The following is a 67,876-nucleotide window of genomic DNA, read 5'->3' on the forward strand; positions in this document are numbered from 1 at the left end:
CCTGCCGGGTTCCTGTGCCGCAGGGCCCGGCTTCCCCTCCATCGCCATGACAGCGACGGTTTGCTATCAGCCGAGTCTCCTGTTGGTGTCTCCAGGGATGGAGCGCGGTGCAGGCGTCCCTGGATGCAGAGGCCGCAGTAGAGGAGCCGGCAGCCGCACGTGCACCGTGAGGACAGCGGCCTCACCGCCGCTGGCCGCTCTCTCCCTCAGGGAGAGAGGCGCGGCGGTCTCCACAGCCTGCGCTCCGTACCACGACATGGCCGCCCCCGCGGAGCTACGACCCGAAAGCAGCTCCCCAACCCCGCCCACAGCGAGCCATCCCGGCTGACTTTTATCCGTACAACAAGATGGCGGCCACCTCTCGCCGACCTCTGCACGAAGCCAGAAGGAGGGGCTGCGGCCGTAAAGCAGTGCCCGTTTCCCGATACCCAGCTGTCGCAAACCGGTGAATGGCTCTGGAGAGGGACCGGGGGGGGGTGGGGGACACGAGCCTGTGATTGTGGCACGGGGGGGGCGGCGGCGCTAGCGGCGGCGGCTCCTCTTCCTCCTCCTGCCGCCGGGGAAGCGCAGCCTGCCGGCGAGGGAAGGGGGAGATGGATCCCAACAGGATCATCCAGGCTCTGAAGGGCACCATAGACCCCAAGCTGCGCATCGCCGCCGAGAACGAGCTCAATCAGGTGAGGGGGGCGGACGGCCCCGGCCGGGACTCGCCGGCGGCCTGCCCCGCCCCCGCCCCGCCGCGCCGCGCCTCGCCTCACCCCGGCCGCCGCGCGGCACGGGGCCGCCCGGCCCCGCCGGCAGGGGCAAGGGCGGGGGGGGGGGTCGGGGTGCGCCCCCTCCTCCGCGCCGGGGCGCCGGGACCGCCCGCTCCGCTCGGCAGCGAGGGGCTGTGGGGCGGGGGTCCCCGCGCCGCTGCCCCCCACCCCCACCCCACCCCCCCGCCTCCGCGCGGGCTGCAGCGGAAAGCGGGGCCGGGCCGGCGGCATCCCCCGCCGGAGCGGGCCCTTCCGCGCCGGCTGTCAGCGGCCGCCCCGCCGCCGGCCCGGGCGCTCGGCCGCAGGGCCGGGCGGCGGCGGCCTGGCAGCGGGGGGCAGGGCCGCTCCGGGCCGGCTGCCGGGACCCCCGGGGCGGGGTCTGCCGCTGCGAGACCTGCCGGCTCTCGGAGCCTCCGGCCGGCGGGCGCGGAGCGCGGCCCCGGCGGTCCCCTGGTCCGCGCCGTAGGTGCCCGGCGGCCGGGCGGGATCGCTGCCCTCACTCAATGTTGTCCTTAATTTTGTGACCCTGGGAGCCAGCCGGGCGTACCGAAGTGAAGTGCGGCGATCTCATCCTCGGCGTGGCCTGAGCACTAGCGTTCAGTGTTTGGTGCTGGAAGGCATGACATCGAGCTCCGCTCTGCTCAGATATCTCTCTTGCTCTTACAGATGATAGATAGCAGTGACTCTCGGGGATTCATTTTGTCCCGTTCAGCAGCATGCCGAGTAAAACTTTGAGAAAGGCACGTTAGATTTTTGTGGGTCGTATTTATCGCAGCATCTCACGGTTAACGTGGCGGCAGTATGCACTGAATCAAAACTGTGACCACAATCTCAGTCTGGACATTTGAAAAAAGAGAAAGTTCCCTTGCACAGTGGTAGTAGAGCTTTAACCTCTATACTTCCATGGAATATTTGATCAATTTTACTGGAGGACTTGGATTTTTCGACTGCGTTGATGTGTTAACAAAATGGTCAATGAGAATTGGCTGTCAGGAATTACTGCTACTTCAGGATTGCTACTCCGGCTTAATTTTCTATTTAGGCAACTTAAACTCCTTCTGAATTGGCTATAGCTAATCCTTGCTTTAGCAGTTGGCAAGTTCCTTTAGTAAATCAGTGGATTAAGTGCTGGGCATTGAGAATGCTCTTGCGGATGGTTAGATAAAAATGCAAAACTTTTTTTCTTTATTTGGCATAGTTACTTCAAAAATTCCTCAGTACCTATTTTTATCCCTACTATTAAGGACTGAGAGGGAAATTATAAATAATTGTCAGCAGCCTGTTGCACAGGAATCAAAAATACAATAATAAACTGCTGCATGTTTGGCAGGCTCAGAACAAAGAGGCAGCTGTCTGGATTCCTGGGTCCTACTCCTAGTGCTGTCATTTTAACACCACCAATAAGTACTGTGAAGCTCAGGAAAAATTTTGAAAGCGTTTTAAGATTGACATCTGTAAAATGTTTTAAGTTCAAGTGATGGATAATGTAATTCTCATGAAAGACAGGTTTCAGATTCAAGAGTGCAAGTGTATTTATTGAGAAGAGGTGAAGATACAGATTTTTATTTAAAATAGCTGACACATTTTCTCTTTTCTAACTATCATAAAGAATGAATCTTGAAATTAAGACACCTATTATTGTGTAGGCTTCCTGTTACTAAATGAAGCATGATGTATCTGACTGACATAATGTACTGATGCAGTGCTGGGTTTGACATGACTCTTTGGATGAGTGGAACAAAAGTGCTCCTGAGGAATGTCGATTAACGTGGGCCTTTGACATCTTGAAGCCTTTCAGTGCTTTTGAAGGAAGACTTCAGAGCGACATGTCGGACTCCCATGTATCCAATGATAGTGTTGACATGTAACTGTGTTCCTGCAAGTACTGGAATCCAGATGCTGTTCTAGCTTTTATCTTGTTCTAGCAAAGGAACCAATCCACCAGCCAAACGGAATACCTTCCAACAATAAGTATTTGAAGCGGTAATACCACACTCGGCCAAACAGAACAGGGGTCACCTTTATTCTGTGCACTAGTTAAAGTGATGCGGCTCCTGATACAAGCTAATGGGTATTGAGGTAAAACTTCTCTTGTGTTAGCCCGTCTGCAGTGTACATTTGCTTTCAAGTTTGAATCCAGGTAGTGACAGGAGCTTCCCAGAGAGTATAAATCCTACCAGTCCACCAATACAGCACCTCTCTGTAGGCACCTCATTGCTTGTACCAATACAGAGAGTCCTTTAGAACAGTATCATAATAGTCCTGACTCCATAATTTGCTTACAGTGTAGAGTATGGGGAATGGAGTTCAAATGAATGAAAGCTTGCCTACCTGTAAAAAGTCCCAGCATGTTTGAAAATGCCTCTTTCTCTTCTGTATGTTCCTGCACCTGTGTAAAGCTAAATCAGTGAAGTTGCTGTCTGCTTTCTGGATTATCATCTAACTACATTCAGAAATGGAATTAAGTTTCCTTTTTTATTTGCCCTTACTATATCTGTTGGAAGGCTGTTTGCGAATTTTCTTCCTCCCGTAGCTAGAAACAAGTGTTGGTTTCCAGCCTAAATTAATTTATGGTCCATTTATATCCATTTGTGCCAATCTTACTTCTTAACTAGAATAGTTTCTTGTTACCCGCTCTGACATGTTTGTCAAAGACTGATCCCTACCGGCCTGTTTTTCTAGCCTCAACAGGCTGTATTTCCTTTACCGTATCATAAAACTGAATTTATGAAATCTAATAATAGGAGAGCACAGCTCTTCTCCGCACTTGTGTCCCTTTGAATTAATCTTTCTTGTGCAATCTGGTCATTTGTGTTTGCAGCATTCCAGAAAGCCTCACACTCAATGCCACTAATACATTATTTGATACATCCTAAAACTATAGTTCTCTTCTTTGTGTCCAACGCCTGCATATTTCTTATCACTTAATATACTGAGGTCCTTTTATCCTATGGTTGTTCATCACTAAGAAGCCTCCAGCTTTTAGGAGAAATTCCTATTATCCTTGAGTGCATGACCATGTACTTTGCCCTATTACCCCACTCCGTTTTTGTTGGTGCAGTTCTAAAGATCATTCAGTTCTTTGTAGGATTTTTCTGATCTTTCTCCTTGGATGATGCATGCTACTTCTGAGTCATCAACAAACGTCACTTCTCTCAGTGACCTGAACACAAATCTAAGTGTAGGATTTGTCTGAAATGTGATTCTTGATAAACTAGAACAGTAATTTCCTGCCAGGTCAGTAATCTCTATCTATCATGTAGCTGCTGTCATTTCCCTTTTAGCCTGTTGATTTTCTAAGTGTACGCATCTTTCTATCCCCCTCTTTTTCTTTCATTTTTTCCCCTCATTTTTTCTTCAGCTCTGTCACATCATAGTCGGTGTGCACCTTGGGATCATATTTATCAATCACACTGTACCTATTAGAACAGTCAGTTATCATACCAAGAAAGATACTCAATTTCTGTGCACCTTTCTTTGATATCTGTTCTAGGCTGTTACTCTTGTTAGGTTTGTCTCATGGACTTCAGGGACTTTGCTAGTTTTATTTATTTTTTTTTTAATGGCTAAATACTGCTTTCATGTGCCAGTTCTTGGAGTGTTGTGGAATGTACCGTCTGGTTATGTGAACATACAAAGTCATCTCTGATTCCAATTCAGATAGGATTACCACACAATTTTTATGCATTAATCTTCATTGGCTCAACCTGCTGTAATACATTTCTTTGGCTTGTAACAAAGGAGAAAATAAGAACACAATTGCAGAAATACAGCTGTTTGTTTAATTATTGAAAAGGAGTTGCAGAATGTGGCTTTGATGGGAACTCAGAAGCAGTGCTGGAAGAAGAGAAAGCAGTGTGAGAAGATTGCCCAAATACAGAAGAGTCCAGAATAAAGTTGGGCTTCCTTCCACATCTTTGTTGAGCTGGCTTCCATAGTAGGCGGGGTTCTTAAGGTCACTCTGAAAGTGACAATGAGCACCTCGTGTTACCTAGAGGAAGGACTCACAGGTGTTTGTATTGAAGACCGATTTGATGAGGAAGGTGACTTGCATGGTTAGAAGTGCTGTGAAAGTGGAGTTTGAGACTGGACAAGTTTGGCAGCAGGACCCACAGAGGAAAGAAGCTCAGGTAGGTTCTGATACGTGTTTATTTTCACTGTGTGCAAAACCACGGTGCATTTTCCCCTCCCTAAATGATGGCTTTGCATGTAGGCAGGGAAAGAAGAAAGTGTCTTTTGAAGTTCTAGTTTGTTAACAACCTGTCTGTGACTGCCAGTGTAAAAACCAAGAGAGAAAATACTATTAACAACTGCAAAAATATTCCCAAGTGTGACAAATACTGATGGAGTTTCTAAGTAACACATTTTCAGTGCACAGCAAACAGAAAATAAAACTTAGTAAACCAGACAGTTGAGCATTCAAATCAAATGCATGAAAGCCTGAAAATAATCTTTGTAAACAATTAATTGCATACATATTCAAGGTACAGTTTTTTTCTGTGTGTTTATCTTTGCAAACAAAGATGTAGTGCCTTGATTTTTCAGCAATTTTTATGTGCCATACTTGGATTCAGAGGTACAGAGAAGGAGGTGGTGTTTACTGCTGGTGGAGAAGGATAGTCTTGGCTTCACTTGCAGAACCTGAGGGAAGGCTCCAGTTTTCCATGTCCATTGTCCTGTCCTAGATTGTCCTGTTGTTGTTCTGCAGAAGAAGAAGCACCTTCCCGTGCCATTCTGCACTCAGCCACAGTGGTTGCTGTCACTGCAGTGGGAAGGAGTCACTGACAAACGTGATTATGGAACAGTTGCTTGCTGTGGGCTTTAAATGTGACAGCAAGCAAGACACAAGAATTATACTTACTGAAATGAGTTTAGTAGTATATAGTGCATGATAACCTGGGAGCCAAATCTGAATGTTAGATGTGAAAGGTATTTGCTTCAGTAGGATCCATTTGGGGAAACCGTTATGTATTTTTCCTGCTTATCTCTTCTAGTATTCTAGTCCTTTACATATAACGGTGTTCACCTTGCTGTTTTTCAGTGGCCCATCTCAGGCTTTCTTGGGTGGCATCTGTTCTATGCCTAATCAAATGGAAGAGGAAATAGGCAGAAAAATGATGTGTTCACTGACGTTTTGAAGAGTGGAGCTGTGATGCTGAGGTGGGGAAGAATGCATGTTAGGCCAAAGGTGAAAGGACAGAGTGCAGAAAGCTGTACAGCTGCAGTGCACAGATCCTGAGACAGTGGACACAGGTGGAACAAGATGCGTGGGGACATAAGCATCTCCTTGGTCATTGCTGTAAATTTACTCAATTGTATCTTACCAGTGCTGTGTACCTCTTCTGGTTTAGCTGCTAGCCTTGCACATTGCTGTACCCCATCCTCTTAATCCCAATGGTAATTACATGAGGGGGGTTTTTTAGCATAAATGCTCTGATCTGTGATACATGTAAGAGTAGTCAATACGTGTTTTACACAGCTTTAAAATAATAATTGTTCTTTATAAGTACTCAGTGAAAGTTCACGTTTCAAAAACTTGTACTTCTCCTTCAAAGTAAACATATGCCCCCATCGATCAGCACCTTCATAGAAAGTTTTACCAAATCACAACAATGTGAATTCAAGGCAATGTAATTATTCACAAACTGCACAGAGCAGCATGCTGTGTTACGGGAGTTGCGCTGAAGGTCTTTTTCAGCCATCTGGTGCCTCCCTGCGGCTCCTGGGCACGGCTCTTCAAAATCAGCAGCTAGCTTGCCATTCCTTCCGTGGGACTGACGATATTCCTGCTATCCCTTTGTAAAAGTTCAGGTGCACCTGTAATGATACAAATAACTGTCTTGCTGAACTCATCCAGCTCCGAGGTCTCTTCCTTGTCTCTTTCCATTTACACAGTGCACACCTGACAATTGCTCTGCACCTGCTCGCGTGATATGTACGGCTTTACTTGCTGGTGTCCGGGAGCCTGTTGTATGGTTTCCCGAGCAAGGCAGGGAAGGATACATCCCAAGATCACAATTAGCCTGACAACTAAACCAGCGAGAATGTGCTGGTATAGGAAAAATGTTGCCGCATGCAGCTTTTTAAAAAGTCCTCTGTTCCAAAAATTGCAAGCAGTGTGTAGTTTTCCTGACTGGGTTTGTTGCTGCACAAGTGAGCAGGATGGTATTTGAGCTTCACAAATACAACAGAATCGGGTGTCTTGTTTCTAAAATGGGCACACAATCTCTGTTGATCTCTGCAGCGTTCATGTTTCTGATGATGAGTAGAAAAGGAAGCTATGTAAAAATGTGAATTATGGGATGGAGTGAGGAAACTAGGGCATTGTTCAAAGTCGTGTTACAAAGGTAATGATAATAGTATGGAGTAGAAGGATTTAGTGGGAGCTTGATACTGTGTCCCTGTGATCTCTTTAGGGTTGTCAGTATGTGAAGTGTAAAGAAGCCCTCATAGCAGTGTGCTGGTAGGGATGGGGCCCCCTCTGAGACGCTGTGCGTACCTTCTGCGTAAAGTGTCTTTTATCACTCCAAGCGCTTGCTGAGAGGATTTGCTCTGCAGGCCAAATAACCATATTTGTATATATCCTGGCAAAACTTCAGGGGTAGCGGCTGTGCACCAGCACAAGTGGTACCAATAAAGCTTCCTGGAGTAGCGGTGACTTTAATGTAGATTCAGTAAAAGCTGTGTGCACAGAGAAGGGGAAGTAATTTATACTGTTATCACTGTGTCCACCCTAAATGTGATACTGGTAGGATTACTGCAGGAAAAAATAACAACAAAACCACCCCCAAAAAGGTTACATTCTTAATCAATGTGGTTTTAGTAGTAAAAGCTGTTCGTAGACTGGGTCTGAGGACAGCATATTGGCACTATTTCGAAGAAAAAACACGATTAGAGTTCATGCACATTTTTGCTTTTCTGTGCTCCTGGGATTCCTCGTGCTTTCCTTATCTCCCTGGCAGTTGGGTGTTGAGTGCTAGAGGCTGCCGCAGCCTACTGCAGCCCCATGGGTCAGAACCCACCAATGTTGTACAGATTCTGTCCGGTAGCGACTGAAGGACAAGCTTTGGACTCCAGTATACTTGATTAAAAGGTGATCTTGGGAATCCAGTACGCTTCAACCAGTTGATGTTGAAAGCTGGTATTTCAGTGTGTCCGTAGATAAATGGAGTTCCTCTGTTGTCTGTTACAGCTTTTACTTTATTTGGAGCATTGCTTATGGATAATTAAAGTTTATAGGGAAGGAAATTGCAGGAGAGTATGCTTTTCATTTGCCATTGCTGCTTTTATCTGAGATCTGAGATTACTCTATAAACATCAAATGAGTCTCTGAGCACAGAGTAGGTTAGAATTACACTATCATTATAATGAGTAAAATGAGGGCCAGAAAGTTAAGTGATATGGTAAAATTATTGAATGATAGCATTGTGGCACAGCTGTTACACTTCGGCATCATGAAAGCAATGTAAGTTTACCTCATTATGGAAATGTTAGATCAAGGAACTGGGTGCATGAAGAACAGAACGTACCTCATTTCACAGCTTTTGAATGAGGCAAAGTTTACGGGAGGATGTAGTACACTTGTACTTAAAGCACAGCTCTGGAAACAACCACGGAACTGCCAGGCATAATCAGCTGGAAAGAAATACTATAAAAGGTGAAATAAAGAAAGCTTCTGCCATCTAGCCCCAAGAAACATCTGTCTTTGAACATAAAGCACATGGATCTAAGTGATGAAAGATCTGACCTACTAGTAACTACTGACGTTGCCAAGGCTTAGCAGTAACTGCACCATGCTGAGTCAACGATTCTTCACGTTGGAGGACCCCTGTTGAATGACAGCAGTATAATGCTATCAGATTTTCACATCTTTTAAATCTGGTGTGCTTTGCTCAGAAGTTCAGTGAGCATTGTTTTCTCTTTGAAATTCTTCAGCTGTGTCGCTGATGTAGTGTTTGAAAAGTTCCCAGGAAGGCTGTGGGTTTTGAAGTGTTATCTGTCTACACATGATTTTAATTAAAAATGGTTATTCTGCTGCGTTTCCCCAGTTTTTATTTTTCTGTTAAGATGCACTATACATCTAGTCCATTAAAAGGTAGCTGTATAATATATGACTAATGCAGTTACTGTTTACACTTGAAAATAATTTTAAATGGTTTTCTTAATCTCTTCAAAATTCAGTATTGCTATTATACCACAATCTATTTTGCAAATAAATGGTATGTATTGATGAAACATGTCAATATCCATTTGACTTATGAGGCTAAGTTAAATAATTCAAAGACAGATCTGTAGTGCTTCACATTATGCATTCTCAGAATTATTTAAATATTCATTATCACGAGTCTCTAATAGAGAGCCTTGTCACATTACTTATTCTACCCATGTGCCGTTATATGCTCAGCTTTTACAAGTAATTATTTGGATTGCTGCAGATCTGGGTAAATCCAAGTGCTAAAACCTTTCATACTTCATAAGGAGAGTGAAAGAACGCTGCAAAATCCTTAGTTAGTATTTCTTATTCAGCTTGTGATAATACAGTCGTCTTTAAACATAGTGACTTGCTAACTGTGTTTTATATGTATTTCAGTCCTATAAGATCATCAATTTTGCTCCAAGTCTACTGCAAATCATAGTATCAGATCAAGTTGAATTTCCAGTGCGTCAAGCAGGTGAGATAAAGTCCTTGTTTCATTTTCTTTCAGTAGAAAGTCAGTCTGTTAGTTATTTCAACAGAGTATTGAGCTGTTGCGATGTAAGTTCATGTTTGTTCTGAATGCAGAAATGAAAAGGGTCTATCTTTGCTGTTTCTTTCCTACATGAGGGTCAGATAAAACCATGGGTACAGGATAGAGTCCTGCTTTGGCTTCCCTGTGTTTGTAGTGATCCCTACTGGATTGCTGCGATACTGATATGAAAAGAGAATGATTTCTGCTCAAAACTGAGTACCCAGGGAACCTTAGGTATTCTTTCTTCTGGTGGTGAAGAAGTGGTGATGCCAAGACAAGTGGGAATTTAAAAAAAAAAAAGTGGATCTCATTTGAATACATGTTTCTCTATTTGAATCCCTTTTCCTGGAAAAATGAAAGTTTCTGAAAAATGAAAAAAACCCCGTAGTTCCCTAGGTCAAGTGTAGCCACATATGCTTAGTCAGTATCTATGGTGTCCGCTCACAGAAGTAGATATGAAGGAAGGTCACATCATTGGTAAGTTACAAATTTATAGTCTAGGCATGTCTAGAAAGATTGCCCAACTGTGTGTGTGAGTTCAGGTATGGTGATGCAGTTAACTTGAGGGTATACGTTTGTGTAAGATCAGATTCAAAATTCTCATAATCTAACTACTCCTATACAATATTTTTGACAGATAAAGAAAATATTCAGCTTTTTCAAGACATTGATGAATACTGTTTCGTTCACAGGTCTGTTTTTATCCTATGGAACAGCATTTCCCATAGAAGCACTGCTGGGTTTTTTGTACAGATCCTATTAATCCCCTGAGTGTGTTGGGGCATGCTGACATATGCTGTTTGTCATGCTGGCGTGTATTTTTTCAAAGATAATCCAACTTTGAATGGCATTGTTAAACCATTCTGTAGTAAAGTTTGATGCTTAATCTAGACTCCATAAGGTCATTTTTATAAATTAATCTCTCATTTCAGTATCATTCAGGAAAAAAAAACAGTATGTAGAACACAATTTTTTAAATTTTTGTTTTATTTTTTTATATTTTACAGAGTAGGCGTATAAAATAGAAAAGCACATTTGAATTACATTTGTAAGTCAACAGATTTCCCTGGGAATTTTATAAAAACCAAGAATTTGTTTAAGAAGAAGATCTGTGAACAAAGTAAATTAAAGTCTTGGGCTGGTCTTTCTGGACCTGTTTCTTGTCTGAATATTCTGGCACATCATAGACAAAGAACTGTTTTTCCTCTTGCTCCTATGAAATATTTTACAAACTACGTGTTTTCATACTTCACAATTTGTCATCACTAAGAAAAATGATTGTAGACAAGGATATCTTATTTATACTTTAAAACCCTAGCTAGTAATCAACCAAAATAGTACAGGGATAAGAGTTTATTAAGAACATTCCTTTAATGTCTTACACCATATTTCCTATGTTTCCTAAAGCACGCCTACCGGCGTTTTAGTACTGAGGCATAAATGCTGCTTTATTTTCAGTTGAAGATTAGCTTTATTTTTCATGGTCTTTCATGTGAGACAGAAGGGAACAATTCTAAGGGATTATGGGAAATCCTAATAGCGAGATAAAGCTTAGGGAATTCACAACAAACATTTCTGTCTGAATAGAAGGTAGGCCACGTGCCAGTTTCATACTGGGCATTTCCCCAAGCAGAGTGTCCCATCTGCGTGTGCAATGATTTGTTTACACGAGCCTTCCAAAACTTCACTTACTGAGCTTGAGTAGTTGTTTTAGGGATGAGTAAAAATGCAGATAAGTAGATTTTTGTTTGCTTGTTTAGAATGATGGAATATTACGTCCATATGGAAGACTGCTGTAATAAAGAATGTACCCTGATAGAAGCTGGCTGAAATACTGTCCTGTTCTGTTTAGGACCAGGCACTTGAGCCTGATCTTGTGTGGTTTTCTGACTCAGCTGTGCTTAGTGCCTATAATTGTTAAGAACTCATGCAGTGGTTTTCTGTCGTCTTTTCGACTCTCTGTTCTACTTTCAACTGTACTACATGTTGAGCACAGAGTAATGTGGAGATGTGTTAGAATTAAATTATTATTTCCCCAATGTTTATACTTAGCTGCCATTTACCTGAAGAACATGGTGACACAGTACTGGCCAGACCGTGAACCACCTCCTGGAGAAGCAGTATTTCCATTCAACATTCATGAAAACGATCGTCAGCAGATTCGTGATAACATTGTAGAAGGAATAATTCGTTCTCCTGACTTAGTGAGGTACTTTATATTGTATAGAGATATTTCTACAGCTCAAGTTTTCAGACCTACCAGTCTGGAGGTAGTTAATATGAGAATCTCAATTTCTTGGGAGATGAAGCAAGTACTTCTTTTGAAAATGTAATAATAATTTTACCACTTGTTTTTCAGAAGTGTATTAACCTGGCTAAGAGCTCTGTGATGTGATTTGTCCTCTTACGGTGTAGTTTAAAGTGTTTTCTAACACTTGCTGTAGTGACAGCCTGTCTATTTGATTCAGAGCAGATAGTATAGAGGGCTGTCTGCAATACAGAATTACCCATTCAGAGAAATACTGCCCAAGATCATTTTTTTTTTTTCTAGTAGCCCTTTTCTCAATTACTTTTGCAATTTTTATATGTAATCCCGGTATTTAAATGTGTGTTAGCATTCTTGGTTTTAAGATGTTAAAAGAATGAAGAAATGCTGTTCTCTTTTTGCTGGAAGAATAGTTAAGATTCACAGACATACTACAATCTAGATTGTTCACTGCACTAATTAAAGTGAGGCTGATAGCATGGGATTAGGCCATAGCGTATAGATGTTCATCTTTGAAAAACAGAAGAAAATATTCCTCTTCTCTCCTCCTCCTCTCCACCAGCTAGGTGCCCAAAGATGTCTTTTTTTGTCAGTAGTCATATCTGGAGGAGGAGTGAGTGTCTATAGATTGAAGTTAGGATTAGAGAAAACACTTTAAAAAAATACTGAAACACCAGAATGCATTAAGCTGCTATAGCATTGCTGTCACTGGAGGTCTTTATGAATAGATTAGACAAACACCTGCCGGGACTGCTTAGATTCTGCACTGAGACAGGAAAATGCACTAAAACATCCTTTCCAGTTCAGCTTTTCTAACATGCTCTGACACAGATGTCTAGAATCCCCACTGAAAGAGATAGTTGCTCCTTGCCAAGGTTGTGCTACAAGGTAAGGAAGCTTGTGTTGTTTCTGTGATAATGTAATAAAGGCATGTAGTTTCCCCTGCCATCATGTCATAAATACCAAGGCTAAGTTTATACAAAAGAACACAAAATAATGGAAGTTTGAGGAGTTTTTTTGCAAACTAGTTCAGGCGTCATTTCATAACCTGATATTCAGAATGCCCTGACGTTACAATGACAATCTACATCTAAAAGGATTGTTGAAAACCCCAGGACAATCACCTGGAATAAAGTAGAGGGTTTCTAAATACTGGCTAAACTTGTAGATTTGTCAGAGGTTAAAAAAAACCAAAGAAACTTTACTGGAACTAGTCTGATGCTGTAATACTGATATTTTTCACTGTTTGCTTGAATAAGGGGGAGGGGAGGAACCAAATCAGCAATGAGCACAAATTCCAAAGGCTTGAGGGGGAAGGTAAACTTGTACAAAGCTAAAAGGATCAGTAGATGGAGGGCCCCTTTTACTGAACTGCTTTGTAATAGTGGCTCCTTATGTAATGGACTGCAAGAGGATACCCAAGGAAAACTAAATATAGAAGAAGCAATATTTTCTGTAGACCTTTTTTTTTTATTTTTTTATTTCTTAGCGGAGCCAAGAGTATTTATTTACAGCTTCTAGTTCAGTGCCTCTCAGCTTTTTTAGTCACACCTCACTTTAGACAATTAACAATCCTGTCTTGCCTCACCGTTGTGAGTAGCATCTAAAAGTGTGTGGAGGGAGAGGAGTGGTAAGATGTTTTTACCTAATTGGCTCTGCCATATGCTTCAGCAGTTGAGGAGTGCTGTTCTAGAAGAACCCAGGAAAATTGTAATTTCTTGAGGAACGTCTGGCTTGGATCATAACACAAGCCAATATTGTTTAATAAAAATGTACAAAGTTGTGTTTTTGTGGTTGCTTTCAGCCTCATAAGCATGTAGAAGTATAAACACTCATTTTTGAAGTACAAAGCTAGCTGGTTTCATGAGCAATTAATTGTTTTCAAATATTGCCTGATGAGTGTGGAGAGGGAGGAGGAAGGGAGAAAAGTAGCTAAAATGTTCTGAAATTAGTTTCTTCCTTAAAGTTAAATCCCCTGGGATTTTTTTCCTTGCTTTTCCTCTGCCACTTCCCAGAACTCTTTCAGTGCTGTCAAAATATGTATGATACTTGTGTGATATGTATATTGTGACCAATAAACCAAGATTTGGGATCTATCCTTTAATATTAAACACTATGCCATGATCTTATTTACTTAGAATATATTTCTTTTTCCCTCCTGCCATAGAGCCCAGCTGACAATGTGCCTCCGTGCTATCATTAAACATGACTTTCCTGGCCATTGGACAGCCGTGGTAGACAAGATAGGCTACTACTTGCAGTCTCAGAACAGTGGGAGTTGGCTTGGGAGCCTCCTGTGCCTGTATCAGCTGGTGAAGACTTACGAGTAAGTTGATGTCCATCAGTAGATGAGGAATCAGTACTTTTAGTCTCAGCTGATCACTGAGAATGACATTCTTAAGAGCACTGGCAGTCCTACAAGTAATTCAGATAGAAAATGGGAATTAATAATTGTCATATGCTTCCTTTCCTGCAAATAAATGAAAACTATTCATCATCTTTATATCATCAGTGAATTGAAAGCAGAGATGCCAGCAATAATCGGTATGAATTTTCTGGAGGCTTTGTACTTTTGATCTGATTTAACCCATCTGTGAAAAATTTCGTAAATGTTTATAACTTCCTTTGTTTGAAGATTCCCCAAATGCTGGATATATGAATGCAAATTATTTTCCAGTTCTGTCATGAATACAGTACTGTCGTTGTCATATACTCCTATTGCATATTGTTACCTGTACCGTCCTCCTGATAGTCTAAACCCACGAAGCGTAAATTAGAAGTGTAGTGTGCTCTCTTGCTCATTTAAAAAAAAAAAAATTATCTGTTGTTAGAAACATATGTATAAACTGCACAAAAGAAATAAAAATGGAGAAAGAGAGAATCTTTTCAAAACAAAGGAATTCTCTTTCCCTTTCAATTGCTGGTCACTCCTATTTGTTCAGCACCCAACTTGGGTTTGGCATTGGTACGAATGTCAGAGAAATTCAAGTCCCTGCTCCTCTGAGCTGACAATTCAGTAGTAAAGAACATTAGTTCTTTCTCCCAATAGCTGCATTTATATAGGGTAACATTTGTTGTTTTTCATTTCTCTGTTTATAGGTTAGAGAATTTGCACAAATTGTTGAGATGGGGCCTAGAGGAGGGGAGAGTGAATGAGCGAGTACTGGGTATTAATTTATATATTTTTTTTAGGGTACAGAAATTAAATTTCTGGTGGGGAATAGACATTAGAATCTCCAGTGTGTAGATCCTGGACCAATATTTTTGTTTCCTTTGCAGATACAAAAAAGCAGAGGAACGAGATCCTCTCATAGCAGCAATGCAAATATTTTTGCCTCGGATTCAGCAGCAGATGATCCAGCTTCTGCCTGATAACTCCCATTACTCTGTACTGCTTCAGAAACAAATCTTAAAAATCTTCTATGCTCTTGTTCAGGTTGGCATCTGTGTAGAGGAAAAACGAAACTTTTACTTCGCTGGGCACAACGACCCCCTTCAGTCCACTCATGGGTGTGATTGAATAAGAATACCAATTTGGATGGGAAAAGTCATGTACAATAAACAGCTTTTATAAAAATATGTTCTTTATAGATTTTTCTACTTAAAAACTGGTCACATGACCCCCAGATTAAATTTTTAATGAACCTAGGTACTTCTGCGCATCATATCTGTAAACTTACTGGAGAAATGTTCCTATTTTTTTAAAGTCCCACATAACCTGATATAAACTGTATGGGTATCTAGACTGTGCTGGTTGGCCTCTGAAAGTGTCAGTAGTGCATATTGTAGTACAACTGTCAAGTAGTGCACTTCAGTAGGTGGCATTTCTCATTACCTTCTGAAGATCTGGCAGAAATTATTTATCGAGGCACATGCATTTTACAGAGATGAGTTTGGCTTTTACAGGGATGAGTTTGGTGAGGAAGTACTTTTACAGAATGAGCAACGAAACAAGATCCTACATGAGGGGCAGCCTGAAAATTCTTACTGGGGGTTAAAAAGCTAAAAGTTTGTTATTAGATGGGGGCAGGATTAAAAAGATCCCAAGATCATATTTTACTTTTCAATAGCTCGCCTGAATATTGTCACTGTGCTTTGGATTTTGTGGAGAAGTAAGATTTACTAGATAGTGGCTAGGTAGTAATTAGGAGTACAGTTCACTTACTAAAATGCTATTGGTTTACCCAAGCCCTGTAGTATAGCTACTGCCGTGGTCCCTAAAAGTCAGCTGGGCTATTGTGAAGAAGAGGAAAAAATAAAAAGAATTGGCAAGTTCTCAGACCAAGGAACTTTCCTCAAATAGTGTCTGCTGAGAAATTCCTCTGTAAATTATAACAAGAAGGATGCAATTAGAGTAGTATTGATATCTAACCTAATTAGTTTTAATTTTACTTAAAATCTCACCTTCCTCAGAATGTAACTACTGTAGAAGTATCTTCTACCTTTCTCAGAGAAAAATAGTGTTTCGTGTCTGTGGTTTTTTTTCTTATTTCAGTATGCGTTGCCACTTCAGTTGGTGAATAACCAGACTATGACTCAGTGGATGGAGATCTTCCGTACTATCATTGATAGAAATGTACCTCCAGTAAGTTTTAGTTTTTTAAAGACCTCTGATACTTGCGTGTTGGCATTTGAGGAACAGTCAGTGTGAAGGTTTTCTAAGTGTCCTTTTTTTTAAGATGTCATCTATTTAAGATTCTTATCCTTGGAATAAGTGGTGTTTCTGACAGAAATGTAGGAAGATCATGTAAGCTGTCAGAATTCCATTGTCTGAGGTAGTGATACCGTGTAAACGCCAATCTGGGATATTTTGGAAGTTTCCAAATATTTTAGCCAGTTTCTCTCAAACAAGAATCAAAAGCTCATCCAAACTCATCATTTGTCTCCGTTCCTCTTTGTCTTTCATCTGTCCTTCATATTTCTTGAAGAACAAAATAAAAATAGTAATTAAATTTTTGTTTGTGTGTACAACATTAACTGGCATTTCCGAAGTTTTTTAGAAATTTATTTCACAATCTTAACATTGTTTTAATAGCTTTTGCATTAGTATATGGTTAGGGTGTATATATTTGGAGGAGTTAGTATCATGCTTAATTTTTAAGCCAGAGTGCGCACCACTGTGTAGTATTCAAGTATATGTGAGAGTTTCTGTTTTTTAAATATGCATAATTTTGAAAATTAAAGTACAGGCATTGTACAAGTATTGCACAAGTTATGTTGACTAATTAAGATATTTGGAAGTTCCTGAATGTTATATAACTGTTAACAGTTGATTAGTTTACTCAGCAAGGAATGTTTAAAGCATCATTTCTCTCAACAATACACACAGCTAATTTAAAATATATGTATTTATTTATAGGAGACTTTGCAAATTGATGAAGATGATAGACCAGAATTGGTGTGGTGGAAATGCAAGAAGTGGGCATTGCATATTGTAGCTCGTCTGTTTGAACGGTAACAAACTGACAAACTGATTAAAAACTAAGTTGGGGTTACAAACCTGTAATGTTACTTGAGGTGCAATTAGACAAGACAGTTTAGTTGATTTAACAGCTCATGGTCACTGAAGAGGTATTCCTGCTGCTGTCCTCTGCCTTGCACTGGCACGGCCACTGGTCTGAGCTCTTAGTGAAATGATTTGACTCTCTAAGACGGCAAGAAACTAGCCCCACAGGAAAAGTACATTTTTTTAATTTTTTTTTTTTTTTACTGCATCAGCTACGAGTGCTTATATTCTCAAAGATAAAGGCAGGGGAAGATCTGAAAAGAAATCCATAAACATGGAAGTTACAGAGCTTGTGACAAAACAGTGGCTATATTTACTTGACTATAGTATTGTACTTCATGACAGTCTAAGAAAAGAAAAGGGAAGTGGGGCATTATATGGGAAATAATGGCTTAGAAGGAACCTGTGGGAAAGGATTCCTTTGGGGAAGGAAGACTACCCAAGGTCCTATGTGTTTTAGAAAGTACTGTGTTTTCTTGACACAGTAGACTTCTCACAATGTAAATATCTGTGTCCTCTTCTTTTAAAGGTATGGAAGTCCTGGAAATGTAACTAAAGAATACTTTGAATTCTCAGAGTTTTTTTTAAAAACCTACGCTGTGGGCATACAACAGGTACGTACAGTTCATTTGTTTCTGAACTAGAACATTTTGGCTGAACCAATGTATTGTTTTCAACAGCGTGCTCGTATCAAAGTTCATTCATTAAACAAAAATGAACAGAGTCAGGCAGGTTTTCCTTTTAGTGACTGAGAAGTTCTTTAGAACTTGGCGCCATACAACTGAGGTGTAACACCACAATTTTCAGCAATTCAAAAAAACCCTGCAGGAAAATTCTCAGAAAAGGCGAGTGCTGATAAAATGGTATTATCACCATGTATAAACATTCTAGATATAGCTGAGAGAAAACACTATTGATGCAGAGGCCTCATGTCATAGAAGGGTGTATTTTCAGGCCAGTCTTTAGTAAGTGCTTTTGCTGCAAATAACTTAGGCACAGTAATCCAATGATACTGTTTTATTTCAGGAAGATACAAGCAGATTAGAAAGTGTCTGGAGAACAGCAATAAAAGTTATTTTATACCTGGAAAGCATATTTTATGAAAATACAGCATAAATTCACAGTTTGCAAGGAAATTATTTTTGTTGGGGAATGCTAATTATTTGTGATTAACGTGGTGTTGTGGAGACGGTTCGGTTCTGATAAAGTTGCACAGAAGAGAGGCAGTTCCTGTCAGAGTTTTCTGTGTTTTTCTGCCAGCTCATCTGTGGGCCCCTGGGAACGTGGGCTTCCAGGCTCTCAGCATCTCCCTGGTTTGGTGGAATGGCTATAGCAATTGGGTGCCTGAAAGCCCTGAGAGCGCTGGCTCCCAAGCTCGGATGTTTTTGGCACAGCTCCTCCTGTTTCTCATTCAGCTTGCCATACACTAGATGACTAGGAGCGGTAGTTCCCAGGCTTTTGGCTCAGCTAAAGCTCTTGGGTGTCCAGCCTTTTGGGTTACATATTCCAAACAGGCTCCTAAGAAGCCAGGAAAATGCAGTACTCTGTCCTGCTCGTGATTCTGGGCTCTTGATTCCCTTTGGCCGGTAAACCTTGAAAAACACCTGGGAATGCTGTTTTTCAAGTGACAAGTGTTTGGCTAATATGTATTTCCAGAATATGTGGCTCCTCAGCACACTGCCAGGTGAAATATCCCTGACACAGCATCTGCAGGCTTTGCACAGTTCAAATTTCCAGTGTCTTCGATGCAGGATGCCAGGCTGTTGTTGTCACTTCAAGTCAAATTTAAACTAGATTTCAAAATACCAGGACTGTCTGCAAAACAAAAATACTTTTCTCCATCCAGTTCAACAACAGAATAGTTTATCCATCAGCATATTAATTCTGTCTAAATATGTAAATGTTAAGAACGAAAGAGAGGAATGGTTGTGGTAAGGCTGTAGGCATTAAATGAAAAGAAAAGGGAAACAGTCTAATATCTGTTCTAAACTCCTTGCAACGTTTAACTCCTGAGTGGAGAAATAGACTCCCATGGGCAGTTGTCATTTGAAATACTTAAAGTTTGTCTGTTAAGAGATTAGGCTATGTAGCAGAGGGAGCAGTTTAGCTTTCAAGGTAAATGGACTGGACAATCTGCACATTTCTTCCATTTCTGGCTCTTAAATGCTGATTTGTCACATTTCCTTGCAGAGTTAATAAGAATTCTATTGTGAATATTACATTACTAAACCTTCATTACTTACTCATCACTTGTTAAGTGCTGACATCGTGCTAGAGTTCATATGAGATATAGACAATTCTTGCCAAGGAGCACATTGTATAAAAGACTTAAGATCAGACTTAGTACTCCCAATGAAGGAGTTATGTTCAAAATAAGATTTATTATAATGTTGTGAAGAATTATGAAGCAGAATTGTCCTTCTGAAAATATATGACTATTTTGTTATGCATTGCCCTTGATTTTTATTGTTATTCATGTACATGCCAATTCTTTACACTTATTAACACTTAATAGTTCATCTGCCATTAGTGCAGATTAGTGGCTTTGTACTATAGGTTTTTCTTAGTAGAGCAAGCCTTTATATTAAGGAAGCTTTGTGTGATAGAGTTTGTGATAGCACGCTAGGTGATACTATCTGATGGTTACAACAGGTAATTGAAGTTAAGGGTTTTGCATCTCTTCCGATTCACAGATTTAGATGCTAACCTATTTTTCTTTTCTAGTTTAGTATTTCTATTCTTATCGCTGTTCTTCCAAAGTAATTTATCTTCTTTAGGGGCCTGTCCTTAAAAAATGAACGCAGACACCACTAGCAGATTTAGAAGCCAACCAGTTTGAAAATCTCACTCTGCCTTTTCCTTATCTATTCCAAATTTTGCTGAGGCCTGTGTAAACTGTGCGCCTGTGAATATTGAAGTGTATCTTCGGTTTACAATCACAAGTGATCACATGGTGGGGCTAGTAGTAAAGGTAGACAGGTACATAAATGCTTGCAGGATTAGATCCTTAATATTTAAATGATTTCTGATTTTTGGATCAAAGGCATTACACTGATTACTAACACTAGAACCTCTGCTGTAAAACTTTATTAATCTGTCCATGTACATTCACTAAAGAGGTGCACTGCATGTCTATGCATGAGAGAGAATTTTCAGTCTTCATTTAAAAATATCAATTTGTCGTTTCTTTAGGTTCTCTTAAGAATCTTAGACCAATACAGGCAAAAAGACTATGTTGCACCACGTGTTCTTCAGCAAACGTTAAATTATCTGAACCAAGGGGTTATTCACTCTGTAACATGGAAGCAAATGAAGCCACACATACAGGTCAGTGCATAAAACCCAGTCATAAACACTGCATGTCATCAGAGCGATTAAAAAAACCCAAAAAACCCACCAGTTTTGCAGTTTAAGGAAGGTTTCATGAATCTTTCATGCAGCAGTCAATCTGGGCAAAGAATAGCATTTCTGCACAAACGTGGTTGTTTTTTTCAGTATTATGACTACCTTTTATTGCAGATATTGCTAACTCAACTAAAGATTCTGTTCCGTAAGTTCTTTATTTTTATTTTTGAAGTCTGCCAGACAGTCATAATGTTCTGGCTTTTATTAATTGCTAGTGTTCAGAATTGTCTAAAGATTTGGAAATTCGTAATTGATTGTAGTGCAAAGACAGTGGGCAAAGAGAACATGAACTATGAGGAACTGGACTGTGTTTTAAGGACATGTTTTATAAGTGAACTAAGAACAAGTGAAAAGTGTTTTTCGTGCTTTTATTTTTTCATATCATAAGCTCCCCTGTTGTAGTTAGTTAATCCCATGACTGTTAAGAGGAAGGACTCTGAAATCCATTCTCATGTTAAGTGTTGCATTGGTGAGAACCTTCTGCAGAATGTGGTGTTCTACTGTTTATAGACTATGTCCTGAAGTATATTTTGTGCATGGTACTGTATTATTATAAAGTTAGATTATATAATTACTGCTCTCTGGCACTGTTGCAAAAGGAAACTATGTATATTGTAAGTTTATTTCTGCTAGCCAAAATAAAAGAGCACTGGTTAAAAGAATTTTACTGTTCAGAAAAGTAGGTCTAGTAAATTAGTGCATAATGGGGGGAAGCTGTACTGGAATTTGGTTTTATGTGTACTTACGTGTATTTGACTTCTCTAATATTAGAGTATAACAGAAGAAGTGATATTCTCTCTAATGTGCTACAAAGATGAGGATGAAGAGCTCTGGCAAGAGGATCCATATGAATATATCCGCATGAAATTTGGTAAATGTTTGTGTTCAGCATTTATTTTCTGCTTTCATCATAACTGTACGCTATAGTCCCAATTAACAGCATAGCCACTGTAATGTCTCTGTCTTCACCAGTGTCCTGAACAACAGGAAGAAGAAAATTTGTTTCTTAAATCTCACCAATCTGTAGTTAAAGGAAGGCAGATCAAGTGAGTTTTGGCCATTTGGCTGGTAGCTTTAAACTAAATGATTCTCTTAACGGTTTTTTCTACTTCACATGTGCTCAGTGCAGCCTAAATAGACTGGCTTGCTCACTTTTTAATGCCAGTTTCAGAATCCTGAATTGCAGATGTGCCAGCTGTCTGCAAGTTCTTGCAGCTCTCACTTTGACCAGAAGAGGCCTGACTTGCTCTTTCCCTATTGAAATTGTTAATGTCTTCAGCATTTTTTTGCCAATTATTATTACTAAATTGTAAGATAATTAGATATATGTATTCTTTCAAAAGACGCAGTGCAAAATCTTGGGAATATCACATAGGACCATATTAGGAATAACTACTTCTAATAAAAGAGTCATGTCATTGAAAAAGAGAAGGGTACTTTAAAAATACAGCAAATTTAGCTGAAAAACTCCAGTAAGTCCAGCACCACAGAGATATGTAGCATTTGGGAATTTTTAATTAGTTGATTTGGGATTAGCATATGTGAAAACAGAATTTAAATGTTTGTAGAATAATTAAAAAAACTTGGAGAGTTGTTATGCAAAAAATTAATCACGATATAGTGTTGATCACTGGGGTACAAATACGTTGCTGACTTTTGGTATATGAATTCATTACAATTTCTTGTGTAAGTAGTGAATCCTATTTTTATATGTAGCTGAGAGAGTTAAATACAAATCTGAATTGTATAGTGGAAGGTAGAAAAAAACCCAAGCATGAAGGTACATTAAATTGAAGCTTAGTGAGGCACATTTGGGTTTGGAACAAGAATTCCAGTAGTCTGGTAGTATTTCTTAATCATGTTTTATCTTCAAGTTCTCAGGAAAAGTTAGTGTGTAATTTTAACCACATTTTAAGATTACCTTTTTAGATCTTTTTATTTAATTCAATTTGTGTAGGGATGTTTGGATTAGAATATGTTTGGCAGCACAGATTTTTTTTTCAAGATATAAATTATATTTTCAATATGAAAGGAGGTTTACTTGTAATGAATGAAGCTAAAAAGCTTCAACTTTCAGCAGATTTAAAACTAACCCAGATCCAAGTAGTTTTTACATACAAAAAGTTTCCCATGAGGTTTTAATAAAATCAAGCCAAAAATGTGTACATATGGTACACAGATGGTACTGGAATGTATTGTTGTTCTTCCTATAGTGGTTTTAATTTAAAAAAAGCTAGGATTTTTCATCCCTTAAATACATGGTCTCAAAAGAATTAATGAATAAATAACGCATTCCTAATAAAGGGAATGATGAGTGGTCAGTAGATTGGTCAGTGGTCAGACAAGAAGTAAATGCTTTCATAAGCTATGTGACATAAGCTTGGGTCTGACTCTTTAACCATGAAGTGAAGACAGCCGTACCAATAGTTTTGAAGATTTTGTGATATCCCACAAACAAGATGGTTTATAAAAATTTTACTATTATGTCAATCAGAAAAGGAAATTTTTTTTTGCCTCTTTTTTTTTAAATTTGTTAGATGTATTTGAGGATTATGCATCCACTACAACAGCAGCACAGAATCTCCTTTATACTGCTGCGAAGAAGAGAAAAGAGGTATGGAACTAGCAGTTTTTAATTATTTGAGTTTCCTAAATAATGTCATTTTCCCTTAAATTTGAAGATGCTACAGGAAGCTAGTCTTGAAAAATCTATTTGCTAATACATAGTCAAATGCTTTCCTGGCTGAGTGCTATCAATTTTGGGAGAATTAAAATAAGCGTGTATAAATAAATAAGTAAGTAAGTAAGTGGATTCCTCTTACAGCTTTAAAATTAACCTGCCGGATACGAACTGAATTGGAATAGATGTACTGGTATTTTCCCAAGTTTACAAACAGCCTCTGTCACGGCTGTTCTGAGCTTCCCAGACTGTAGCAGGGGGAAAAGTGAACCTGATCCTTATTAATTTTCACTGATGCTATTTAAAATCCTGTTGACAGCAATGAAATTAGCAAGAATGAAACCGATTTCATACAGCTGCTCTTTAAATGAGGACATAACTTTTCTGTAGATCTTTCTGTACTTACAGTGATCTGTGCAAAAGTACCCGGCCAAGCCCTGGAAAGCATATGTCAGTTTGCTAAAAACACGAACTTTTTTCTGGGTATCCTTTTAACATCCAGTAAACATGGAGCTCCATTTCCAGATGGATTTTCAGAGAAGAGCATAGTCTTTACGTCAGGTGGAATAGCCTATGACCTTTCTACTTCTTTATTGTCAAAACAGTCCTTGCCCACTGACCTTCTCATTTTCATAATTTGTACTGAGAACGTCAAAATGTCATAATATCTGAAAAGCACATAATGGGTGTGGAAATTACATTAAACAATTGGTTTTACCAAGAAACCTTTCTAAGTCTAGGCAACTTTAGTAGTTTCTGCCAAAATCAATAGATTAAAATAAGTTTATGAGGTTTTAGTCCAAGCTGTGCTTGAATATGTATATGTTCATACATATGTGCACACACATGTATGTATTTATATATGTGAGACAAGCCAGAAGAGAAGTTAAGGGAAAAAAATGGGTGAGATACTGTTTGAGCCTCTTGCTCTTTTATCACCTTTTTTGATTTGCCTCAAGACAACAAAAATACCTTATTTACTATTACTGTTGTGAAATTTCGAGATCAATTTAATTTTGACAAGTTTGTCTGAAAAGTTGGAAGAGAGACCTTCTAAATTTTAACTATGGAAAGATGCTACACATAGTATCTCACAGTTGCTTTGGCCAAGATAAAATTTCTACTTAAAAATGTCATATAAATTTTTTAACTTAATCGATGCTATTAAAATAATTTGACAAAAGGAGATTGTGTGTTTTCTGTCCTGCATAGGTATTACCAAAAATGATGGCATATTGCTACCAGATTCTGACAGAGCCAAACATTGATCCAAGGAGAAAAGATGGAGCTTTGCATGTTATAGGATCCCTAGCAGATATTTTACTGAAGGTAAGTGGGTAAAGAGGTGAAAAAGGTTTGTAGTTCTTATTATCAACTGCCATTTCCAATAAAAAAGCCTTAGCTTATAAAGTAGGGCTAGCCCTTAGCCATATTTATAAAGTCTGCAGAGAGATTGCACTGTGCAATAAGAAGCTGAGGGTTTGTTTCTTTAAAAATACGAACATTCTTTCCTGTTTTTTATATTCCCATTTTATATGCAGATTTTTCTTCTCAAGATTCTCCAAAGCTCTGTTTGTTTGCTACAGAACAGTCCCTTGGTCCTCTCCTGCTTTACTAGTAAAATGGAAGGGTGTTAAAAAAGCAAACATGCATTCCATCAATAACATTGCCTATGATTCTTTAGCAAACCCCCCAACAGCCTGCACTATTGTGGGCTTCTGGTTCCAGAAAAATGTTTACTTAGCATGTTGCAGGAATGTTTTGTCTAGCTTTCCAGCTTTCTTACCCTGCAATGTGTGGCTTCAAGTCTTATTTCATCAGCCAGTTGGGAGTTTTGAAAATAACTGGAAAGAACACAGAGTTTCTCTCCTTCCCCCATTTTTTATAGGCAGCATCTTCAGAATTTTGAGTATTTTTCTGGAATTTGAATACACATTTAATCCACTCAGTTGCTCTCTAATGTAATATTGATTACAGTTTCCCTTGCTTTTGTAGACGGTGGAGTCCAAAGTATGCCCTCTCTCCACGTCAAAAGTAACTGCCAAAAAGTTACCACTTTTAGCATGAGAATGGCAGCCTTGTGCTGGAGGCTTCCTTTTAAAAGTGATTTGTTTTATTTTATGTGAGTTGTCTCTCTGTACAAGATGTGTCTTCATGTGACAAGCAACATCTTACCAACATTTACCATCAATTTTTTACCAATGCACTGATCCATGACCTGAAATCCTGAAACATCAGTAACTTTTGCAGAATTTTTGTAGATTATGTTGGATTGTTAATGCTGGAGTATAACAGTGAAAGAGGAAGACATTGTTCATGTTGTGAGGAGCCTTTCATATTGACCAGGGGGTTTCTAAACCCATTTATCCCTGCAGAAAAAGAAAGGGATTTATTCCAGTATACTGCTCCGACTTGAAATTTTCAGTCCTGAAACGTGAAGTTACAATATACTTTGTAAAAGAGTAATAATCCCCAAACACTGTAGACTCCTCCCAACTCTGAATTTCTTGTGTTTGGGATTTGGCAGATTGAAAAATTAATGAACTGTGTGTGCATAAAATACTCGATTTGTAAGTGCTTTCTGGCTGGTGAGCTGGCTGAGATACAGATTGTAAGGAGCTCGTAGACACAATGATCCTGCCTTAGCCACCTGGCTCTCCACAACGGCTCCAGTTCAATGCGTGCAAACCTCTGACCTGTGTGCACAAGGGAAAATTCTTTTCCCTTCTCTGTGTTTTTTCTCTGCTGAGTTCTTCATCTGCCTCTCTGAAGGTTGGTGAATCAGTGTGGGAAAAAATAATGTATGCATTGGTGAAGTAGAAGTGCGATCATCTAAGATACATTTTGTATTGAATGTCCCCTTTCACCCTCTTCCTATCTTAGCCACTGAATCATTCCTTTAGATGGTAACATGGTCCCCAGCATGTATCTTTTCTAGTATCCTGGGGCTATAGGTGCTAGGAAAGTCCCAAGTCTCCATGCTGGTGGTCCTGGCTTCTTGTGAATATCTTAGGATTTGCCAAGGTTGGAATAATGAAGGATAATTTTCATCGAATATCCTTCTCCAGCCAAGGAGATTGCTATCACAAAGGAATTATATTAGTCCATTAAAAAACATGAAAAAAGATGTGAGTTACTGTTGTAGTGTGTAAAATAATTAGTTTTGATGCTTATAGTAACAGTAGGTCATTTGAAACTCAGAGCTGTTTCATACTAAGCTTATATTTATCTTCACGTATGTATGTACTCCTTTGTAAGAAGAATGGCGGTACTAGATTATTGACCCTAATTAATTTTTAAGAAAAATCAGCTGGAATCAATCGCATTAAAGAAAATGAAAATTCCGGTTTACAGTATTGTAATGAGTAATGTAGAGTTGAATATTATATGTACAGTTCTTTTACTTATCTGGCTTTGAACTTGCTATGCTTATGAGGTTTGTTTAGTTCAGGGTATGAGATCCAGTTCTCTTTGTGAGAGAATACCTTTATTGCATAGACAAGTCATTGTATTTCCCATGGTTGATAGCTGAAATGGATTACTGGCTAGAATGAAGTATGTAAAATGAATCGTCTCCGAAATTAATTTGTATTTACACCAACAGAAGAGTGTCTTCAAGGATCAAATGGAGCTGATGTTACAGAATCATGTATTTCCATTGTTCATGTCTAACCTGGGGTACCTCAGAGCTAGAGTAAGTTCACCAGTTATATCAATTTCAGTATTCGCCATGATTCTTTCCTTTGTAGTTTGACTTCATTCTGAATGTTAATGAAAGAAATAAAGCAAATACATAGCAAAATTTCAAATTACAAGCTTGTACAGTAATTTTTCAGTATTTTGATTTAAAAAATGATTTGTCAGCTAAATGAACTGATGCAAAGTCTGTGTCATATTATTGTTTACCTCTTTGATCAGATTGGAGAATTTGAGCAGTGGTTGTGGCCCTTTTGTGACCATTTTTCCTTAGCAGATCTCAATAACTAGAATGGTTGGATGGCTGTGAAGAATAGGTAGGATTTCCACAGAGTAGATAATGTCAGTTTGAGTGTAGCTTGAAGAAAATCCCCAAGTGCCCATATCAGTCATAAACAAACAGTTAATTTTGTTTAATTTCTGTTCTGATTTTTTTCCCCCAGAAGGACCAAAACTATGAATGCCAATTATGTGCATACTGAATTTATTGAAATTGGGGAAAGGAAAATAAAGAACTGCTCGAGTGCAAAAACTGTGTTACATTTACTGTATGAATACACCATAATTAAGGAAAAAAAAGGCAATACGTGCAAACAGAGAGATAGTTAGCATTGTTTTTGAATCAGTTAAAAAATGCTAAAAATTGCAATAGTCCCTAACTTGCTTTTCTTTTTGTCATGCAGTCCTGTTGGGTACTTCATTCATTCAGTGCTTTGAAATTTCACAATGAGCTAAACTTGAGGAATGCAGTAGAGTTGGCAAAGAAGAGCCTGATTGATGATAAGGAAATGCCTGTCAAAGTAGAAGCAGCCATAGCTCTTCAGACGTTAATAAGCAACCAAGAGCAAGGTATGCTACGGTGATTCATCCGTTGTATGCACTGATGATGATTATTTTTTTTTGTAGAGATGAGGTTGGTGCAGGTTTATCTAAACATTTCTACCATTTAAAGACATAGATTTCAGAACATTTCATCATGTTTAGACAGCTTCACTTGCTCATTAGTTACTGTACACATCCCAGAATTCTGACTTCAAGTTTTTATGGCAGGTGTCTGCACAAAAGAAGTGAGAATCAACATGTTTCTTTTAATAAAGCAAATAGCACCTGTCTTTGTTTTTCTTTAGTGAAGTGAGATAGTGTGTATGTTTAAGAACGAATGCTGCCTATGTATGAGGACATGTATTCCCCCAAAACAGTGGATTTTTGTTGTAGATCGTGTTTCAGTATTGAATGTGGTAAATGTAGAATTTATTTACTTTGTTAGTCTACTAGTGATGGGCTGTAAAAGTGCCTTGGGTAGGTTTTTTTGGGTTTTTTTAGTGAATTAAACTTTAAAAAATTACTTTGTTCAAGAGTAGTCAGTGACCTAGTAGTTTTGAGATACTGTATATTTGTGTTTATGGATAGTTGATTTCACCTAGTTTCAATTGTTTTTTTAGCCAAGGAATATGTGAAGCCTTATGTAAGGCCAGTTATGCAAGAGCTCTTGCACATTGTTAGAGAGACGGAAAATGATGATCTTACTAATGTAATCCAGAAGATGATCTGTGAGTACAGTCAGGAAGTAGCTACTATCGCCGTTGACATGACTCAACACCTGGTAAGAGACAATAGTAAAATAACAGTCCAGTCAGAAGCACATGCCTAGTTTGGTAAACATTTAATGAACTTTGTTTGAAGTGCACACTGTTTAAAGTAATCTTTATAAAAGTCCACCTATAGTATTCACAATATGTTTTTTTCTGTATGAAGCATCCTTAAAACCTATAGGTTTTTCAAAGATACTGAATTTTGTCACTGGTTTTAATGAGCCAAGCTCTAACTATTTAACATTTCAAATGACTTAACATAGCCAGACTTCTCAAAAAAAGAGGAGTTTTTAATTTTCTATATTCCCCTTTCAAAAGTAAGGACCATATTTTTCAACACTGACAGCTCTTACAGGTAAGGCGTTGCTGCTGTTGCATTAGCTGTCTTGGTTTTGCATGACAAATTAGAAATGTGAGTTTGCTCTTGAATGTCAAGTTGGTTGGTTTTTTTTTCATAGGCTGAAATATTTGGTAAAGTACTTCAGAGTGAGGAATATGAGGAAGTAGAGGACAAAACAGTTATGGCCATGGGCATCTTGCACACAATTGACACTATCCTGACAGTTGTGGAAGATCACAAGGAGGTGAGATTTTCTTTTATACGTCTTTTCTGCTGTTCCCTCATGCCTTTCATTCGTGACAACAAGTGCTTCTATGTATGTTGCATCACTTGAGTTGACATGAATGTGCATTTATTATAGCAGGATGGTGAATTAGTACCAAGTGATCTCTGACAAATTTGAATTTAAAGCCCAGTTTACTTTTGTGACTTCTTAATTGTTTAGCTCTCAACTTCGAGGGGAATTTATTTCCTGAGGGTAAAATCCTTAGCCCTTATTGTGGTAAACACTTCATCGGATAATTGTATTACAGACTGTTAAAATAGATTTTAGGGAGAAATATTTTGCATAAGGCTAATTTTTTACAATGGTGACTCATATTTTGTTGTTTACCCAGCCATTTCTTGGATAGAATTCCTAGGAATTGGTCTCCCAGTTGTGGTGCAATGTAAGTCTATATTTCACATATTCAGGGAAGAAAGAGATTCTTTCTGCTCATACCACCTGGGCTGACTGAAGTAGGAAGGAGTTCAGTGACTGACCAGAGAGGCAAAGTCAGTCAGTAACTTCAAGCTCAGTTGGCATAAAAGTGCTTTGTCCTAGATTGTTTTGATTCCTTGACTTACAATGTTTCATTGCAAGTATGAAATATTTTTATGAAGCTTATGATTTTAAAAATACATTAATTAAAATACTAATTATTTTCTTGTAAGATCATTGTGTTCCTTTGGATTTCAAAACATCTTTCATTCCTTTACAAGAACCGCCTGCATCTTTTGAAAGCTAGAATGAAATCTGGTAGCTAAGCTGAGCATCAGGAATGATAGTCTGAAGTGGATCTTCAGGTTTTAGCCTAGGAAAACCTTTGGGGTTGGGGTATTTTTGTTATAAACTTAGCAGTTTGTTTTTCTGTTGTGTGAAGCACAAAGTAAAATATTGTGCAGAGTGCTCTTCATCTCAGGATCTTAAATCATTTTAGAAGTGATATAAATGATATAGAAAGGATATATGAGGCTGAAAACTCCTTAGAAATTCCTTTCCCTTTCACCATTAAGTATGGAGGGAGTTTAGGGGATGGTAACTTTTGAGTCAAGTGTCTGAAGATAAGTGGATGAATCTGTGGTCACATACTTAATCCCTTTGCTAGAACAAGCCCAGAAAGCCTCACATCCTGCGAGATTATGTCTGTAATGAATAACCAGTGGTAATAACATGAAATGTCTGTATTTGCTGGTTTTAATTAGACTTATAATGTGGCCATATAGTTCTCCTTGTAATTTAGTTTAATTCATAAACGTAGTCTCTCTGTCCAACATGGCAAGGCTGAATCCTGACTTCAACACAGTTGTATGCTCCCAAATTCTGCTTGTGTTCCTTTTGCTGAGCCTACTCTGGGAAGCTCTCCATAGACCTTAGGCAAAAGCACCTCTTCCTTTCTTCCTTTTAACCCATTCTACTTCAAAGATTTTGGAGAGAGGCTTTATCTCAAACACTTTGAGTACAGTGTTACTTCATATCCGGACGAGACAACAGATAACAGTTTTTGATAGGATCTGTAGAATAACCGTACAGTAAGATTTTTTTCAAATAAAGAAAAATGCTGTAAGTGACAAGTTTTAAAGCAATACTCTATTGAAAATTTGAGTACTTACATCAGTGAGACCTTATTTCATAATACTGTGATCGTTAAGGCAGCATTTAAAAAGTTATAAAAGCCTTTTTGCTTTGAAGAACTTCTCAAACTGAATTAGTCAAATACATTGATTAAATTGCTGTATTTCTAAGTTTTTGAATAAACTGCTTTATGTTTCTATTTCAGATAACTCAACAGCTCGAGAGCATTTGTTTACAGATCATTGGCCTCGTTTTGCAGAAACACGTTATTGGTATGTTTTAGAGATAATTTTTAGAAAAAACATTACATGTTTTTACATAAAAAATTCTTAAATTAATTATTGCAAACAATACTATCTTCCTGAACCGAACTCCATCTTTTTTTTGTGTGCTTCTTCAAAGAAAAAAAGACATTAATTTTCAGTTATGATTTGTTTCTCCTGATCTCCTCTTGTACATTAGTCAGGCTGGTTATTGTGTTTTGGAGGTCAGACTCAAAAGCAGAAGATGCAGTTCTGATTATAGTTCTAGCTAGCTGTGTTAAAGGACAATGTCTACAATTACATTAGTATTTTATAGACATGGTCTGCAATTAAATTGCTGCTTTATCAGTACCCTACACACAGTTTTGTGTGCAAAAAACACAAGGTTGAGAAAATAAAAATATTTTTCAGTAAATTGCTGTCTTCTGGTTGTTATATGACTCGGGGCTTGGTTTCAGATTTCAAGGTATTTGCAAGCTAAATTTATTTTTTAAAGCACCCCACCTCAGATTGTTTCTCCTTTCCAGAGTTTTATGAAGAAATTCTCTCCTTGGCCTACAGCTTGACGTGCCAGATGATTTCACCTCAAATGTGGCAGCTTTTAGGCGTTCTGTATGAGGTTTTCCAGCAGGATTGCTTTGAGTACTTTGCAGGTATGATCACTTCTGTTGGTGTTTCCACTGTTTGGGAATTCATCTCTAAAACCCACTTTAATAAGGGTCGCTTCCATTTAGTTTCTTGGTTTAAAATGATCATGTATTTGAGTCATGCCCTGACCGTCTGTTTAGTGTGGGAGTACAACAGGAGCATATATAAGTAGGAGAAGCATGTTCAAATCTGTCAGTGTGATCAGTTATTGTCGGAGGTCCTGATCTCAAAGAAAGCTGAAATATACAAAGTTAATGTGAAACTACAAATTAATTAATTAAAATGTAGTCCTATTCTGTTTCCTCTTCTGAGAATGCACCCTGCATGGTGCATTTGGTGAAGAATTCTGCTAGAAGAGGCTTTTGTGGAGTTTGAATTTCCAACCATATCCAAGAATCTGAGCTAATGAAACCCATTATAGGACTACAGTCTCACTGGTTAGCACTTGCATGGATTAGTTTGTAATTTTTTTTCTCTTTTGCTCTCCCTGTTCTGCAGATATGATGCCTCTCTTGCATAATTACGTGACCATTGACACTGATACTTTACTGTCTAACCCAAAGCATTTAGAAATCATTTATGCTATGTGTAAAAAGGTAAGGCTTCCGATTCTTACTGTTGTGCTTATCATTGGTACTTAACAATCAGATTAGCGGAGTGACCTGAGAATGCCAGGTGGTGGCTAGTCATTTCAGAACAAAATGAAATTTGGTCTCGGCTCAGTTCCGAGTACACATAGCACCTTCACACTTTTAAAGTGACATACTTTTTAAAAAATTACATGTGCAAATCTGTGTGGGAGAAAGTTGCTGTTCGTCTTGACTCTCTTCTATGAACAGCTATTTTGGTAAGTAGAGGAATTAATGAAGCCTGATTTCCTTGGGTTGTGTATCTTGCGATTGGATTCTTCCGTTGTCAGCTAAGGTGTGAACTCATTTGAAGTTCTTCTTACATCTATAATGTTTCTCTTCTATGCTGATTCTCTCGTGTATAATAAAGTATGAGATCACGCTGCAGCCTTTCTCTGATTTTGGGCATTATAGAGTGTTAGGCATCTAGCTGCCTGCTTATTTTTAAGAAACTTACAGAAATCGAATGTGTTTGAGAATTCTGCTTCTTTGTCAGGTTTGATTGACGTTGACCATGGGGTTGAAATGTACTGAGAAGCAGCAGTCAGTTTCACATGTATGTGCATATACATAGAGTGATTGCATACATCTTGTTTTTAATCAGAAACTAGCCTAGAGATAGAACTTCATTTTGCCAGGCTGTTAATCTGCCAGTGTCTATTAGAATTGAAGTAAAAAAACGGAAACAGAATGTGGAAAACATCAATGATTCCTGTAAGTAACATTTCCTTTAAAAAAGGGAAAGCAATGACGTATAAAGAATACTAACATTCATAAAGAGCTACAGCAATTTCTTCTAAATTTTTAAATTCATCTTTAGTCACTTATCCTTGTTTATGTTGTGTAGAGATGATTTTTTTGTGTGTCTTAATTCCTCACAAAACATAGCATGGATAGATATGTGTATGCCATGTAGAGGTTTTTTGATGTATGCAGGTACAGGAGCACTTGCTTTCAGAGTTGTCAGTGATTAATACTGATAAACTAAATTGTCATTCTGGTTGTTAGGTATTAACAGGAGATGCAGGAGAAGATGCAGAGTGCCATGCAGCCAAACTCCTAGAAGTAATTGTTCTTCAATGCAAAGGACGGGGTATTGACCAGGTGATATATATTGAACAGGTTTTCTCTTTTACTGGTTTCCAATGATACGTGTATGATTCCTGAGAAAAGCAGTTGGAATTAGAGAATTTGAGGAAAATGTGAAGTGTAGGAATGGGGAGAAATACAGAAAGAAGTAAATGAACTCAGGAGAGTTTGTAAGATTGATTTTTTTTTTTTTTCTTTTTTTTTTTTGAGATTAGTGGGCATGACCGGAAAATGAATATAGACTGAACGGTAAGGATATAGTATGATGTGCAGGATTGTCTTCTTTTTGGTTTCTCCTAATAGGATTTCCCTTTTGATGCAAAACACACATTGTTAAAACTATTGTGGCTGAGAGGTTAACTATACATATCCAACTCCTGAAGTTGTTTCTCCAAGCAATATGAACTTGGTCCTTTTTAATATTTTGAATTACTCAGTGCATTTGGAAATGAAGAATTTTTAGCGTGGCTGGATTGTGATTGCTGGGAAAACATAATCACAATTTTCCCGAGTTTCTTAGAACACACTTTTAGATAGTAGTCTTTTTTATATTAAGGGCTAAATTCTGGTCTCATGTTTTACATAACGCTCCAGCCTAAATTACTTTAACATACCATATTTGATGTTGCCACAGTGCAATCCATGGACTTCAGTGATAAATTTTCAATTAATTTCACTGAAACCAATATAACTTTACTAATGTAAATCTGAAGTCATTGAAGATAAGAATGTTCTCTGAAAGATTTTATTTTTAAAAGAAATCTGGAAGGGATTAAAGTGAATTGTATGCATTTGCATTGAAATAAGTATGTGGTGGGGCTTAATTGAGCTCCACAACTCTGAATTAGAATGATTGCACACTGAACTGAACTCATAAACTAAAACATTCATAATGCTTCCCAAATTATTATAAAGCATAAGCCTGCACATTGAAATATATGTAGATGTTTATTTCATTATGTAGAAATTTGTGCGTACTTGCTTTTATCTGAATAAATTCACTCATGTCAAACTTTTACAAGAAATTTAACATCACTTTACATTTATTAGGAAAAACTTTTTCTTGCAGATTTAGGTAATTTCATTTTTAATGCCTGTTAGTTTTGAAATTGTTGGATATCTTTATTCAAAGATGAGAATGTCTTGAGTTCTTTTCTAAACCTTTTATACACACTAGAACAAATTCCACCAAATGGCCCCAAATATTCTCCTCTGTGCTGAGAATAACATCGGCAATTTTTAGCTCAGAGAATAACTGTTTTGGGGAAGATTTATAAGCATGTAATCAGAGGCTTAAAATGCTTTTATGCTAGGGAGTGAATGGAATGCATTCCTAGGTATACCTAGACTTCAGTTATCTCTGGAGATTAATTCTGATAAAAGTATTTCAAACTTTTGTATAATCTGGCAACATGTATAATGCCTGTTTTTTTGTTTTTTGTTTTTTTTTTTTCCTTCTCCTTTATATTTGTATGCCCAGTGTATTCCGCTCTTTGTGGAGGCTGTTCTGGAGCGGTTAACTAGAGGAGTTAAAACAAGTGAGCTTCGTACCATGTGTCTTCAGGTTGCCATAGCTGCACTCTACTACAATCCTGACCTACTTCTGCACACCTTAGAGAACATCAGATTTCCACACAATCCTGAGCCCATCACTGCACAGTTCATAAACCAGTGGATGAATGACACAGACTGTTTTCTTGGGCAAGTATTGTGGTTTTTTCTTTTAAAAGTCCATGGGTTTGATTTTTTTGTTCACTTCTGTTTGTATCCCTAGTCATGTTGATGAAAGAGTTCTCATTCCTTGGTTAGTCTAAATACCAGTAATCCACACCACATTGCTGTGGTGCCGGTAAAGGTGACCTATGTCCATATAACTTTTCCGGGTCTGTTGAGCTACGTGCTGAATTTTCTGTGCTGTGAGGATACGAGGGTACAATACATATCATATTTCACAATTCTTTTAAGTTCCTTAATCACAAACTATCTGCTTCTCCAAGAGATGGTCCAGCATGAATTGTGGGTAATATTCAGAGCTGACCAGCAGGATTTCAGCGAGATGTTCACTTTTTTAGTGAAACACTGTATACATGTTTTCTGTTCTATATTTTATAAAGTACTTTTAACTGCTCCATTTAGTGTTAAAAAACCATTACTCTGTCCAGCGAATCCCACACTCTGATTTTAATCCCTTCAAGTTGTTCGTGATCAACTTGCATATTTATCATTATGCCATTGATGTACTGACTATTTAGCATACTCTTGAACTTAAACTTCATTCCGACCTCCCTTGAATATGTGTGTACACTGCACTAGTGTGCACGTGGGCAGGAGCTGAACATTTGTAAAGTAAATGAAGGTGGACAAAGCCTGTCATCACATAGCTAAGCATGCACTTGATGCTGGGCGGATGTGAAGTCCACTGCTTGACGGTTACTGCTTGCCTCTCAGCTGAGATGTGGTGTCTGACTGTGAGATTCAAATCCACTTAAAGGCAAAGCAGGCAGTCGGATGTAGTTAACAGCTACCTCTCACCTTCCTGCTATGAGTTATGTTTTGTCATTGGAGGCTAACATCTGACTGCAGGTGTACGGATAGGCTTAGAACGTGTCTTCCCTGTGCATAGTCTATGCCAACAGGCTTAAGTGAAGTGTCAGCGTGTTAGGAGTCATGCCATGAATGAGCATGGGCTGAGACAGGCAGCTCCTAACCCATAGATGCATACCTTATTTTAGGTTGTCATTCTTTTCCTACCTGTTTCTTATTGGTACAGTCTTGTCCTTCCAATTCTAAACAAGTCTCTAGGGGGCTTTTTATAAGATGGTTTCTCCACTTCCCAGTCATCCAAATAGCTTTTCTCCATACCAGGTCTTATTTGAGTTAGTCTTCCCTGAACAGAATTATATGCCATCTTGGTATAGCTGCATTATTGCCTCAGTGTCCATCTTGAATTTAGAACTGTGTGGTGCATTATAGCATTGCATTACCTTTTTCATAACTGTAATAAAATAGTGACTCCCAATCAATCGATGACCAACTGGTATATGCGGGTTTTGCTCTCAGCATGTCCTTTGTAGTATTTTTGAAACATACACCAAATGTACCTGGTAAAAATTGTTTTCTTCCCTCCTCTGTCCTAAGTACACAGTTTTGTGGGATGAGGACGAAAGCACAGTAGTTTGTAGAATTGCAGCATAGACTACCTTATTCAGGTCTGCACATTAATTCTGTTTGGTTTACTAGAATGAAAACCACTTGGAGATACAAGAGAAATTGCCTGCTCTGGGGTATACAGGCTTTGTGCAGATTCCCCATTCATGTCTGTATTTGAAGGTATTACCATAGCAGTCTCTCCTGGAAGAAAGAAAAATTAAAAATACTAAATTAAACGGATAAAAAGTGGGGAAAAAAAATCTCTTATTCATTATAACAAAAACAGACAGTTCATATTATCACAAGCATTCTGACTTCTTCTACCTGCTATGTATACGAAATGTCCAAGTACGTCCTGTATCTTAACATAAATACACATCTTATCAATTAGAGGGGTTACTTGAGTTGGTGACAAAGAAGACATAAAGGACCCAATTTCCCTCATTTCTTTTGGAGTGCCAGTGGCTGAAAAATGGCACCTTTAAGTCTACCTCTCCCACCCCTTGTGGTAATATTATTGTTAATTACTAAATTATTTTTATATCTACCAACTTTAGAAAAGAGCACGACCTCTTAGGATTTCCATGTACCAATTTTTTTTTTTATGGCTGAAGCAAAGTTCTTGACATTCAGCTCTTTGTGCTGTCATTTTTTCTACTGCATATCAAATGCTGAACACATACGGAGACAGTAGAAAAGAAGATATTCTGTACAGGTGGTAAACTTGTCATTCCTTTTTTAAAAGAAATCAAAAATGAGAGAGATTTATAGCCTTAAACAGTTCATCCTGGAGCATTCAGTGAGAAACGAGTCAGATCCAGAGGGGAAAAATGCTGCAGATCTGACTAGGCTCCAACCTCAAGAACTCCTGTGAGCTACAGCTTAACTTTCAGTTCTTTTGTGTTGCTGTTCAAAAAGCATCAGCTACTGCAACTACTGTTCAACTGAATTCTTCTTCAGAGCTGAGACAAAAGCCTCTGAAAATGAAACATGGAGATCATGATGCTAGATTCTGCTCAGACTCTGCACTTGAATGGCAGCAGAAGATTAAAATGTATCTCTCTGATCTGCTGCTACCAGCAGTGAAATAAATATCTGTAATATTGCTTAAATCTAAAAACCACTCTTCCTTCAAGTGCTGTCTCCTCAGTATGTGGCTTCCGGGTGTAGGGCTTTTGCTGTAGTACTACTTGTCAGGCACTGTGACGTGATGTAAGGGACTTCCTCCCTTTCACTCAGGACAGCACTGCTTCTAGAAGACCATTTGTTTTAGTAAGGGTCATCATCTGAACAGCAGCCAGATATTCAGAGGCCTAACTGAACAGGAAAAGACAGAAACGCAGACAAAGTCTGGCTTTCTTGAAACCCTTCCTTGGGTCCACCCCTGCAGATTTCATGTCTTCATCAGTGAAGACAGCAGTGGGCACCCTGATTTATACAGTCCTTTTTCTCACCAGCCATCATTCACTGCTGCTTTGGTTTACAGTTAGATTGCTTTCCAGCAAGAGGCAGTTTTAGGCTTAAATTCAAATCAGTTGGAAGACTCACAGATCCTAGAGAAATTGGAGAAGATCAAAGTAGGTCCACCTCCAGGTGTGAAGGACCAGGTGAACCTTACTGACATTTCTTTGTCAGCCATGCAGGAAATCTGTGGCTTACTGGTAACAGTGGCTCTTCAAGATGCTCTGTCCACATAAATCTCGCACCCCTTTGTCCTCCTTCTGCTCCTGTGAAGTCTTAGTACCCATAGATCCTGCTCTGCCAGCAGCAGGGTTGTGCGTGTTTGCATGCTCTCAGGCTGGAGCCAACGGTGTTTGCCAAAAGAATGCAGTATTTCTTGAGCAGCACTTGTGAATGCATGAGATGGAATCCATGGGAATAATACATCTTGGGAGGGAAAAGCAGTTACGGTAAGATAAGTAACTGTTCTTCCATGTTATTAAAAATATGGAAACTATTTAAAACTGATTCGAAATTTTGAATATTAAAAATGATCCAGGAAAGGAGAGCTCAGAACTCATTGTAAGACTGTGCATAAATACAGTATGTCATTGTGGATATTACATATCTGTGGATGTGTGCCCATAATGCCCATGTACCACAGTATATTGTATTTATTTATTTCTAAATGTTTTCTACAATAACTTCAAACTGAAAAGGCATTTGTAGAAACATTTGTTCCTGTCGTGGTTTAGCCGGCAGCTAAGCACCACACAGCCGCTCGCTCACTCCCCCCCAGTGGGATGGGGGAGAGAATCGGAAGGGTAAAAGTGAGAAAACTCGTGGGTTGAGATAAAGACAGTTTGATAGGGAAAGCAAAAGCTGCGCACGCAAGCAGAGCAAAACAAGGAATTCATTCACTGCTTCCCATCGGCAGGCAGGTGTTCAGCCATCTCCAGGAAAGCAGGGCTCCATCACACGTAATGGTCACTTCACTCCGAACATCCCCCCCGCTTCCTTCTTCTTCCCCCAGCTTTATATACTGAGCATGACGTCACATGGTATGGAATATCCCTTTGGCCAGTTTGGGTCAGCTGTCCCGGCTGTGTCCCCTCCCAGCTTCTTGTGCACCTGCACTTCTCAGTCGGCAGAGCATGGGAAACTAAAAAGTCCTTGACTAGTGTAAGCATTACCTAGCAACAACTAAAACATTGGTGTGTTATCAACTTTGTTCTAAATCCAGAACACAGCACTGTACCAGCTACTAGGAAGGAAATTAACTCTATCCCTGCCGAAACCAGGACAGTTCTTTACTGCGTTCCACCTTTTCCCTGACAGCTGAAATTTGGGTGAGACTTCTGCGTGACTTATGCTTACTCTCATACTAGAAATTCTTCTTTGGAAACTAGGGTGAAAGGAAAATCTTAACTTGCTTCAAAAAAAACCTCAATAAGTAATTTTATTTTTTTAGAAGCTGAATAGGGGGATTTATTTGATAGCAGTTTAAATAGTTAGAAATCCTAGCTTTCTCAGAGTTTTATATAAAATCCCAGTCCTATATAGGAAAACAAGGTTAGTTCCAACTTTGCAACTAGAAGGAAATGGCTAATTATTTGCAGTTTGTCCAGGAACTGGATTGATGTAATAGAAAGCAACCTGATCCTCACATAAAGGAGCACAGCAAACCAGTGAAGGAAAGGATTAGTTATTTCCCTTTGAAATACTTTCAGCTTGGTTTAAAATACAAAAGATTCTTAGATCTTTTTGTCCTGTATTGGAAGGAAGTGCATTAGCAAGAAAAGGTTGTGCAGATTATGAAGACCACACACAGCTTGTTAAAAATAGACTTGCCTAGGAGTTGTGCACTGCAGTGCCATGTGTTGCATGTTTAGCACTCCAGGCTTGATATACCATTGAGGGAGCAAGCAGAGTCTGTGATTGTTAGGGAGGACTATTGTGTGCTGCTGAGCAAATAAATACGGATCTCGAAGCACAAAGCACTAAGGAGAATCGTATCCAGGCTCCCTCATGCAGGCAGAAGGGTGCTGAAATAATGAGCCTTTTGACAGCAAAGGAATGGTCCTGAAACCATTCTTTGCCATTACAAAAATAGGTAAATGACATAAAACTCCGTTTTGCTTGTTCAGTCCTGTGGGTACTTGATACAGCTGGGACGTAGTAGGATGCTGAACTTCAGGCAAGGCAGATGCTTATCCTGCTGTTTGTCTCTGCTGGCAGGTGGAAGAAATAAGTCTCCTTCTGGCTCAGGTTCACTAAAGATGGTTTGATGCCTGGATTTTTCCTGTCCTGCTGGGTCTTCTAATAACATGCATATTCTGAAGATGTGTTCATTCTTACAACTTCTCTGTTTAGAAGCTTGAAAATGGAGCATGACAAATATGCTGTATTTTTTGGCCATTTGGGTTGCTTCATAATGATGACTCCCTTTTAAACAGCAATGCTCGATTCTCGCACTTTCGTTTGCTGTCCAGAAAAGATAACTTAATATGAAGCTAAGCCACTAATTACTAAGATTTTTTTACATTTTACTGTGTTGCATTTTGCAATTGGCATTGTGTAATGGTAGCTTTTTCAAATGTATTATAAAAGGTAGTGCCAAGTGTCGTTAACTACTCTGGCGCATGTACACTGAAATTGCTTCATTATACATTTGGGGCTTGAAGAAATTTCATGGCTTCCCGGTGTTAGGATGCAGGACAGAAGTCTTGTGCATAGATTGCAGAGCTTTGGTCAAACTTGGATGAGGGTGCTGGCAGAGGGAGGAGGTAGAGAAAGTTCATTCCTTTTGTACTTGCAGTAAGGACAATTCTCCCCAAAAAGCTATGTTTCATTCACATGTAGCATCATCTTTAGCTTGGATTTTGGTCTTTACAGTGTTGGCATGAGAGCAAATGGCAATGAGGTTGTTTTCAACGTAGATAAACTGACAGGAGTAAAGGGTTTAATTTTTTTTCTTGAAAGCAGACCCTGTTCCCCTGACTCAGTGTCCTTGGTTGATTTGCATGCCCTCTTTTGTGCTCCATTCCTTCTGAAAAGAAAGTATTGCAGTTAGCAGCGATGGAAGGACGCTCTTCGCCTACTTGTGTTTTGGTACATTTTTCAACACGTGTAATGGAGCAGCCAAACCCAACATGACAAAGTGTGTCATTTGATATGCTAGTTGACTTTGTTTTTCTTGGAAGGCCTTCTGTGATCATAATGTTATGCATGATCATATATAATTTATTGTTGTTGTCAACTTCTCTGAGAATGGAATCACTTCACGAAGCCCTAACAGGACTAACAACGTGGGAGGTGTAATAAAATCCCTCCAGATCCCCAGCTTTGTTTAAGCACATGTAAAGTTCAGAAAGCTGTAATACATGATGACTTGTGTTACTTAAACAATATTATAGTTCAGTAGCATGTTATATGGGATCTTTGGTAATGAAATTGTAAGCACTTTTAAAATTGTATTTCTATAGCAATTTTTGAAGTGGTGGATTGAGCTGGTTGTGTTCCCCTGTAAGCTTTATTGCAGTCTGTGGGGCACATCTTACTAGTTTCTTCTCTCTCAACTTGTATCCTCTTCATTCCAAAGTAAAACTGATTCAGTAACAGAAGTATCTACCGAGAGTCTGGAGGACGGCCATTTTCTGCCAGCTCTGGAGGTTTGCTTGGTTTCTGTAGGTCTTGCTGAAACTTCTTGCTGGAACTACTTGTCCTGCAGAAGGCTTGCACAGAAGCTGTCAGCATGAAATTGAATAGTTCAAACAAAACAAGCTCCTCTCAAGCCCTTAATAGCAAAATACCATAATGTTAGAGTTGAATACCACTGGTGTTTCCAGTAAGGAAGAACCAAAGAGTATCTGCAGAGGCAGTTAGAGAATTTTTCCCTGTCTTGTTTGCAAATAACTTCTATCTCTGGAAGTGAAAATCAATTCTTACTTTTAAGAGCATAGGCTCTTACCTAGTTTCATGGCTATGGTCACATAAAAATCTTCTGCTACTAATTTCATGATTTTCTTTCCCTTCAATTATCTATAGTTTGTTTTACTGGAGGTCTACTCATTTGCAAGTTCCCTGTTTGAGTGTACTGCCAGTTATTCTTGATACGGTGGAATTATTTCCCTGCTTTCACTGGAGTTAGCAATGTGTCTCAAGTTAGTGTCGGAAATTGGATGTGTAATACAGCCATTCTGAGGGACTCTTAATAAACATGTTTAAATACAGCTAGCCCTGTGGCGCTCCATAAATGCACCCTGCAATTCAGTGCATTCCTGCTTATCATTACTCTTCACTAATAGTCTTTTTGCTAATTTCAATCCCTGCAACAGTACTGCTATCAAAGCCAAGGCAAATTAATTTTCCATCCTATTTAATGATGATAATCTGTATCAAATGCTTTATTAAAGACAAGATAGTCTACATAATTATTAAACAGTATTTATTTAGCATTACAAACTTTGCATTTGGTAATCACAGGAATTTGACCAGTGCTTGAAAGGTATTTAATTGTTGTCGGACAAGTACTTTCCAGTGGGGAACTTGCATTCAGAACAAAGGAAATAATGTGTTTAGGAGCTTCGAACATAGACTTTGAACACAGTTTCTGTGACATTGTCTTCTGCCATGTCGAGCACCAGGACTTTAATGGTCTCCTTGCAGTGAAAATCTGTTTTTTGTCTAACAAACAAGTGTGTGTTGTTTCAGACTCCATGACAGAAAGATGTGTATAATAGGACTGAGCATCCTAATGGAATTGCAGAACCGACCGCCTGCAGTGGATGCTGTGGCTGCCCAGATTGTCCCTTCAATCCTCCTCCTCTTCCTGGGCTTAAAACAAGTTTGCGCCTCACGAGAACTCACAGAACATGAGGATCATGCTAAAGATGAAAAACACGTTGCAGAAGATAATGGTAAAATCTCCCCTTTTCACATTGTGGATTTTGTCTGGATTTAATTTAAAGGGGGTAAGAAATTGCAGTTCATTTTTAAGACTCATTAGTCTGCTGAAAATAGCTCGGCTTACTGGGTACTTGAAAGATCATCTTAGGAATTGATTTTTCCTCCCAAAATGTAATCAAAACGTTTCAATGTATAACAGCTAACACTTTGTGAAAGGGTAGTATTGGTTTAAGAGTAACAATAAAACTTGCAAGTCCACTCTTCTGGGTTGTGAATGTGCTCCGTCTTCTCACATAGGCAGCAGGAGTTTGCCAGGACTGCACTGGTTATATTCTTGATTCCTGGGAAGCTGTTTCTAGTACCCAACTATTTGAAGGACCTGTTTCACTGAACTTTGAAGGAAATCCTAGCAAGACTTCTTTGTCCAAATGGAAAGTGATTGGCAAAGCGGGGTTTGAGACAGCTGAGGTTCCTGGAGTAGACAGACCTCTTACTGCTGTGTCTGCCAGAAGAGAAAAAATATCAAAGAATACCTTGCGGAGGGAATTGTGGGGAGTGAATTTTGCACAGCATTGCAGGCAGATACGTGTGGCTGTATTTGACTTGGAACAGGAGATAGATGGTTTGAGGTCTGAAAATTAGATTGGATATAAGCAGATTATGTAATCCACTCAAATTTCACATGATTGTTCTGTAATGGAATTACAGAATTCTTCTCAATGCATAGGAGCACAGTATGGAAACAGCACAGTAATTTTCAAATCTGTCCTGTGATTCTTCAGTCCCTGCTTGTTGCAGATATAGTCATCTTTATTCTTTCTAAACCGTTAACACAGGAAGAGCTGAAGGTTTGGAATTGGAGGGGGATTTTTGTTATCTTGATTTTAAGTCAGAAATATTTTTCCTTAAGTAAGAAATAGCAGTGTTTAGAATTGCATGTTGGAGTTGCATTTAATTCAGGATGTAATCGTCGTTTCATAAGCGGAATGGAAGGTCAAGCTAAGCGAAAGGTGCTATTTTAAGTTTGTTCAAATAAAGGAGCGCTCTGAAGAATAGCAGGCAGACATTTGGTCTACATCTGGTTTTCTCTTTGTTTTGTGTCAATTTGTGAAGTCTATGCAAGTCTCTATTTGTTCGTAATTTAGAAAGCACAGTGATGGAACACTTTGTCAAAGACACATTTCCTCAAAATTTTTGGATGCTATGATTGCACAATGACTGCATAAATGAAAGGAGAAAAAAGATGGCAGTTTCACATTCCCCAGGTGTGCTTAGAAACAGAAGCTTAACTGATCTTGAATGTAGGAAACATTTCAACAGCTTCATTTTTCCAGTTCTTCAAAGATTTTGGGGGAAGGGTGTTAACAGAGGGTACCCTTTCCGGCCAAAACCTAGATTTATTAATTGTTCTTCATTCATAAGTCATTGTTTCCTTACATTTATTAAACTTTGTTTTACAAAACACATCAATGATTTTGCAGAAGAGATACCGAGTGATGAGGAGGAGACAAACGAAGTGAGCCAGGCGATGCAAGAGAACCATGGTGGAGGAGGAGGAGGTGGTGGTGGTGGTGGTGGTGGAGGTGGAGAGGAAGAGGATGAAGATGATGATGATGATGATGACTGGGATGAAGATGCATTGGAAGAGACTGCTCTTGAAGGGTTCAGCACACCTCTTGACCTTGAAAATGGTGTTGATGAATACCAGTTTTTTACACAAGCACTTTTAGGTACGTGTTTGCTAGTTGGCAGAATGATATAACATGATGAAATCGTTTGGAGATGTTTATGATCATCACTGGGAAAAAACCTTTTCTTTGTTGTGGGTAATAATTTAGATTATTGAAACTGGAAAATGTGATCTTGCTTTCTAATATTAGTCCTAAGATTTTTTGGCTTACAAGTACTGCAAAAACAAATGGTAGCAGATGCAGCCAGAGATTAATTCTCTTCATGTTCTCTTTCAGAACTTTTCAATCAGAGCTTAAATAAGTGGGACTCGGTCACTAGGGGGACTCCTATATATAGAAATATTTGTCACTTTCTAGATATTAAAATCATAATGGAGAAATTTTCTCCCTTTCCTGTTTGACTAATCCTGTTGCTTATAGTTTTGATAGGAGTTTTAAATTAGAAGATTCACTTCATCACTGTCCATGAATAATGGCCACATGGTTAACTTTCGGTTTCAGAAAGCAGAGAATGTGATTAAGTTCCCCAAAATGGATTACCTCTATTACAGTGGGGATTCTGTGCTAAGAAAACTGACAGGAACACTGAACCTGTTTTGCAGTGCAAATGCTGTTTTAAAACCAACCAGGAATTCCATGTGTTTCATTTTGTTCTTCTTAAATTAACTTGCAATGTGACCTGATAATCACTTTTCATCCATTCCTGTTCTGACAGCGGTGCAGAGCCGAGATGCAGCCTGGTACCATTCGCTGACAGCACCGTTGAGTGAGGATCAGAAGAAACAGCTGCAGGAAATTTATACATTAGCAGAACACCGGCGAAATGCTGCAGGTGAGTCACTTCTCTGGGGCCATTTTGTCTGTTGCAGAGATGTTGGAACTGCATCTAATCTGTAACAACAGAGAGAATAAACCTCTGTGCTAATTAACATTTCCTGAGAAGTGTGAGTAGGATATTGCGCTTATATTATCTCTTGCTTGGAAGTGTATGTTATTCAGAGAGATTATTGTTGCTTCTAATTAATTGCCTTCTCATTGACATGTGCTGCTGTTTGAACAGGGTACGAACTAGTTTTGCACAATCTGACATTTGAAATGAAGAGCAAATTAAGGCAATATCTAGCTGTCAGCCAGGCATTTGATGAAGATTACTATAGATTATTATGTGTTTAAGGGTTTTGTAACTTTTTAATCACTAACATTGCCTTCACAGTCAGGGTAAGGTTTTAGAAGTTTAGAAAGCTTGCATCGTGGAAAATAAATTCAGATTTAATCAAAAAGGACGCAGAATAGTGTGACATAGACTGATTCTGTAGAGGATTAATTTCTCAGCTCTGTTGTAGAGGTGTGTGCGTTTATGCATTTAGAGAAAATCTGAGTGTAATTTATTACTGTCACTGCATTTAGGGAACGGAATTTTGACTCAACTGAGAGTTTTTTCCACAACTTTGCATTCTTAGCTGAGCTATATTGTCTCTGTCAAAAGTGTTCTCTATAGACTATTTTTCATATTCTTTCCCTTCTTTGAATTCTAGAGACTAAGACAATAGAACAACAAAGTGGCTACGCATTTGACAACAAAGGACTGATCACAGCATTTAACTTTGCTGGAAGTACTCCTGGTGGCAACTGAAGGATCAACTACAAAGGTCAATGGGAAGGGTCTCATCATTACATTTTCTTGAAATCATCGTGACTTCTGAGTGATAGGGGAGGGTAATTTAATGCTGCTGAAGGTTTTCTGGAAAATAGCAGTGTGCTTCCCCCACCAGAATGCTCTTTCTAACCAGCTACTGTAATGTACAAATTCTTGTCGTGTTTTTATAATTCGATGGACTGAAAGGAAACATTTGTCCTTGAGGAACCTGAATGACTGGGAGGGGCCAGGCTGCATCTAATTGAGTTGCACTTCTCAGGTTTTTGCTGTGCAGAATTGATAGATTCATATGGATAACAGTGCCTTCTGTTGTACATGGATTGCCTGAACAAATGGATTTTGGAGTGCATTATAATTTTTTAAGTGTAAGGACATTTCTTGATACACTGTAAGCCTCGGTTCCATGTTTTCCAGTCACCTGCTTTTTACTACTCAGTTTAATTGTTCGTTGGTTGCATACACATTGCTGGATTCAGAATATGATTTCATCTTCCCTATTTGGTGCAGACCAAACGTGTAGAGGGAGGTGTCTGTTGGAGTTGCAAAGCATACACTGGTTACATCAAAGGGTCTGAACAAAATTGCAGATTTTCCCTTGATGCAGTAGTCTTAAATTATTTCTCTTAGCCGTGAAATCAACTCGCTTGAGTTATGATGGCACGCGTGGCAGGTGGCTACCCTAAATCTACATTGATATTACCTCCTGCCTGGACAAGTGGTGTGGCCCTCGCATGTAGATGTTCTACATGACAACTTTTTATTTCCACTATTTTTGATGAATATTGGATTTTACTTGGGATTCTATAAAACTCTTTTCTGTTTTTATTCATTCATTACCATTCCAGTGGTAGTACTGAATAATGTGGTACAAAATATTTACAGTATTTTATTTATCTTGATAGAAGAAAAACAGCTCCAAACTTATTTCTTCTTACTCTTACACTTCTGTGATTGAATTTCTGGTCTGCATTCCATTTGGCTGTTCTTGTCCCATGCTGAAATTTCATTATCTGCCAGATTTTTTCCTAAATTTCAAAGACTGGTTTCTCATAAATTGAAACACATATAACAAAGTATTTGTGAATATGTTTATTTAGTGAGAAACTGATAGCAGTACTAATTTGAATAGGTGCCCCTCCTTTAGATCTATTGGGATCACAGTGGTGTAGCCAAAATAAGTAGGGGTGCTTTAGAATGTGAAGTTTGGATTGGAGATAAAATGTTTAGACCAGATTTTGTCTCTATGTGTTAATTTCTTTACGACTTAAAAATATTTACCAAGCAATTTTAAGCGCATACTGATAATGTATTTCTTTAGAGCAGTGCCGCAACTGAAAAGTCGAAGCCCTTCCCATACCCCATCAAATTTTCAATGGCTCTAGCGGATTACAGATTGCTGGCCCGGCACTGTGCTGAAGCTTTCATTTTTTATATGTCAGAGTAATTATAATTCAGTCTGATAAATCTGAAGTGCTCTACACCTTGGCTTCTGGAAAAGGCCAAAGTATCTCTGCCTGTTCCTTGCCCCATCCCCTGGAATTTTCTCAGCGTGGCAGCTGTGGGGCAGAAGGTTCCCTGCTGCTTTCCTTTTTCCTGCACCTTTGTGTCAGACTCTCTCTGTTCGCTGTTCGCTGCTGCTGCTGCTTTTTTTTTTTTCCCTCCACACAGCAGCTGCAGAGTAAAGTTGGCCTGGTTCGTGTAGGTTTTTCACTGCTGCTACTCACTTAATAGCAACAGTGAAAATTTCTCACTTTTAGGTCTGTGGTACATACGGAAAACTGTGGAAATTCCAGGGTCTGTATTTCCAAAAGGGAACAATACATTGAGCTGCATCGGACAGGCTCTTTAAGCTCAAGCAACAGGGGGCTCGGACATCCTTTATTTTGAACATCAGGCCATGAAAATTCTATGTCACTTTTGCTAATTTAGGCCTGGGGGTATATTGACTGAGATGGTAGGAAGGCATTACATCCAGTTTGTTGGTGAGTTTCTCAGAAACCGTAGACATTTTGAAATCCTTCACGAATTTAAGAAGTGGTTTTTGGAAGTTAAGGACGTGGACAACTTCTCTCTTACCTGACAATTGAAGTTAAGTATTAGGCAGGTAAACTGTTTAAGCCCTTTATTATTTTATTTAAAAAAAATGAGATTGTCAAGTTGGGTTTCTTTCAAAGCCCATTTGCCTTCTCCACACTGGCATGCAGAGTAGAAGAGGGATTTATTTTTCTTCTGCTAATGAGGTTGCTTGCACAGTCACAAGCTAATATTTGGGAGTTAATGTGTTCAAGGAAAAATCTGCTTTTGCATAGCATCATCTTTGTGTCACTCAGCTGAACTATGGCTGCTCCCTAGTTCTGCTTCTTGTATACTTTTCAAATCAACTGCCAAGAAAATTTCATCCAGATGTTTCTTACAAGGGGTTTAATCAGCAGCGTGGAGTCGGGAATCTTTGTTGTCTATTTTGCAGTGGGGGTCAGAGATGTCTGAGGGGATGGCATGTAAAAAGGTTAAATGCCCTTCCTATCCCAGGAGATTCACGAGCAAATGTTTCTACTGGCAAAAGCAAATGTTAATTATTTTATTCCTTTTTTTGAAAAGGGTTTTCATCCAAAAAGATTTATTGGGCTCTAGCCTCCACTTCAACATATGGTTCTCTTTTAACATGATAAATATCCGTTTGTACATGATCATAAATAGGTAATGGATTTTAGGGATTTCTTTCTGAGCTGTGTCCAGCTTTGTACTACATTAAAGGGAGAGTAACACAAATGTGCATTACTGTCTCACTTTGAAGCCAAGGTAGTCATGGAATATCAGATACCAGCATTGGCCAACCAAGCATGATGTATTTGCCGTTGGAAGTGCAGAGAATCATGAATGTCCTGTAAAATAAAACAAAGGCTGATAACCGGTGACCTATGTTGCCCCATGCCCATGTTCCCAAAGTGTGAAGGTGACTCATATGGGCACCATGGGGGCTTTACATAGGAAATTAGCATTACGTAGGTTATAATCATAGCAAATGTTACCGTACATGATAAGCTGCTTTTTCAGATAAAATTAACTGATCCTGGGTATTGAATTGCATATGCTGTTTTGTCACTCTTGAAAGGAAAATAAGAATCACCACATGTTTTGGCTGCTTCTTTTTACTCTCTCTTTTTCAAAGTTGAAGTACTTGGTTTGCTGTCATTACAAAGCAAAATCTTTAATCAAAATGGCCAGCTCCAGGAAGAGTGCAGAATATCAAGCTAAGGAAAAAGCTAAAAAGCCCCAACCCCAACAATCCCCCGAAACTCACATGTGCACAGTCTGATTGAAATAAACGTGCTTTGGGAGTGTAAGTCAAAATATGTAAAGAATGTTACACCTGCGGGGTGTCAGGGAGACATGAAATGTCTCTTTGGGACATGCCCTTTGCCTGTGAAGTCCAGGCAGTTTGTGACTCTGGATTCCATCATACATTGTAGAGGGGAGAAGGTAGGAGAGTAGAGGATTTTTTTTTTTTTTTTGCTATAAAGCAAGAGCCTGTCTTGAGACTTTTGTGAGCCAAAGGAATTGTAGACAACATGAATGATTAACTGTCTTTTGTTTCCAGAATATTTTTCAGCCTTTTTTCTTCCCTCCTTTCCTTCCATTTGCCAACCACTATGTTATCAGATATTTCAGGGGATATTCAAAATACTTGAAAAGGTAAAGCTTAAACAATTTTTTAAAAATCCTGTTGTTCTTGAAGCAATGCAACCTATCCATTGCATTTCTATCTAAAGAACAAAGTCTCTCATTTGACATATGCAGATGATACAGAACTACAAAAACCCCTCACTTGTGCCTGCGGTTTGGTGAGCCTTTCTGTGATTTACTTCTTAATATGGGTACTTTGAAATCCCCACACCTTGTACTGAAATTTGCTCAAAGGAGAGGCAAAAATGCCCTATGTAATGCAGTAGCCAGTCCTAGTTCTGAGGTATGCCCTAGTCAATCTTTTGATAATACTTGACAGCCTGGTGGTCAGCTCCTCAAGGATCTGTCTCTGACTGAGGACATTCTTCAAGTCCAAGAGACTCTGTATCTTTGCAGGTGGACAGAGAATCGTATTTCCCTCATTGCAGCAAAGCATACGGCAGGCATGGCTATCAACTTCTTGATCTTACAAGTGAAAATAGCACTCTTTTCTTTTGGATGTCAAATCTTACCCCGAACAGATGGGATACAGTAGAGATGGATGTTCCCAGTGTGTTAAAGGAAGCCAGACAGTATTCCAGATACCAGAAGGTCTTAGCATAAAGCCGTATCGTAAAGAGGATATATGAACAGGCCAAGCTGCTTGCTTTTGACACCTTTTCCACTGCTACTACTTTTGTAAAACCAACCAAACAAAAGCAGTGTAAAATGAAAGAGAACTGAAGCAGTGCTTGTGCACTAGACAGGTAGAAACTTCCCTGGCCTCTGGATCTAATCCCAATACTCACTGCAAATGCACTCAGATACTTTTCAAATAGAATACGCAACATCTGTATGGATATCAGTACCCTGAATCGGACAGCCATTAATGAGAGGTAAAGACTTAATGTGATTTTTCTCTGGCAGAAAACAGATGCATCCCTTTAAAAAGTGGGAACCTGTTGTCCTGGCTGATGTGCAATCACCAACGGGAGACACTCAGTGGGATTACAGCCTTTCTTAAAGATTGTCAGCATACCTGCTACTAAAGGGCTACCTAAAGTGCTCCATGTCTAGGGAGCTAACTGATGAACCACTCCTCGACTAAAGAGTTTTGGGGAACAGCAGTTCAGAGAGAATCTGCAGGCATATGTAATTGTGATGAATTGGGAAAGCATCCATTTAAATTGAGGTGATGCATTTGATACGATCTGAGGATCTGCAGTGTTCCCAATGTTGCCTGGATCTTCTAGAGGAGCGTCCAAGAGCTTTGTCCCATGCCTTTCTCCAGGAAGAGAATACGCTTGGGCAGGCCCAAATTTGGTCCGATGCTTTGAACTTGGGATCAGAAAGCAATTTTGATTACAAGCTGGTAGTTGTCCATATCAGAAAAATGAGGTGAAAGCAGTATATTAATGCTAGGAGTCTCTTTACAGGCTGAGTAGAGGTTCACAATTTTAAGTGTTTGGCTACGTGCATGGCGGGGTAGGAGATGAACTTTCAGATGCATTGATTTCTCCAATGTGAATACAACAGTGTCAGCTCCAGGATTCACCTGAGGTGAATGGAGAGTGTTGGTCAGGGGCCGCCTGCTGGACCATCCAGGATTACGTTAGATGAAGTGAAATGCAAAAACTGAAAAATTACTTGATAGTCAAAGCTGTTGAGCAACAAAAATGAATGTTTTCTCGAAATGAGATTTTAATACTATGTTCAGGTATGTTTTAATTTTCAGGTTTCTTGCCCTTATGCAAAATACAAAATTACTACATGACACGGAGGCCTATTGATTTTTCACAGGACTGTTTACCATTGAAGGTGTTTATCCAAGAATTGCTCCTCATTTTTAGATATTTTCAACATGTTTGTTAATAAAGTTGCACATACCCCTCTTTCACTACTTCCCATGCACAGAGATCTTGGAAATTAATTTAAAAGGAAGAAGAACAGTGCTTTGAAAAGAGAAGACTATGCATAAGCAGGTTATTTCTAGAAAACAGAACAACTGTGGCCTCTGAAGAAAATATGAAACAATAAATATTTATACAAAAGTGCATGAGGTAAAGAAAGGAATATAAGACAATATAAGCGAGACTCCGTTCTTTGATCACAGCTGTAATGTTTTTCTTTCATTGCCAAACAATGTGTGAAAATTGCTTTTGATTGCATGTGCTGTTGGTAGTACGCTTAACGTAAATCACCTGAAATGTTTTTGGGCTCAAAAAGAGACCAAAGAGGCCATGCAGATTTCTTTTGATATTAAAAGCAAAGATAGGAGCCCATGCCTGCAGTGACTGGAGGGAGACTGCTGTGTGCTACATTAGCAGATTAAATTGCAGGATCATCACCTTTGTAAGAAGCCTAAAATACTAAACTGTGGGTTGGCTTTGAGGGCAAGAATTGACAAATGCAAAAGATGCATCGATGACAAGAAGAACCTCTTCCTAGCTTAAAGAATTCTGTACAGTGTTCTCTTAAGCTGTGCTGAATTTGCTTTAAAAATAGTAATAAATCTTATTGCTTAGGTCAAATGTTACATCTGTTGTGCATTTATATGGGAGTAATAATATTTCTTAAAAAAATGTAATGTGCCACCTACCAAGGAGCCCAGTCTCATTTTACAGCCTCTCTTCATACAGCCATAAAACTTTGAAGAAGAACAAAGAACAAGAACACCCCAGAATTAATTTTAAACAAATGTGTGCATTATCCAGAGTTAATATGTGCATTTGTGTAGCAGTGTGTGTTTGTTAATCTCGGACTTGGGAAGGCAGCTATTCACATGCACGCTTTGCCTGCGAAAGAACATAACTGACGTTTGATGTAGATAAGATCGTTACGGATCATCCAAATACGGTTCTTAAAATATCAAACTAGTGAAGATAGTCACCTTGCAGTTCTGAGAGAGGGGATTGCACCAGAGCTTGGGCCAGTCTTCTGTGCATGGAATTCATAAAGGAGTTTTACCAAGCCTCCACAAGACAAGAGATTAATCCTGCTGAAACTGCAAGCCTGGTATTTGTATCAGTGGAGTGTTTCCCTGACGGTGAGTTGCTGAAGTAGCCTGTTTGCTAAATTGCACTGATTGGTAATGCTTGCCCTTTCTGTACGGGGCACTTCTGTGAATCCTCCACGGTATGTCCAAGAGCAATGGTTAGTGGCCCATTTTTATAACTGGGAAGGCTGAGTTAGTGTAGTTTGCCCAAAGCTGTAGCAGTGTGTTGCAGCTGGCATGAGAAATTAAAATTCTGGCTCTGTAGAAGTGCCTGGGAGTTTTGCCATTGGCTCAAATGGAGCCAGGATTTCGCCCAAGAAATTTGCTATGTCTTAGTGTTTGGATCACTGCTAATACCTTCCAGAGAAGCTCTGCCAGAACATACTTAATTTATGAAATTGCTTAGTAACAGTGAGTTCTTCTACTGAGCTGCAATTTTAATCTGTCGAGCAGTGACATCGTTTAATTGTCTCTTGTATGGGTTGCTTGGTATGACGAGCTCTCCTGTAGAAAAATGGTTCTCGACTAGGTGATGAATGACATCCCAATTGCTAATTCCTCTTGAGGCTTTGGAGTGAACCTGATGATGTGGGAGCAGAACTCCAGGTGACCCGCGGTATCATCTATACCATATATCAGGGTATTGGGAAGCTTATAGCCTCTCTGCAGGAATTAACAAACATGCTGGATAGGTTGTGAAGTTATAGGTTGTGACTGCCACTTTTAACAGGCTCTAAAGAGTATTTTTTACCAAAGTAAATATATGGCTCCTGTGCCGCCTCCTGCCCTCTGACAGAGGGTTGATCTTCTTTTAGCTAGAATCACATTCTTAAGCTGAATTCTAACTCCAAATCTCTTGAAATGGTAACTTCTTTTGGTCAGTCCCCAGCAAGGGTGAAAGACGATCAGTGTTTGCTTTCTCTTGTTATCAGGTATGTTAAATGAATAGTTTAAATAATTTAATTACCTGTTTGATTAAATCACTGGGACTTCAAACAATCCCATGCGGTTTCCTACTGAATTTATGGTTTCCCTGGCAGAGCTCAAGCTACATGGATTTGTGTGCACATCAGGAAAACTCTCCATAGTCATATAAATGAGATTCAGGGTAAAATACATAGAGAGAGTCTGGAAAGGTCATATCAGTATATGAATAATGGATGTTTTCTTTTTATTAAAGATACTGGCCTTCTACCTCTCAGCATCTTGTAGAGCAGAGTATGCAACTGCAACAAATAAGGGTGCCTTAAGCAGCTTCAAAGTCTCCCTGCTCTAGTAAATATAAATAATCCGTACTGTCCTTTTTAGCACAACAAACCTTGCCTTGCACCTGACTGCCTCGACAGGAGGTTGTGCAAAGTGCGATGACGGAGCCAAACGGCTGCACCTTTGTGTCGGACTTTGACCACAGCTGTGGGGGCGACGCTCGGACCTCCGTAGCACTTGTCGCTGTGCTCTGGAAGAGCTACGTCTGTACGGAGAAAGCGTATGCTGTGTCACGTTTTCCTCGTGCCATAAGTATCTTTCTGGAGGATGCAGGGGGTTAAACAAAACTGCAACAGGAGTAATTGGAGAACACCTGCAATGCATCTGAATGTGCACTGAACAGAACCAGCTATTGCCATCCATTTCTGTGCATAGACCGCTCAGAAATGCATTGGCATGAAGCGAGATGAAACAAATACATGGAGTCTAGTTCCATGGTACAAAAAGGATCATAGTTGTTGAATTCTGCCAAACAAGAATCAACTCAGTTAGGGTGAACTGCATGATTAGCTTGATTTGTACTATTGTTTTGAAGAAAGACTGACAGGATCTGTCTGCATCATTGTGGGGGGAAAAACCCAACCTGGCCAAGAGAGAGCCATGCACAAGAAGTCCCCCGAGCACTGATTTCGCTGGAAGAGCAAGCATGGAAATTGCTCCAAGGAAGAGTTACTACTCCTGGTGTTCAGTTACAGAATATTTATCCCATTATATTGTTAATCAAACGGTTTACTGATCTCCTGAAGGTAGGACTAAGGTAAGGAGGTTGCTAATACTTTCCCATTGTGCTCCTCTGATCTGTAAGTACGGCTGATTTCAGAACCCAGGGCCGTCTGAGCCACCAGGCTGGAGGATCTACAGGACTTTCCTGGCTGCCAAAGGTCATTCTGTCAGGAAGGGAGAATTCTGCAGAGTCTCAGGCTGCCTCAGTTTTTGTGGTTGCTTCTTCCTAACTGTTGCGAAGGCGCATTTGATTGTTTAATGGGATTTTCTATTACTTAGTGATTGATATTCTTCTAATAAAATACGCATACTGAAAAACCACTGCCACTGCGTGGCTGAAGCAGCAGCTGTTTGTGGTTGCAAATCATGCCTGGCTGCCTGTCACAGAAGGGTGGGGGAGAGCGCGTTTGTGTTCGTCTCCTGTCTGCTCTGATTAGGCTTTGATACCCTCTCGCTTTGCTGTCTGTTCTATAGCTTTAGGATGCAGTGGTCTTCCAGGGCATCAGGATCTTGCCTTAGATCTTCAGCTTCTGCTTTTTGTAAACAAAGAAGTATTCTCACTTAATCGTGATTCTGGATTCCTCTGTCTTCCTCTTCTCACGTGTGCACCTTTTGGGGGTTTGTGGCTGTGATCTGCTGAATTGGGAAGAACTGTGGAGCGACGCCAGATTCTTTCTGTCGATAGATATTCCCACGAAGCATGGATTATTAATCACGAGATTCTCATACTATTCTGTTTCTTTCTTTAGATACAGTATTGTGTAAAATGTTTTCAAATAGATTTTGAGGAATGTTTTTCAGCGTTTCAGGGCCCAATTACTGAATCGGGGCACAAATCCTGATTGAACAAAATTCTGTAACTGTACAGCAGGTTGGGGAAGATACAGAAAACATGAGGCAAACAAATCCAGGGTTAACTGTAACGAGAAAAAGAGAGTATTGCTTTGTTCGTAAACTGTAAATACTCAGTTTATAGCTTCATATTCTTGCTCTCTTCGTGATTTTAGGGGAGAAAAAAAGATTGAATTTTCTTTTACTTTTCGTTTGGGGATGGAGTTGTAGCTGACTTTTAACTCCAGATTTTACTTCATGACAGTACTGCTGCAGGGAAAAAAAGCACCGGCTGCTTAAACATAATGTCAAAGGACAAGTGCTGGTTTATTTTGTTGCCATCTTTGTGGCTTTCATCCAAGGTCACTTGTGTTATGGGACACCTGAGTCCAAGTTATTTAGGCAGGAGATTGCCTAACAGGACACTAACAGTTCATAATCTAATGAATTTCCAAAACCATATTAAAGCACTGGGAAGCATTTCATCCTTTCCCGAATGATTTCTGTTTCACAATATAGTTTTGTACAATACCATTTTCTTACTGTTTTTTATAATACCCCCTTTTTGGTTGAAGAAAAATAGGGGGGAAAATGACCAGCTGTGGGTATGACCTTTAAAGACACACAGGTGAGCACTAGTATGGGTAGTGCTAATGGGGAAATAAGGAAAAAAATAAGCACACCACCTGATTTTAGGCACCAAATTTAGGTTAGGGGGCTTATCCTGTCAGGCTTTTGTAGGAGGGTGGGGGACAGCCAGAGTTGTGCTTCTAAGCCATCGGATGCTCTAAATCACCCTCTGGCAAAGCCTCCTTCCTTCTCTTCTTACAAAGCGAGCTCAGGGAAATGAACCATCCAGGTTGGGTGGGTAATTCTGCTAATGTGAGTACACCCCGGTTGGGTTTATTTGGAGGGGAAAGAGAAACACTCAGGAGGATTATAACCAAGAGTAATTAGAGAAGAAAAGTCTCCACTTCTTGTTTGCTGATTGTGTGCAAGTGTGTAGTCAGTTTTGCTGATGCTCGTATGTAAGAGAGATTCTGAAACACAGGAGTAATTTGATGCATATGCTTTTGTCTTGCTACAGTAAGTTACGGCCTTTCCTTGCCCAGGAACTGAGCTATAGCTTTTCTTCTGTTTTACAGTGTGTTATGTTGCTTTAATTGCACCATCCATCGTGACATTTTTGGTGCTTTTCATTTTTGTCTTTTACTGTGGATGCTGCAACCCGAGTAAATGATCCTACAGCATTCAGGAAACTTGTCAGGCTGCATTCAGGTCAGCAGTTCATCAGTGAGTGCTATGAAAGATAATCTATGAATGTCAAAGTTGTAGGACCTTGAAAGAAGGCAATCAGCAGGAACAGCTTGGAAATCTGCTGAACAGAAGCACCTAAAGGTAGGTAAGGTTCTGATTATGAGCCCCTGGCTGTGTGGTGACTGTTAGCCTATCCTTCACAATTAGGGGAAAACCCTAAAGAAGGGAAACATGTAACCCGGGGGGGGGGGGGGGGGGGGAGTATGTTACAGAGCTGGATTTTCTATCAATTTCTATCTCTGCTTGAAAACTTAGAACCACCAAATAGTTCAGGTTGGAAAGGAGCTTAGGAGATTTCTAGTCAAGCTGCTGCCCAAAGCAGGGTCAGCTCAGAGATCAGACAGGATTGCTCAGGATTTCATCCTGTTGGTCTTGCTGCTCTTTCTATAGGATGGGCAGGGGGAATTCAGCATTAGCAGTGGCAGAGTAGCTTGGCTGGGCTATGGCGGGCAGAGATGATTAGGAGGGCAGGTGTTTGACTTGTTCAAAATGTGATAATGGCAGTAATCTTGAATGAAGTGGCTCCGCTTCAGACAGAGGATAATTAGACTTGGATTTTAAAGGAAATGAGAAAAAAAAGCATTAGGCATGAGTCCCACTACCATGCAGTTTCTAACCCTGGAAACTACAGTTTGCTTGAAGTAATGTTAGCTTCAATTGCAAGGGTATGTCCCTTCCTCAGAGCAGTCCAAAAGCTGAAGTATGAACTACAGAGTTCTGTGTTATCATGAAGTATAGAGTTCTGTGGGAGGGGGAGGTATAAAAGGAGAACCTACATGAGAAATCAGTGTCTACTTGGATTGCAAAGTGTCAGCAGGTGTCTGGTAGGTTCTGCTTGCTAAGGGAAGCAGGTGGCTTATTATTCACAAAAGAAGAAGGAGTGTGTCTGTGACAAAGGATCTAAGCATGGGAGAACCAGATGAATGGAGGGATCTCTGAAGGTTTCAAGGAGATGGGTTGTGACCCCCGTGTTCTTAACCTTTTCGAAGATGACAAAGCATATTGGTGAAGGAGAAAAGGCTAGACAGGGAAATGCTGGCTTTTGAAGGTTGAGAAAGGCACCTGCAGTCATTTACTTTGTGTTACTGCAGGGGAAAGTAAAGGCACATTCCTGGCCCTGAAACTATTTGCTCAACCCTAGGATAGAGATACACAGCCAGGACAGCTGTGCCTTCCAGTCTCAAGCTTTCCCATCAAGCTTTAGCTTCTTTGCAGTGATCCATCAATGAGGGGTGTAGATGTATTGTCTCTTTGTGGGTGTACTGGAAAGCCAGATAGGCGAGACCAGGCTGTGGGAAGGTCTAGATAAAAATGTGGCAGTGAGGAAGAGGGGGGTGCACAGGTACGCACGAGTTTAGGGAGAAGATACAGAGCTATTAATAGTTACAGAGCCCACGTTTTCTCCTTCACAGCAATTTAGAACACATCTGTAACTCTCCTAGATTCCTGCTGTCATTTGTGGGGGAAACGTTTTTCCTCTGGTACCAAACCCGGGTCGCTACCACAGAGCCGAAGCCTGCCACGTTCAGGTGCAGCTCTGCCGCGAAACACCCAGGCTCAGCAGTTCCTCCAGCGGCTCCTCTTCGTCTAGGTGTTCTGCCTGCAGCTGCTTCTCCAAAGGACACGGGTGGGGGGGCCACTGCTCCGAGAGGCGTGACCTCGGCGCTGTGCCAGCGTTTAACTCATCCTGCCCGCTGGGTGGCGGGGAGGGAGGGAGGGCGGGCGGCTGCCCGCCGAGCCGGTCCGGCGGCCGTGGGTGGCAGGACACGCGTGGGCAGGGCGGGGGCGGCCGTGCCGCTGGCCGCGGTGCTGGCCGCTGGCCGCGGTGCTGACGGCCGCCGGGCCGCCCCGCCGGCGGGGAGGGTCCGGCGGCTCAGCAAATCCGGGTGAAGACGCGGAGGGGTGTTCGGGCTACCCCTCCTGCTTCTGCTCGGGCAGGCTCCTTCGGCTGGGCAGGAATCACAGGCTTTCTGGTGGCTTCCCGCTTGGCCTTAAAAAGGTTGGCTGCTCTATGATCTTTCTGTCTATAATCTCTCTGTGTCATCTCTCTCGTGGCCCACTGGAACCCAGAGATTTTCACCATGGCAGATAACTCTGAATATCTCTAACCGGGATTACCTTTCCTATTTCCTTGCGGAAAGCTACTATTACTGAAATAACTATCCGCTAAGCTGAGCACGGTGGGGAGCTCTCGGGAAGATCATTCTTCTGAAAATGGCTGTGCTGCACCAAAGCAGGGAGCAACTCTGCTCGTACCATCCCAGCACATTAACTGGCAGAGTTGCAAAACATGAATCTTTAAAATCCTGACTGAACTGATATAGCTGTATGCTCTTAATTACAATACTTGATTGCCTAGAACTGCTTACAGTAGCTAAAAATATCTGATATATTCAAACTATCAAAGACACATCCAGCATATAATACTGGATGCCACCCACTGGCTTGAAACGTTTTTTCACCATGTGCCTGACTTGCTACAGGAGCCAGAAGGCAGGGACAGAGAGAGAGACAGGGGTGACACTGAAAGAAAGAGGCTCCCTTATTACTTGTTGTATCAGTTTGGTTCAGAGTTTTGTAATACTAAAAGCTCCTTGCAAAGGGTGATTATTTAAATTGGTGCAATCTCTCTGATGGTGTTGGAGAGCTGCTTCGAGTCCAGCATTTCCTAGGAAAGCTGATAGCAAAAGACACTTCTGTAGGTTTTATTACATACTTCTGACACTGTGGTTTGGTCTACGGCAACCTGTGGGTCCTTGAGAAGATCATATTGGGCTCAGCTGTACCATTCTGTGGATGACTAACATTTAAAGTTTTAACATTGTTAGAATAAAGATAGATTTATTTTTCACTCTGACATGTTCATGGGTTCCTTCTGACATACTATGTATGCCAGTCAGGCTCAAGGAAGAAGAAATCTCAACACCCACCATCACCTTGATTCCCTAGGCCAACTGAGCATCCAAGGAAGGAGTATTTGAGAGGAGAAGATCCTAGATCTTTACACACATGATTTCTGATGCTGTAACCTCTATCAAGCATCCCTTTTGGCAGTTTTCTGAAAAGCCCTTATTAGCAGTCTAGGACACTTTTTCTTCCTGCTCCTACCTTTATCTTGCGTTTGGCCCTGTTTCTATTTATTTCTGGGAATGACAGAATGCCTTTATTCAGAGTGGCAAACCTTGGTTGTAAGATTCACAAAGTTGCTTTGCAGCTCTTGATGTACAAGAGCTTTACTTCTGTATGTGTTGTTCTCTTCACTCGCAGGAAGGATGTGAAGTTTCATCTATGACAATCTTGCTTTTAGCATAAGAGTTTGTCCTCAGGATTATTGTTAGCATGGGACATTTTTATGTTATATATTGGAATTCATATGATTCTAGAAATCTCTGCTTCATTCCTACCACATGTTCAAATAATGGCTGTACGAAGGAGACTACTCATCTTGCCTGTGCCAAGCAAGAACTCATTTCTGCAATTGATGTACCATCACCCAGTCTTTGCCTGTAGGACTGTGTTCTGCAACACCCGGGCATGTCAGGTTGGACGGGACTCTGAGCAACCTGATCTAGTTGAAGATGTCCCTGCTCATTGCAGGGGGGTTGGACTAGATGACCTTTAAAGGTCCCTTCCATCCCAAACCGTTCTGTGATTCTATAGGAAGAGTCAACTGTAGAGGAAAAGCTCCAAAAGTGGTGTACAACCATTTATAAACCTTCTGCAGCAAAACACAAAATGCGTTTCCCATTACGTGCCAGAAGTTGTGCCTTGGGATTTCTATCATGTATGATTTTTCATCCCATGATCTTCAAGAATGATGTACATGTAACTTTTAAATTTTTTTAACAGCGAACATTTTTAGGAAGAATAGGTCAGGTAGTGCTCAGCTAGCCATCAAGATGATTTTCATTCTGTATGTCACCAATTTGTTAATTTGTCATTCCCAGAAGGCTAAATTTTTCGTTAGGTTTGATTGCATGAGATGACAGGTATAGGCTTAGCTTCCCTCTTCTTTGCAGTATTTGAAGCTTAATTGATGGTGGTTGCAGAAAGATACCAGATACCTTCAGACACCAAAATGTTTAAATCCAGGTTAAAAAATGATTCTGTCAGGCCAGCATATTCTGCCAAGTGGAAGAGAGCTTCATTAAAGCAGAGCAATGTCTGTTATGTCCCTGTTATAAAATACTAGTTTTCTGACCTTATTATTCACATGGAGATTTGAGAGAGAGACGTGGAGCATCCCAGTTGCTCTGTGAACTATCTCAACGTACCACTCCGTTTCCAGAGACATTCACCTCCTAGTTTCCCTGGTCTCTGGTGTGACTAGACCCCTGGGAAACATTATATGTGGTTTTCTTCCCTGTAAAGCAGGAAATTGCCAGTTTTGCATTAGCGAAGGAATGAGAGTTTGATGGGGCCCTCTCTATGCTCCACTGTGATAAAAGGTTATGCAGTAAATTTACCAATGGCTTCTGCTGCCCAACAGGATCCCCCTAAGACCATGTGGCAAATGTTCTGGTTTTGGGGCACACGTCTCGGTAATATGTCTCTCTGATTGAAGAAGCAATGGAGCAGCTGTGGCAGCGTGTGTTTCATCCTAATGAACAAGAGCAAGGCCCTGACCTACCTAATCTAGTTGGCCCTGCTATGAGCAGGACATTGGACTAGATAACCTGCAGAGGTCCATTTCAGTCTAAATTATTCCATGATTCTAATATAGCTGCCTGAGCATATAGCCAGAATCAAGGATGCTTTATACAACCGGTGCTGGAGCCATTGCTGCTGCAGCTGCTCTTGGGCAGAGTTTTGCCTCCAAGTGCTGCCTTCGTTTCTCCTGATGAGCATGGAGGCACTCGGAGATATGGTTTCTGGGATTGCCCTGTGGTGTGTCTGAACGCTCTAGCACATAGCAGTCCTGACATGCCTCTGCCTCCCCACATCCCACGCTTGGTTCTCTTCCTGCCGCTATGGATGTGGCTGGATGACTTTCTGCAGTATTTGCACCAAAGAAGGATCCCTGCAGGCAGACAGAGCCCCTTTGGGCAGCTCTGGTGCTTTGTGAAAGGCTCAGGAATCGCCAGATGTGAAAACCTAAGGCTGCCTGCCACCCCACCTGGGTATCCATTGCTCTTCACTATGAGTGGGTCATTCTCTGTGTTTCTCACAGGGTTGCTGATTGCACAAGCCAGCGCCAATTTATTCTGTGGTCAGTCCTGCATCTTTACTAGAATGCAGATTTCACATGCCCTTTTCTACCGCTTCCAAACAAGATAAATCACCCAAAACTTTAACCTTTATTTTCTACAAATTGTCTTTTTCAGCGCTGTGTGCCATGAAACCTCCCCATAAACAGGTGGGAACTGAAAGAACCAGAGTTCCTTCAAGTTATACATAAACCAAGTTTGAGCCCAAATAGTGACATTTATAGAGGCAGGTGGCTTGTTGAATAGTATGCTCAACTGCAAGCCGTGATACTAAATGTCAGTCTGGGAATGCTATAAATCCTATCTAAAAAGTGCTCAGATCGTTTTATGTTTCAACATGCTAGCCCAAAGCTCCACACATAAGAAAAGAATAAACAGTGTGGGTGGCATAATTGTTACTTTTTTATATCCCAAACACACGCTTTTAGCAATCAGGACCTCATAAATTTTCCCTCAATGCTTGTCAGCATTGCTTCGGTTTCCAACCAGGGGCTTTGAACTCTGCTGGCCCTTCTCCAGAACTATGATCTTGCCTGCACTGATGTCTGCAGTTTTGGGGGTCTAGTAAAAATGCTTCTGAGAAAAAAGCATAGTTTCTATCAGTGAAAGACAGAACTTGACAGGTAGGAATAAGACTTGTTCCCATTTTAAATGGGCCCTCCTTTACTAATCACCCTCTCCTTTGTAGTCCCATCCCTGCCTCAAGCTGTGGCTGTCCTACAGTTCGGTCCTTTTAGGTTTAGCCTTTTGCAGCCTGTGCTCCTCCCATATTCATTTCCCCTACAAGTTTCCCACCTGACTGGCATTTGAAAATCCTGCTCACCTCCTCAACAGGATCTGTGTGAACAGTGTCACCAGATTTCGAGACTGTTTGCTTCAGCTGCCTGTTCTGACCTGCAGATAAGGCTCTGCAAAGCCTGTGACTGTAGCTGCTGGAGATAGGCTGCTGCAGGGCTTGTAGTGTGTGGGAGTTCTGAGGGAAAAGGCTTTCAATTTATTTTGATTTCATATGACTTTCTTATTTGTTTTGCCACATTTCTTTCTTTGACACCCCCCCCCCCCCCCCCCCCGGTATTGCCCAGTAGTCAAGGCCTTTTTATTAGTGTCTCCTGTAGGTTGGGGTCTGATAGGTCCTCAGCACTGGCTCCAAAGATATCTCCTACAGTGTGACTTTTGCTTTCCTCTGTTCAGGCCCTCATCGCTGTTCTCACAACAGGACCCCGAGCACAACGCTGCTCAGAATTCATCCGAGGAGCTGGAACGGCAACATCCCGCCTCTCCCCTGGCGTGAGCTGATTTAACGCTTCAGACTGGGATGCGAGTGCCAACCCGTGAACATCCGCTGCCCATGTGGACTCTGCTGCGAGCAGCAGGTGCATGCTGGGCTGACGCTTAGGCAACGCATGGTGGCCAGTCAGCCTTCCTCAGCCTTCGCAGGCTAGAGGGCTCACCGATTGCTGGCTGCTTTCCTCCTAGCCAGATGCAACTTGACCTGGGGAGGTTTCTGTTTGCCTCACAGCAAGCACCCTTCCTTGGGTTTATGGGAAATGGTTTTCCCTTACTGAAACTTAACAAATGCGGCACTTATTTGGGATGTCTCTGATGACAGGGAAGTGGGGGGCGGAATTTGGGGTTGTTTGCGCAACCCTAAACAGACTCGTTCTGAAAGCTTTTTTCCTCCTTTTGCTGAAAGCAGAATTCACCTTAATAAGTCTAGCCCTTAACTACAGCAGACCCACCACAGGGATGAATGTCATCTTTATAGAAGAAGAAAAATTACGGGAAGAATTATGTAGTGCTGCAGCTTTTCAGCATGGTAAATTTAAGGTACTCAATTTACACCATTATAACACTTCAAAGTGATCTAAGAAAATCACCTCTGAAGCCCAAACTTTGCTTACTTCTCAAGTGCAAAGATTAACCTTTTATGAAATCTTCATGTTAAAGCTAGCTGCAATTTGGCAGGAGTTTAGGGAGGAGAGAAGGAAACAGTCTGGAAAGACGACCATGATTTAAGAAGCTGTTCTCAAACAAAGCGGCCTCATTCTTTTATTTCTATTTATCTAGCCTGTCTTTCAGAGAGCATTTTTTGGCTATCAAAACACATTTATTTAGATCTTTCTTTTATGTGACTAAGACCTTGTCAGCCAGTTCCTGGCTTGTAACTGCTTGATTCTGCAACCTTAATATTCTCTTAACATTGGTTTATATATCATTTCCTACACTTGGTCTTAGGAGCAAATTGAAAAAAAAACAGCTTTCCCACCATATGGAACCATATGTACTCTCACAGGGGTCAGCAAAATGGCTGAGCTATTTAGACTGAGATTTGGCAGAGACCTCCACTTGAGTTAAGAGTGTGCAGCGAGAGCACTGAAGAGCTGTTCGCTCTGGCAGGGTGGTCTGCAGTCCACGACTGTCAGTGGCTGCCGTGAGTGGTCAGCAGCTAGTCTACATGAGTTGTGTTAAACATCAAAATAAATGTAAGTTAAAGGTGGAATGCCCTATTTGAAAAACATAGGGTGTGCTGTGGGTTTACTGTGAACCACTGAGCTGCAGGGTTTGGGAACCGCTGGTCTGTATGGCCAACTGCTAGAAGAAGGTGGGCCACATTCTTTGCTAGGGAGTTCTTCAGATGGTTGAAGAACCTGAGCTTTGATTTGAGTTGCTGTGGAAGAGTGCATCCACAGACATCCCTCCTGTCTCAGCTCCTGTCTCTCGCTCTGTGGCTTGTGAAGGCAGTCGCTTCCTTCTACCTGCACAATCTGGGTGTCATCACTGAGAGCAAGGTGACAGGAGAGGTGCCATCTGTGCATGCTGCTGCTCTGTCTTATGCCACAGTGATCCCTAGCAACAGAGAATTGCAGAAAAGCTTGCTTGGTCCTTGGCCTTCCTTTAAATTGGTGGTGGGGTGTTGGACCTTTTAACTCCAGAGCTGTGGTCCACCCTAAATTTTTCTGTTTCTGTGTTGTCTAGAGACCGCTCACACACCAAGAAAAGCACATCGTTCTGCCGTATTTTCTGTATTTCCTTAGGGGTAAGCAGCTGAAATGAATATAGCCCTGCCTAAGCAAAGACAATAGGGATTTTTTGGCAATGCTAACCAGGGCGTTGTCAGTAGCTGTTCATAAAAAAAAAAAACCCAAACAACAAACCAAACACAACCCTAACTTAGGGCAGCTTTCTCATTCCTCCTTTCTGGCCTTCTCTAACGTTTGCTGCTTGCCTATATATTGCCCAACTGCTATCTCTGTGGCCCTCTGAACTCAGCCAGGCTCTGTTCGCTGAAGCCTGCAGAGCAAACGCAATGTGGTTGTGTAGCAGAACACTTGCGGCATTGATCAGCTCCTTGTAAATAATTTTATAACCATCCACTGTGGGTTTGCTGCGTGCCTTGTGCAAGTGCAGAGGTCTCCCGTTGCGACAGAGCATGCCAGTGCAAGCGCATATGGGTAACTCAGGGCCTGGTGCAAAGTCAACAGCTGAGTGTGAACTGCTGGCTTCAGGCACATCTCTCCTGGATTGTGGAAAGATTTCCAAGGCAGCAGCACATCCACTTCTGGGATACAGCATACTACTTCCTTTCAGTGTTTTGAAGCCTTGTTTAAAGCTTCAAGAGCTTCTAAATAAGGCAGTTGGAGCCTTTCTTAATATTGGTGAAACACTGTGGTTTTCCCTAAATTCATCCTCAAAACAGCTGGACTAATTTTGCTGGAACTGTCTGAAAGTATTTAGCCTGAGGCATACACATTAGAAGGAAAATTTCTGCCTGAACACTGAATGTTTGGCAGTTGCAAGCAACTGAAATCAGGGTCTTATAAAAGGGAGTATGAGGCAAATTTAACTATTGTCATCTGTGCCAGGTGTCTGCCTATATGAACGTTTCTGGGTGGATACACAAGTAATATGTGCAAGTTCATAATACAGCCTTTCTCTTTAGGAACCAGCTTTATTCTGGTAAAACTCGTTAAAGTCTATGGAATTACAAGATCATAAATCTAATATAACACTGGAAAATCAGGCCCTATAGATGTGCTCTGTGTGTGGTATCAATTTATTTGCAGTGTATATATAAATAAGATTTGTGGTGAAATGAGAAAAACAAGCTGCTTGTATATCATCTAGGAATGAGCTCTATGTTGTGCTTAATATTTTCCAGAGACAAATGTGGTGACACACTTATCAGAAACACTGGCTGAAATGAAGCTGTTGATCCAAACATCCTCATCATCCTTTATCCTAAAGCCAAAGCAAAAATGAGACGTCCCAGTGGGTGTGGGCCATGGTAACATTACTTTTTATCATCATTATTATTATTATATTCAGATGTTGGTTGTGTTTACAATTACAGTGCTGGCAGACAGACTCTATTAGAACTGCCAAAGCTGATCATCTAGCCCCAGATCTGATCATATTACTGAGAACACAGTCTGGGATTTTACAGGGGCCAGAGACAAATTGACTCTTTCTTTCTCGCCAGCTCATCTTGCCGTATCTATTTCAGAGTGAGGCACAACGTCTATTTTATTGAGCCTCTGCCACTTGCTTTGGATCCTTCTGGGTGGCTGTCGGGCAGAGACCAAGCAAAGTTAGTGGCTTTGCGCTAGCGGAGGGAACAACACACAGGTATCCTTGCAGGTTCAGCAGGTAAGCGAGCTCATGTTCACTGCGTGTGAAAGATAAACAAGGGCTTTCTCTTCCATTTTGGCACTCTTTTTTTTGGTAACAAAAGGAGTTGTGGAGGAGGGGAAACGCCTGACAAGCCGATATATGTCATTTCTCTGTGGTTAGGCTGATTATTTTTCTGTCCCAGGGATAACAAGCCAACAGCACTTGCATGGCATACATTGCATCCAAAGAATAAAGCGGGCCTAGAAGCTAAACTGGGACAAAAGATATCCTTCAGGCAGGTCTAGCAGCCAGCACTTCAGTGAGTTTCCACTACATAGACTCTGTTCCCTGGATTTAGTGGCTCACTGAGTGAAAAATGAAGAAATGAGCAGGTTAGCTTGCCCTCCGGAAAGAAAGAGAGATGCTCTTTGGAAAGCAAGGTAGATATTCAGATTATATGCAAGCAGAGCCAAGGAAGCAGGAACCCCAAGGAAATGGCCATGCGCAAAAGCATTATTCTGAGGAAACGGCCTAGGGTAAACAGTGGAGCAAAACTACTTGAGCTTTGATCCTGACTCCAACAGAAGGGCTGTTTTCTACCATAGGAATGACTCCTTGCAGCTGAATATTAAAGACTGTCTCAAAAGACAACACAAACCTTCCAGCTCCTGCTTATTAAATCTCAGGGCAGGAGCTCATGGGGCTTTGTGACCACAGTGTTCTCCTGTCCCACAAAACAGGGAGATCCCAAAACCTCCCCTTTTACCTGGCAGGGTATAGCAAGGACACTGGAGTCTGTGGGTCCAGCCCTAATTCAGGCAAGGGGATTTCCCATATCTCAGCTGACTTTGCCAAATACTTGGTCACTGAAGTGGTCTGTGGCAGCATCTCCTTTCTTTACTGCTGGCAAGAGCTGTTGCAAGTGGAAATCCTCTAAGAGAAAGAGTTTGTTTTGATGAAGCTGAAATTTATGTTTATGTTTTTT

The 67,876-nt window shown here is 40.2% G+C and overlaps 1 protein-coding gene across 1 annotated transcript; it reads left to right on the forward strand.

Moving 5' to 3' along the window:
- Positions 1-534: 534 nt before the first annotated feature.
- Positions 535-49,047, forward strand: IPO8 (importin 8). Its single transcript, XM_076340736.1, has 25 exons — positions 535-677; positions 9,346-9,427; positions 11,537-11,693; positions 13,918-14,076; positions 15,030-15,186; positions 16,246-16,335; positions 17,110-17,204; positions 17,786-17,870; positions 20,449-20,583; positions 21,433-21,532; positions 23,199-23,275; positions 24,554-24,670; positions 26,946-27,035; positions 27,721-27,886; positions 28,480-28,640; positions 29,088-29,213; positions 31,009-31,075; positions 31,594-31,719; positions 32,213-32,310; positions 33,352-33,447; positions 34,913-35,133; positions 42,736-42,941; positions 44,412-44,660; positions 45,337-45,453; positions 46,157-49,047. Exons 1-25 carry the CDS (start codon positions 594-596, stop codon positions 46,252-46,254), a joined length of 3,159 nt encoding a protein of 1,052 aa, XP_076196851.1. The 5' UTR covers positions 535-593; the 3' UTR covers positions 46,255-49,047.
- Positions 49,048-67,876: the final 18,829 nt, after the last annotated feature.

This window comes from Aptenodytes patagonicus, chromosome 1 (genome assembly GCF_965638725.1).
Source record: "Aptenodytes patagonicus chromosome 1, bAptPat1.pri.cur, whole genome shotgun sequence".
NCBI classification, from domain to species: domain Eukaryota; kingdom Metazoa; phylum Chordata; class Aves; order Sphenisciformes; family Spheniscidae; genus Aptenodytes; species Aptenodytes patagonicus.

Excerpts from the sequence above, each read along its gene's own strand:
- IPO8 (XM_076340736.1), top strand. The coding sequence starts at position 594 with ATGGATCCCAACAGGATCATCCAGGCTCTGAAGGGCACCATAGACCCC. Across the intron at positions 9,428-11,536 it reads ATTTCCAGTGCGTCAAGCAG|CTGCCATTTACCTGAAGAAC; the intron begins GTGAGATAAAGT and ends GTTTATACTTAG. Across the intron at positions 28,641-29,087 it reads TTGACATGACTCAACACCTG|GCTGAAATATTTGGTAAAGT; the intron begins GTAAGAGACAAT and ends TTTTTTTCATAG.